General features: G+C 31.8%; 4 protein-coding genes, 3 long non-coding RNA genes and 1 pseudogene across 13 annotated transcripts; 3 read left to right on the top strand and 5 right to left on the bottom strand.

The window, feature by feature from the left end:
• Positions 1-1,053: 1,053 nt before the first annotated feature.
• Positions 1,054-1,745, bottom strand: LOC107941203 (dirigent protein 22). The gene has a single exon (XM_016874756.2). It carries the CDS (start codon positions 1,743-1,745, stop codon positions 1,197-1,199), a length of 549 nt encoding a protein of 182 aa, XP_016730245.1. The 3' UTR covers positions 1,054-1,196.
• A 1,278-nt stretch (positions 1,746-3,023) lies between these two features.
• Positions 3,024-4,690, bottom strand: LOC121209377 (uncharacterized). 2 transcript variants are annotated; one of them, XR_005904495.1, is made up of 2 exons: positions 3,910-4,690; positions 3,024-3,630 (listed from the first exon to the last, which is right to left on the bottom strand). It is a non-coding gene; the product is annotated as an uncharacterized lncRNA (long non-coding RNA). The 2 variants fall into 2 exon arrangements; XR_005904494.1 differs by having other exon boundaries at positions 3,024-3,627.
• Positions 4,691-27,604: 22,914 nt separating this feature from the next.
• Positions 27,605-39,364, bottom strand: LOC107941198 (disease resistance protein RPV1). Of its 2 annotated transcripts, XM_041079989.1 has the most exons (4): positions 38,077-39,364; positions 28,783-28,831; positions 27,931-28,689; positions 27,605-27,840 (listed from the first exon to the last, which is right to left on the bottom strand). In XM_041079989.1, exons 1-3 carry the CDS (start codon positions 38,562-38,564, stop codon positions 28,312-28,314), a joined length of 915 nt encoding a protein of 304 aa, XP_040935923.1. In that variant the 5' UTR covers positions 38,565-39,364; the 3' UTR covers positions 27,605-27,840; positions 27,931-28,311. The 2 variants fall into 2 exon arrangements, with proteins under 2 accessions (XP_040935923.1, XP_040935924.1); XM_041079990.1 differs by lacking the exon at positions 28,783-28,831.
• On the top strand, positions 38,652-39,462 carry LOC121209376 (uncharacterized). The gene is made up of 2 exons (XR_005904493.1): positions 38,652-38,783; positions 39,320-39,462. It is a non-coding gene; the product is annotated as an uncharacterized lncRNA (long non-coding RNA).
• Positions 39,463-42,791: 3,329 nt separating this feature from the next.
• On the top strand, positions 42,792-44,335 carry LOC107941199 (uncharacterized). Its single transcript, XR_001695564.2, has 2 exons — positions 42,792-43,170; positions 44,045-44,335. It is a non-coding gene; the product is annotated as an uncharacterized lncRNA (long non-coding RNA).
• Positions 44,336-59,740: 15,405 nt separating this feature from the next.
• Positions 59,741-61,295, top strand: LOC107941204 (ethylene-responsive transcription factor ERF110-like; annotated as a pseudogene).
• A 3,392-nt stretch (positions 61,296-64,687) lies between these two features.
• On the bottom strand, positions 64,688-67,810 carry LOC107941195 (disease resistance-like protein DSC1). Of its 2 annotated transcripts, XM_041079987.1 has the most exons (4): positions 66,982-67,810; positions 65,900-66,838; positions 65,091-65,806; positions 64,688-64,932 (listed from the first exon to the last, which is right to left on the bottom strand). In XM_041079987.1, the coding sequence occupies exons 1-3, from the start codon at positions 67,231-67,233 to the stop codon at positions 65,129-65,131; spliced, it is 1,869 nt and encodes a 622-aa protein (XP_040935921.1). In that variant the 5' UTR covers positions 67,234-67,810; the 3' UTR covers positions 64,688-64,932; positions 65,091-65,128. The 2 variants fall into 2 exon arrangements, 1 of the variants encoding a protein (XP_040935921.1); XR_001695560.2 differs by lacking the exon at positions 66,982-67,810 and having other exon boundaries at positions 65,014-65,806; positions 65,900-66,892.
• Positions 66,655-70,933, bottom strand: LOC107941205 (TMV resistance protein N). 4 transcript variants are annotated; one of them, XR_005904492.1, is made up of 4 exons: positions 70,266-70,907; positions 68,828-69,931; positions 68,692-68,732; positions 66,655-66,835 (listed from the first exon to the last, which is right to left on the bottom strand). XR_005904492.1 is itself a non-coding variant. In XM_041079988.1 (3 exons), exons 1-2 carry the CDS (start codon positions 70,751-70,753, stop codon positions 68,839-68,841), a joined length of 1,581 nt encoding a protein of 526 aa, XP_040935922.1. In that variant the 5' UTR covers positions 70,754-70,933; the 3' UTR covers positions 68,444-68,732; positions 68,828-68,838. The 4 variants fall into 4 exon arrangements, 2 of the variants coding, with proteins under 2 accessions (XP_040935922.1, XP_016730247.2); XR_005904491.1 differs by lacking the exon at positions 66,655-66,835 and adding an exon at positions 67,130-67,222 and having other exon boundaries at positions 70,266-70,933; XM_041079988.1 differs by lacking the exon at positions 66,655-66,835 and having other exon boundaries at positions 68,444-68,732; positions 70,266-70,933.
• Positions 70,934-72,089: the final 1,156 nt, after the last annotated feature.

The following is a 72,089-nucleotide window of genomic DNA, read 5'->3' as shown; positions in this document are numbered from 1 at the left end:
TTTAAAATCAAACTGCATTTTGTTAGAGAGGCTGAACAAGCAAAGGAAGTCAGCCTTGTGCATTGCAGCTCAGGAGCACAATTGGCTGACATAATGACCAAGCCCTTAGGGGCTGCTCGATTTGAATCTTTGAGAAGTGCAATTGGAGTGTGTTGCATACAGTCCAAGGAGGAGTGTTGAAAGCTGGACTGCAATGCAACATGGAGCCGGAAGCATGCTACTATCAAGACCAGCAGCTATCGAGCTCAGCTCATTTTGCTTGGTGTGCACGAATGGTTTTCAGACCAAATGAAGCAACAGATATTGCTGCTTTGTTTTGATGTAACTTAGTTCAGTTTAATTGTAACTAGTTTTAATAGTTAGTTGGATTAAGTTTGTGATTGGATTGATGATGTAAAAGCTGATATGTCAGCTTATTTTGTATTTGACTTAAGCTTGTATTAGTTTAGTTTAAGTGGGAGTAGTTATGTCATTAGGTATCTGTCAAATGAACCAAAATTTGTAGTTCTTTTATATATTCAAATCTTGAATGAAAAATGTAATGTTCAGTTACAACTTTGCTGAGTATTCATTTTTGATCAATTTTTGCTTTGCTTTGCTCTTTTTTTGCTTCGATTTTTTCTTGCTTCAGTCTTGCAAACACAGTGTTGTAACTTTGTTTGATGTTTGCTGCTGCCATTGTTCCAACAAGTTTGATGTTGTCGTACCTGGAAGTGAAATCCCAGAATGGTTTAGTCACCAAGCAGTTGACTCTTCAATCAAGGTACAGCTTCCTCACAATGTTCACAATGATAGTCAATGGATGGGAGTTGCTTTATGCTGCATTTTTGTCAATGACGATGATTCGAGGGATGAAGACATTGTGTGTCAAGCTAGAAATTCTTGAAACCTGGTTGTGATAAATATAGCTTGACCTCACCATGCAAAGATTACCGTAGTTGTAGACCAGATACCATGAAAAACAATCTCTTGAATGTGGATACAATGTCCCATCATAGAACAAACTCTATTCATTGTCATGTGTTGTAATGAAAAGTTGAAGTAAATATCTCTTTCAATCCCAAGTTTCTCATATTCATCCTCATAAAAAGTATAAATGACAATAACATCAGTTGTCTTTTTTAGTTAGTAGGAGAAACAATCTAAAACAAGAAGAAAACAAACCAATGCATCGCATGCATGCATGTACCAATTGTTCACAAGTGAACAACAGTCACATTATATTCAACTATGGCATCTCCATTCTTATTAGGCCAAACTGTCTTTGCCAAAGCATAACCACGAGCGAACCGAAAAATTCCGCTACCTCCGACAATCGGCATTTCCCTCACGGTATCAAGGACTGCATTCCGGCCAATGCTGATTGCACTTCCATTGTAGATTCCCTCTGAGAAAGAACAATTCATGACCATAAGCAACCCAAAATCAATTTGAGAAGCGAAAGCATAAATCCCTTGAGCTCTTCCCACAAGTTTTGAAGTAGGCTTAGGCTTCTCTGTCAATAGATCATCCACCATGAAAGTGGTACCAAATGATGTAGCTGTCTTGTTTGGTAGCCTGATAATTTGCATGGCTGTAGTGTGTTTGCCATCTACGATGTCATGGAAGTAAAAATGCAGACGGGTGATTTTCTCCATGCGTTTTGTGGACATATTAATGGATTGCCTCGAGAACTCTCCATTGATTTTAATGAAGAAGAGGGTGAAGAACAATATGAAGAGAGTTTGAGCTTCAAAGGAAGCCATTTTTGTTTAAAATCTCAGCTGCAATGCAAGATGAACTTCCCACCAGGACAATTATAGGGTAAGGAAATTAAAGTATAATATGTAAAATATAGCTAAATTTGTCTCCTCCTGTCTCTAATTTTGTTTTCTTATTGTTTTTGTGAATAAATGATTACTTGTGGTTGACCTTGACAGTTTATTTACACGATTTCAGAGGAAGAAATGCAAGCACTGATCGTCACTATTATGCTTGCCGTTTATAGATGCAAGAAATTTAATAGTAAAAAAAACTTTCAGTCAATCCCAATTAAGAAAATTGATCCCTTTTAAAAAAATTAAAACTCTCAATTTTAAAAGTAAGTAATTAAAAATAGCTAATCACGAAATTAATACATGATTTTGGTTAGTATAATAATAAATTTAACTATTACAATTTATACATTTGAGTTATTTTGTCTCAATTCAATAAATTTATCCGGCATAATTTGTATAAATATGTAAATATTAAGGCTGAATTTATTAAATTTTTTAGAATTAAGGTCAAAATGGGTAAACATTAAACATTATAGGCTAAATTTATTATTATACCAATCAAAATTATATATAATTTTAAAATTGAGAAGGACTGGATTAGTCTTTTTACCTAATTAATTCAATTTAAAACACAAGAGGAAGCATGAAAAATGTGATAAAAATGCAAATAATGATGCACTTTGATGTTAATTAATCAATTATTTGATCTTCAACATTGTCTTTGTTGATGGCTTTTCTTTTCGGTCCTCTTTCTTCCTCTTAGAGGGCTATCCTTCGTATTTATAAGTTATAGTTCTTCTGATGTGATGTGCTAATTTTTTGATGTGACTTATTGAGTTCAAAGTGTGACATGCTAGAGACAACTATTAAACTTGCCAGAGGTAACTAGATGTCATGCACAGCGACATATTATCCCTTTTAAGTTTGACAGGCATCCCTGATGAGGTTTCCTGATGAGCAAGCGAACTGGGAAACAGTGAGCTGAGAGATGAAGTTCGAAGGTGGCGAACTGCAGAGTTTCAAGCTGTCTGACTGCGAATAGAGAGGTGGCGAGCTGGGAGTGGAGTGACGAGCTAGTGAAGGTGACGAGCTGGATGACATCCCTTTCTTGATCGGGTCAAATTCAGGTTCATCGGGCGGACCAAATTTTGGGTTTGTGAAGTATTATATAAAAGTCTTATACATAATGTTTAATTGAGTCTACTGGTAGTTAAATCATTATATGCTAGAAACAAAACTACTACAATCACTTTAAGCTGCAGCGCCTTGGATTCAAAATCTTCATTTTGGTAATAATTTATTGATTTTAAAATGTGGTCTTCATATTCATATACATATACCATGTTTGCTTCCATCACAAGCAAAGGCCTCACAACTTTACTTATCTGTATAATCATAACACAGCAGCTTTCTTTACATTTCTTTCACATTTTCCATGTTAGCTGCACAAACTTAATTTTTCTGTTATTCCATGACTGAATCCCGTGCTATTTAAGGTTAAGCCTGCCATAAAGAAAATTTTAAAGCATTCCTGTCTCACCTTCTATTGCTTTTACCTTCTTCATATGGTCTTGAAAGGAATATATATCTTTTTGTTCTTTATTCCTATGTTGGTCAGATTCTTCATTTTTCTCCAAGTATCGGTGTCTAACAAATATGTCCGATACATGGAAACGAGGGTATGACCTCTAAGAATTGAAAATTTTGACAAAATCTAACTATATCCTTGTCGGATGCATTCCTGTAGTAGACACTTACAGTGATACCCATAATGGACATTTTATTTTAAAGCTCAATTACTTATGTGGTTTTATAACCCACGTTTTTTTTTTGGGATAAGTATTTGTATTTTATCCAAGAAGCAGAAAACCTGCTACAAAAAATGAAAAACAACAGTGTTCAGTACAACAAACCAAAGAATAAAAGAAAAACAAAAATCAGTTGAGCAAATTTCAGTTCAAACAAAGTTGCCTAATCCAAAGAATTAATAAGCCTTCCAGTAAGATCGCATTAAACCACTCCTCGAATTCTTGCTAACAGATGGTATACCAAATAATCTACCATTTCTTTCTCACCAGATAGAATGCATATAGGATAAAATGCATATAGGCATTCCAAGTCAACTTAAAAAGATATGAGATAAGGGACTTACCCTTAAAATGAGTTACTGCCCAACTTAGTTCTTGATCCCACGAGCCAACTATTCTCCCGATGCCACACAATTCCGAAATTAACTGCCAAAGTTTGCAAGAATATTCACATTCAAAGAAGATATGATTTTGAGATTCAAGACCAAAGGAACACAACATGCAATTCCTTTTAGAAGTAACCCCACGAGAGAATAGTCTATCCCGTGTAACAATCTATTCAGAATAGCCATCCTAGAAATGATTGAATGTTTTGGCACATGGAGAGGGAACCACAACAATCTGTGCCATGGGACCTTAGCTGCCTTCTTCCTTATATCCTCTCAAAGCATCTTAGACGACACAACAATCCCTATGGGGAGACTACTAATAAAGGCTGCTATAAGCTCCTTAAGCCTTACAATCCTTTTCCAATTCCAGCTACTAGCTGAATTTGTCTCAGTTAATAAAAAAGAACTCCCTCTTAAAACATAATTATGAACCCAAATAACCTAAAGAGAACCTTCTGAAGCAAGCAAGGAACAAACTAGCTGCAATATGCAAGTTTGATTCCATTCCTCGAGACATTTCAATCGCAGAACACCTTCAGACTTGAGTAAACAGATATCCCTCCAACTAACCCATGTTTTTTCTCCAAGCCCAAGTCTAATGTTTATTATATAGATTTTTCAAAAGAACAGAAAAAGAGAGATTCACTTTGGGTTTTTTTTTGGACAGAGGCTTTAAAGATTTGGGGGAAACTAACTAGGAGGAAGAAAGGTAGAGGAAGGACAAATTGATCATGAACTTTAACAATGTGAGTTTTGGTTTAGATTTTTTAAATATTGTGTTTTAATATATTTTTCTCATAAAATTCATGTATTATTTTGGGCTAATTTAATAGTTATTGAATTCTGGTGATTTTTCGGTAAGGTTCCAACGACATGTTTGGTACGGTATCCATTTTAATCGGGGAATTCAGGAGAAAATAATTTTTGTAATTCTTGCCTTATGGGTTTTGATAGTTTCAAGTAACCAATTTTAACACACTAAAATTCTATTCATACATGTTCATTTGTTTCAAAATTGAGATGTTTTCCAAAGCTTGTAATTTAATTTGTTGTCATCTTGATTATATGAGTTTTGTATTGAAAAATATGAAACCCAGTAGGTTACTTGAAACTGTTAACCTAAAATATTTAGGTAGTTTGATAAATTCTTATGTTCTGACTTTTGAAAATAAGGCTTTTGGTAAACAAATTTGATGATACATTTATTCTTTAAATTAATGTTTTTGAACTGTCAAAATACCAAGTTAAGTTTGAGTTCGAACGGCTTTAAGTAAGCTAAACGACATGAAGTCTATAATTTCAAAATACTGAAATTTCAACTTTTAATTGTTTTTGAAAATATTTTTGATATGAATATATATTATTTGGTTGGAAAATACACTAAATTGATTTTTTTTGAAAATTTTAAAATTACAAATAAATTGACAAGTTTTGTAAATGTTGAGGGCTAAATTTATTAATTTGTTTTAGAATTTGAACTAAAATGACAAATTTTGTAAACATTGAAAATTAAATTTGTTGAATTTTTTTTATATTTAAGATCAAATTGATAGAACGTGATAAATATTGGAGGGCTAAATTTGTTATTAGGCTAATAAAAAAAGCCAATGTCAGTTTTCAGGCACTTATCTAATGGCTACTAACAGGAGAATGACTATAATATTTAATATCTAATAGCAAATAATGGGAAAGCGATTAAAATATTTAATTTCAAAAGTTTTAATAGCTAAATAATAATAATAATTGAGTGACCAAAATAGAACAAAAAACATAGTTTAATGATTATTTTTGTAATTTACCCGAAATTTTAACTTTCTATTAAGTTTTTATGTAAAACCAAAGTAACAAAATAAATAAACATTAAAGAATAAATTTATTATTATGTAAATATTTTAATTACAACAGAAATCACTCTGTGGGAAAAAAAGATATATATAATTATGTCACATCCTTTAAATTATAGACTGAACCAGTAAAATGACCACATCTTCAATTGACGCACCCATCATCAGCAAAGGCTATATTCATATCTTCTTCAAGTTCTGCACAACGTTGATTACTATGCTGCTCTTTGTCATTCACTATTCGAACCCCACATTTCTTCACCTCAACATGGGATTTGAATGAGCTGCCTATATTGTTCACCTAAATCAAAGCCACTATAATCGTCACGTCGGAGACTTCTACCTTGACAAACAGATCCATCACAACTGGTTGTCCTGAATTTGTACGACGGATAACAGCAGTGGCGGAGTTAGGGGGGTTGGCAGGATCCCGGCCCCCCTAAAATGGAAAATTTTTCATTTAAAACTTTTATAAATTATAAAATTTTGAATTAGTAATAATAAAATTACACTTTGGTCCCTAAAAAATAATAAAAATTTGATTTAATCTCTTTAAAATTATAGACTATTAAAATGGTGAAATTAGATTTTCACTATTGTAAAAATATATAATTTAATTCTGCCCCTAAAAAATTTTTTTAGCTCCGCCGCTGGATAACAGTTTGACAAACAATATCTTCATCCCCCGAAGCATCATCATTGACAAATGTTATGATAATATTAGTATCTTTAGGATTTATTGTGTTATAATTCTAGAGATTAATTAAGAGATTAATTAGTATAAAGTTTGGTTTCTTTCCTTCTTTTTATATCTAAGTGCTAGTATAAATATGTTATGTAACATAATGTATATACACAATAAATCTTCCCACTATCCATTCGCCTCCGGTGGTTCTGTCCACTATCTGATTTGACTTTGGTTTCCTTTTTAATTATTTTTCTTTGTCGCTATGGATCTTCTCACCAAATTCGTCTTCTCGATGCTTTCCATTTCTCCTACTAATACTACTGTCAAACTCTAGGGTAGTAGTAATTATGCTTCTTGGGCTGGTTCTGCCGAATTGTTGTTTATGGAGCAAGGCTATAAATACCATCTTGAACAGGAAGTTAATATTGTCAATGAAAAGAGTAAAGATTCTTGGGCTAAGCTTGATGCCCAATTATGCAGTTTGTTGTGGCATTCGCTCGAGCCAAAGTTACTTTTTTTCAATCTTGCAAAACTTCTTACAAAGTTTGGATTAAGGCCAAAAACCTATATACTAATGATATTCAGCACATCAACAACAAAATTAGGTTGAATATGACTAGTTAGTAGGGTCAGGTTGACTCTTTGAAGGATGAATTCAGTGTTCTTATGCCTCTTATTGAGAATGTTGCGCATCAAGAAAAGCAGAGAGATAAATTCTTTATGGTGCTCTCGTTGATTGGGTCGTGGACAGACGGAGCTTTGGTGAGAGATCATATTCTTACCAACCCAATCATTCTCACTCTTGATGAGGTGAATGCTCAACTACTTCATATCTCTTCAAATTAGGTTCAATTAGAGGCGAAATCTTCTATATTAATAGCTTAGAGAACTCACCCACAAGTTGATAATAAAAAAGGATGAGAAAAAGGATCTAGCCCTCATTGCACTTACCATGACTAAAGTGGTCACATACATGACACATCGTGGGCTTTACATGGAAAACCTTCTGGCAACAATTGGTCTGACTACAAATACAGCCACTACAAGAATTTAAGCTTTTAGCAGCGTTTTTAGTGGCATTTGAACCGAAAAAGCCGCAAATGTTATACATTAGTGGCGCTAATAGAAAAACGCCACAAAAGGTAAAGCAATAGCGGCGTTTTTTCATAAACGCTGCTAAAGGTAAAACAATGGCGGTATTTTTTATAAACGCTGCTAAAGGTAAAGCAATAGCGGCGTTTATGAGAAAAACGCCGCAAATATCCTTTTATTTTTAAGGAAATGACGTCGTTCTTAGTTTCATCCCTAAATTAGTTTCCCGAAATCCCTTATTTTTTCCCAAATCCCTTAGTTTTTTCCCCAAATCAAATTCCCCAAATCCCTTAGATTTTCCCCGAATGTCTGCTGCATTGCCGTCGACAGTCCTCTGCTGCATCGCTGTCGACCGTCCTCTATTGCATCGTCATGTAAGTTTTTATGTTTTTTATTTTGTTTGTTTGTTAATTTATTTCCTCATCTTTCAAATCCTAACCCACAGCAACGTAGAAACACCTCTTCTATATAAACATTTCACCAGAAACAACAACCCAGAAAAGAGACAGAGAGACAGGCAAGACAAACAACTCTACAAGGAGAAAAAAGAAAGAAAGAAGATAAAACAGTAATTTGGTGATTTTTCATTTCATTCTATATTTTTTTATATCTATTTTTTTTAAATTCGGATAATATTCTTAATTTGGTTGAATTTTACTAGTCGGGACTATAATTTTTTAGGGTTTTTTTTGGTTCTTTTTTGAAGTATAATTGATTATGAGAAGCTGAAATCTCTTTGTTCTTTTATTATTTTGTTGATTTCTTTTTATAGAATTTCAATCATGCTCTTATCTTTGCACTCTTTTTTTTTTCTTTTCCTTTCTTCTGTCTTTTTAGAATTGAAATTTTTTAATCTATTCATGCATTGGTATATGACTGTTAGATATTGAGGAACGAATTGGTATATGGATTAATTTGCAGTAAACTGTCAATAGAAAGAGTTTAGTTTCTGTTTGTTTTATTCAATCAACTGAAAAGTTTATTGGTAGGAATGAATTTTTGGGTAATTAGCAAAATAAATGCATACCTGCCTATTTATGCATCGTTTCTGTCATTCTTTTTGTAGAAGAACACAATATATATATTGGCCATGGTTTCTGTTTTTGACAGAAAAGTGTTGAAGTTTAGAACCATACATGTACTATTAAAAGTTAGCCCTTTAAAAAGAGAGATTATATACATATACAACATGAATTAGTATAAAAAGAATAAAATGGTTGAAGTTGAGCAGGCGTAGACAATATTTCATTCTTTATTCATCTGTCTTTCTTGCTCTTTGCTACCCTTCTATTTTTTATTATATACATATACATATACGACATGATATTTCTGCCATGGCCTTATAGTTCAATAGTGATTTGATAGCCTTTTTTAGTTTTTTATTTAATTTTTACAGTTGTATTCATTTAAGAATTGTTCATATTTTAGAGCCGTGAATTGAGCATGAAATCATTGTTTATAGGGTAAAATTTTGTTATTAATTGTGTCTAAGTTGTGAATTTAGTTCTTATATTTTAATTTTATTAATTTTATTTATTACTCTTTTTGAATTGGTTAATTTTAGTTCTGTGTAGCAGATAAGTTTTTAAACTTTCAAATTGGTTAAATTCTATTGATTCTTTTCTAAGTTTGCTAAAAGTGAAATTCCTATATGACTCTTATCCGTTAAATACCATATGCTTTGATCTTGAGGTACGCTATCTATTAAAAGAACTTGTAAAAAAGTCGATTGCTGAAACGCAGGTAGACAATTCTTGCTGCAGCATTTTTTTTTTGCTGTAGTGTGAAAATAGTAGGAACTTAATCCCACTGTCATTAATATATATTTTGTCATATACTTTGAAGTCGCAGCAAGCTGTTGAATTTACAAGAGATCTTACATCTCGTTCACTTCAAATTATAGCGGATTAGTGTAGGGTTATCATCCGAGATTAAACAAAGCATTTTACCTTAATGAACACACACATAATTCTTCTAATTATGACATTTTTCTCGAGTTGAAAGAAAAGATCTAGATATCGAGGACAATAAAAATGAATTCAGCTAGCTGCGTTGACAATTTACTGCTTCCTTTCAATAAAAATAGAAAGATGATTTCTAAATTTTCTTTCTGAAATGATTCTAGCTATTTATTGGATTACTGTAGATAACATGCAACTTCAATTCAAATGCAGGAATTATGGTCATTATGGTCATTTTCAAGAAGAAAATAATGTGTCATCATGGTCTTAAAACATAGTAGTGCCGGCAGCTTAGGAGAGGTGGCAGTTTGTTGTTAATAATAATATTTTTTAATTAAGTTTTAAATATAACTTTTTGTTGTTAATTGCTTGTAAAATTTTTAATAATTATTAATTTATAAGTTTAATCGATTTTGTCTTTTAAGTATAGAAAACATAAATGTGATTTATAGAAAATATATATGTAATTGATTTTCAATTAATTAAATAAATAATCATATTTCATAATAATTCTATGAATAATTAATAAATTTTCGATTAATTAAATAAATAATCATATTTTATAATAATTTTATGAATAATTAATAAAATTTTGATTAATTAAATAAATAATCATATTCCATAATAAATTTAAGAATAATTAGTTAACTTCCAATTAATAAAATAAATAATCATATTTCATAATAATTTTATGAATAATTAATAAAAATTTGATTAATTAAATAAATAATCATATTTCATAATAATTTTAGAATAATTAATTAATTTCTGATTAATTAAATAAATAATCATATTTCATAATAATTTTAGGAATAATTATTAATTTTTGATTAATTAAATAAATAATCATATTTCATAATAATTTTAGAATAATTAATTAATTTCTGATTAATTAAATAAATAATCAGATTTCATAATAATTCTATGAATAATTAATTAATTTTTTATTAATTAAATAAATAATCATATTTCATAATAATTCTATGAATAATTAATTAATTTTTGGTTAATTAAATAAATAATCATATTTCATAATAATTCTATGAATAATTAATTAATTTTTGATTAAATAAATAAATAATCATATTTCATTATATTTCTATGAATAATTAATTAATTTTTGATTAATTAAATAAAGAATCACATGTCATAATAATTTTATAAATAATTAATTAATTTTTGATTAATTAATTAAATAATCATATTTCATAATAATTCAATGAATAATTAATTAATTTTCGGTTAATTAAATAAAGAATCATATGTCATAATAATTTTATGAATAATTAATTAATTTTCGATTAATCATTCATTTAATTATTTTGACTCTTTTAATTTTTTAAATTTGTGTTTTTTATCGAATTAACTCAAATTTCGATTAATTTGTTAATTTTTATCTTTTTAAGTATAGTAAACATAATGGTGATAAAAAAATGATTACCATAACTTACATAAACATTTAAAGTTAATGATTATCATAACTTACATGAACATTTAAAGAAAATAAAAAAAATACAATTTCTAACATTTAAAGAATATAAAAAATATATATCATATCATAAGTTACAAAAAACTTTGGATCAAAATATATAAAAATCACAGAAATTAGGGCAGCACTATTGTTTTTCCCTACTCTTAATTATTTTTATAAATAAACAACTTACCTGAATTAGTTTACACCCATTAAAATACAATGCATTAAATCTTCGAGGTAAATTTTTTATAGCGAATTTGGAGTATCCAAACGTAAAATGTTGTCACTAATATATATTTTTAAATCATTAGATACTTGATATATATTATCTATTTTAGTACAATGACATGATTTAAATCTATTTAGAACACTTAAGTAATCGTAATTTATTGTCAACTTTAGACTTCAAGAACTATGAAATGGATAAGAGTTGGATGGATTTTTCAAGGGTAAGCAATGACTATCGAAATGGAGTACAAACTTTTCTAAATTTTGCATTTCAAAATGCAAGCGAAGAGAATATGATTTTTTGCTCATGTAAGAAGTGTGACAACATCAATTGGCATATTCATGAAGTTGTCTACGAACATCTAATTGATGATGACTTTATTCAGGGGTGTAAAAAATGAATTTTTCATGAAGAGTGTACACCTCGTAGAACCTCTTCAATGATTAATCCGGCTTATCCTCATAATGCTTACCATTAGTCTGTTAGAGAAGATGACATGAAAGGTATGTTGCGCGATGCATTTAATATGCACAATCATGGTTTGCAATAGTTTCCACCTGAAATTATTGCATCCGATAATTGTGATATTGGTGGGAATGCTTTTACCGAAACGGGAAGAAGTGCACTTAATGAAGAGCCAAATGGATAAGTGGCGAAGTTCTACAAGTTACTTAATGAAATGAATAAAGAACTTTATGAGGGATCAGAATTTTCAAAACTGTCCTTCTGCATTCGTCTTTTTCACTTAAAATGTTTAGGAGGGTGGACCGAAAACTCTTTTTCACTTAAAATGTGAGGCTTGGGCTAGCATATGATGAATTTAATCCTTTTAAAATCATGAGTGTATAAGCCCAAATTGCCCGGGCCCGATATTAAACATTTACAAATAAAACCCAAAAACCCCTAAACCCATTACAATTAAACCCCTAAACCCACTACAATTAAACCCTTAAACCCAAGACCCAATGCAACAAACCCAATAACTAAACCTACCCAAACCCATAAAACACCAGCCCAAACCCGAATGGCCCACTAAACCTAACCCTAATCAGCTCCCACTTGCACTTAGACCCATACCGTCTGCCCCACCGACTCCTCTGTTACCTCTACCATTCACCTGCCCTCTACCACCGATTATCTGTAAAACCAAGCAAACACGCAACAATGAGATGTAGGCATTGTAAAGGCTATAAAAAGCCATGAACACAAGTGCAAAGGGGTTCGGCAGTTCAAGTAAAAAATATATAGAAAAATATTCGACTTTTGAGCCAAAATAGGAATTCTATCAACAAAAAATACAAGAATAGCATCAAATCAAAGAACCCAATATCAAAAATCGAAAAGAAAGCATTTAAGGTGATTTTGTTTACTCGTCGGACTTTGGGTCCGATCGGAAGGCGAGAGAGAAGGATGGAGAGAGCAACTAAGTTTTTTTTTTAGGAAAGATGGTAGAAATGATTTTTCTCAAAAAATTTTGGCTTTTATAGCTTTTTTAAAATGGCACCGTTTCGTGCCCAGGCCCCAGACCCAAAAACGGCGCCGTTTCATCGGACCCGCAAGCGACCCGACCCAGTACCAAGGGGATCCGCGTGTTTTTATTTTTTTGAATAATTTCGCTGCGAGTCCCTCCATTTCTTTTATCTTCACAATTAAATTTTTTCATATTTCTACATTTTCCCCGAAGTTTCTTTTTGATTTCATCTAAGTCCAGCGTGAAACGCTGCACTCAGGAGAGTGGGATATTTTCTCCTTCAATCCTCCTCGTTAATTGCGCGTTCCAATTCGGTCCCTTTTTTTTATATATTCCAGATTTGCCCCAAAATTTTGTCTTTAGAATTCGATTTAGTCAATTTTCAGTATTTTGCTATCTTATTTCCAAATTATTTTCTTTTGAATTATTTTCTATTAATATTTAATATTATTATTAATCTTATTATTGTTGTTACCACTGTCCTCATTAACGTAGCGTATTATTTCTATTTTATTTTCTATTATTGTCCTTATTAATGTATATTTATTATTATAATTTACTTATGTTTATTTTATCCTAGTGTCATTTTTTATTACTATTTCCATTATTATTATTATTATATATATATACGTATCTTTTTACTACTGTTTTTATATATATGTATTATATATATTACATAGTATTGTTAATAGCTTTTAATATTGTTCCTTTTGTTAATGTATTTGTATGTCACATATATATACCTTTAAGGATACCCCATGTTAAGCATATATGTCTATTAATATTATTATGTATATTTCTTCTTTTCTAAATATTACATACGCATATATACTTTTATATATTATATATACATTCTTTATATATCATATTATGTATATACATTTTTAATACCGTATCATATATATTATTATATTTATTTTTATCCCTATTACATTTATTATTAATATTAGTACATATATTTTATTATATGTATATATACTTTTTTTATTAGTATTTTTCTCATATATCATTATATTATTTATTATATATGTATATGTATATATTATGTATATATTTTAACATTACAAGTTATATTTATATTATCTTAAGTATATACTTCAAACACTATATATAGTATATTTCTAATACTATTACTATTTATATATATATATATTTTTATGTACATATTCTTAATATCATTATTATGTATATACATTCATTGTTTCCATTGCATGTTTAATTCTAGTATTACGTTTAATATCGCATATATCTTTATTATTTTTAATATTATTGTCACTTGTATTTGCTTTGCATTATTTTCTGAATACTGGAGTGACTCTAGCTTATTCATTAATTTGCTTTGCATTATTTTGAAAATCTTATTCTTGTTTTTAATAAGTAAGGCAATGTATCGATTTAACATTAAGCCGTAGATTTCATCGCTATGTTGGATGGAATTTGTCGGCTCGTGTTAAAGACGGAACACCCTTCTGAAAAATCGAAAAACTAAAATTTCTCGTGTTTCAATTGGATTACGACTAAATCTTACATTGAACTCGTATTTTTGAAAATCAAAACAACACGTGTTTATAAGATACCAATTTTGGGTGTCGCGAGGGTGCTGATACCTTCCTCACGCGTAACCGACTCCCGAACCCTAATTTTTATCTGGCTTTTGACGTAGACCTAAACCCGGCCTTCTCTTTTTAAAAAAAGAAATCTAATAGGTGTCCGATCACACCTAGAAAAAGATCGATGGTGACTCCCACTTTATTTCAAAATTAAACTTTAGTTTTCAAGTTTCACTAAATCGCCACAATTAGCGACCGGAAGCTAAAAATTTTCACGTCGCCACAGCTGGCAACTCCACTGGGGACTAGTTTTTGAGAGTCGAGTCTAATTAAACTTGTTTTTGTCAAAATTTTCGAATTTCCTTGTTCAAATTAATATTTAGTCGTGATCCTCAAATTTTGTTTTCAAAAAAAAAGGTCATGCATTTGCATCATGTTGTAAATATCTTTCTAACTTGTTTTATCTTATTGATTTTTAGCTTTAAGTTTTTTTAAGTTTTTGTAATTTAGTTTTTTAATAAAACATAAAGGTTTGTGAGTTTCTCCCCACACACCGTGCACTTGCATTTTACATAACATGAGCTCTCTACCCGGGCTTCGTCCGTTTAAGTGAAAGTAAACGCTATGCCTTCGTGAGTTAACTCGTCCCTCCGCACAGGCTAATGAATACTTTCGGGTTACATATGACTTATGCTTTCGTGAGTTAACTTGTCCCTCCGCATAGGCATAAGTAAATGTAATCCCTCGAATTGAACTCGTGAGCCTGTGATCAGCTACGACCAAGGTTTCATACTAGTCTTAGTAGACGATAGTACGAGCAATTCGAGTACCTGCCTAGAACCGAAACTGCACATAATGAATCGTACGAGTCACCTAATTAGAGCTATGCCGAACCTCTGTCCGTTAATAGTCACCAAAATAAGTACACGGGAGAAACGCCTCTTACCTTTCATTACTTTTATATTTATACTTTGCAAAAGAATCGGGTCTATTGGACCAAGTAGCTTAATTTGTTGGAATTTCTATAGTTTTTCTCATTTCATATTTGTTGTGGTTACTAACCAAGTTTGTTTGTCTTTATTTTTATCTTTTTCATCATGCATCATATGCATTATATTAGGAAGGTGTTGACTAGAGATTGGTTGCCAAAAATGGGTTTCTAATGGAAGACTCAATTATACAAACAACCGAGAAGAATGCCGTGGTTTGGGACTGGTCTCTAAAAACTCAGAAAGAAAAAGGGGATAGTCTAGTGGAGAGATGGATTGCCAGTCTACCCGAGCACGTAACCGTGAATGTTCGCCAGAATAACCTTGAAGATTTGGTTCGGGTTTAGAATCAGTGGGACTCAGACACTAGGGGTATCTTTACTAAAAGATATGGGGACATAGCCAACTTGATTGTTGTCAACGTTGACGAACGATTGATTCAAGCCATGGTCAGATTCTGGGATCCAGCTTACCAGCGTTTCACCTTCAATCGAGAAGATATGACTCCGACTATAGAGGAGTACGTTGGTTTACTTCGTGTTGAAAATGTGCAATTCTATAAAGTATATATGAATGAGCCTAAGCCGATGACCTTCAAGAAAAAGTTAGTGAGATTGACAGACATGACTGACGCATGGGCCGAAAAACAAATAAAGAAGAAAAATGAAACCATTTGCGTCCCATGGTCTTCCCTACGAGATTTGGTTCTGAACCATCCCGACATGTTGAAAAGGGTAAATCTATTTGCTTTGGCCGTTTACGGTTTGATCATCTTCTCGAAAGTCCTTGGACACATAGAAGTTGCAGTGGTGGATTTCTTCGAAAGATTAAAACAAGGAATCAAACTTGTCCCGACTATCTTGGCTGAGACCTCTAGATCCTTAAACAACTGTAGGAAAATGGGGAAAGGACGCTTTATCGGATGCGCGCAATTACTAAATGTCTGGATTTTGAGCCATTTCTGGAAAGTAGAGCACACACCGTACTACATATTTTCAAAAACCTTCGCCCCATTCGAAGCCTATCTTGAGAGAGAATGGCCAAAGGATGTCACCGAAGAACATTGGGTTTCAGTTTTTCAGAACCTTCGAGCTGAAGATGTAACCTGGAGAGCACCGTGGATCCGCCCTTCGGTTCTGTTATACAAGGTTGGAAATCAAGATTGGGTACCACTACTCGGGCTATGGGGAAGAATTGGATACGCTCCGTTAATGGTCCAGAGGCAATTTTTTTCACGATAATTCATACCCGCCACTGGAGGATTAGCGTAGTCCGAGTTTGCTTTTTCGGGTGAAGTTTATATGAAGAAGGTCCGAAGCGCTGAAAAATCTTGGAAGGAAGTTCATCTGATGGAGTTGGCCCTGTATGCTGATACTCTCACTCAAGATTACGACGTATGGAGAATGCAACTGGTGAATAGCTAGCTAGTTTCGTCAATGAATTATGCCTTTCAGAATCCCTTCTTGAAGGAAATACTGTCCGAGTTAGAAGTGGCAAGACAAGAGTTTGAACGCGAAAAGACCAAGATGTCAAGGGACCTCAATGCTCTTCAAGAAGAAAATTACCAGTAGAAGATCGACGTTCAGATTGAAAGGTACAAAACCGAGAAAGTGAAAAAAAAAGTTGAGGTCGTAAAAAATGACTTAAGGGACCTCCATCTAGAAAATAAAAAGTTAAGAGGCACAATAAAAAATAGTGGGCTGGGCAAGTCGTCGGCAGAATGGAAAGAAGAAATAAGCAACATTAAAGGCGGGATGGAATTTTGGAAAGGAAAAGCGAAGAAAGAGGAGGAAAAGGCTACTCGGGCTATGATAGAACTAAGGAGGAAGAACGCCGAATATGAAACTGTGTCTGTTAAACTTACGATTAGTTAGTCTGAGCGCCGAGAGTTAAAAGAGAGAATACGAGATTTAGAAGACATGCTGCAAGATCGTCAACAACAGTTAGATACTCTCTTGGAGGCTTTGGAAGAAAAGAATAGTCAATATGATAGAGACATTCGTGCTTACGAAGAGGGCCTCCAAGAAAAAAAAATGCAACTTAGCTATTTGATCAATGAAATTCGTGGGGTAGCCATGCACGTTTAATTCACTGTTTCCATTGCATGTTTAATTCTAGTATTACGTTTAATATCACATATATCTTTATTATTTTTAATATTATTTTCACACTTGTACATATTTGCTTCAATATACTTCTAGATCTGTCTTTTATTTTTATTCATTAATTTGCTTTGCATTATTTTGAAAATCTTATTCTTGTTTTTAATAAGTAAGGCAATGTATCGATTTAACATTAAGCCGTAGCTTTCATCGCTATGTTGGATGGAATTTGTCGACTCGTGTTAAAGATGGAACACCCTTCTAAAAAACTGAAAAACTAAAATTTCTCGTGTTTCAATCGGATTACGACTAAATCTTACATTGAACTCGTATTTTTGAAAATCAAGACAACACGTGTTTATAAGATACCAATTTTGGGCATCGCGAGGGTACTGATACCTTTCTCGCGCGTAACCGACTCTCGAACCCTAATTTTTATCTGGCTTTTGATGTAGACCTAAACCCGGCCTTCTTTTTTTTTAAAAAAAAATCTAATAGGTGTCCGATCACACCTAGAAAAAGATCAGTGGCGACTCCCACTTTATTTCAAAATTAAACTTTAGTTTTCAAGTTTTCACTAAATCGCCACAATTAGCGATTGTAAGCTAAAAATTTTCACGTCGCCACAATGAGTACTTCGTACAGTACTTGCCTGTAGTGCTTGTTCCTTACAATTTGCTACCGTGGATTTGTATGAAACAATCTTCTTTTATCTTATCTATGATTATCCCTAGAGAAAGGTCCTGGGAATGATATTGACATTTATATGTAGCCACTTATTGGAGAGTTGAAACAATTATGGGTAGGTGTTGAAACAGATGTTGTCTTGAGAAAGGGGAACTTTTATTTAAGTGCAGCTTTGTTGTGGACTATTAATGATTTCTCGGCTTATGCCAATTTATTTGGTTAGAGTACTAAAGGATGTTATGCTTGTCCTTGGTGTGCTGCACAAACATGTTCAAAATAGTTATATAATGGGAAGAAGTTCTCTTATATGGGGAATCGTCAGTGGTTAGATGGAAATCATAGACTTAGATTTCAGAAAACTCTATTTGACAGTACTGAAGAGTTAAGAGAAGCACCTAAGTAAACCATTGGATCTAAAATCTTGTTCACGTTACAAGATATCAATTTCAGTTATGGGAAGATGAATCAACCACCCAACATGCAAACAAAGAAAAGTTGAGGAAGGCGTACGTTGGCGATGTTGACTGGCAAAGTGATGATGAATCTGATGAAGAGAATAATCCTAATGAAGCGGACTTGTAGAAAAAAAAAGTATTTTTTTTAGTTGCCTTATTGGGAGCATCACATTTTGTGACACAATCTTGATGCCATGCTTATTGAAAAGAATGTTTGCGAGAATATCATCGGGACAATTCTCAATGTCGATAGAAAATCAAAAGATAATCTTAAGAGTCGACTTGATCTAGTTGACATGGAAATTTGGCGTGATCTTCATCCCTAATTACTTCCAAATGGAAAATCTCAGTTGCCGCCTTCTATTTTTACAATGTTAAAGAAAGAAAAAGAAGTGTTCTGTACGGTGTTGAATGATATAAAGGTCCCAGACGTGTCGATGTGTGAGTCTCAAAGATCAAAGACTATATTCCCTAAAATCACACGATTATCACATCTTGATGTAAGATTTACTGCCGGTTGCTTTACAGTGTTGTATGTCAAAAAAGGTGACGTCTTGTATAATTGAACTATCCAATATAATGAAAGCTATTTATGCCAAAGTTTTGATTGTTGAAGAACTTGAGAAAGTACAAGATCGAGCTGCCTTGACTTTATGCAACTTGGAGAAGTTCTTTCCACTTTCGTTCTTCATTATTATGGTGCACTTGCTAATCCATCTCCCTTACGAAGCAAAACTTGGTGGACCAATTTTCTATCGGTAGATGTATCCTATAGAAAGGTGCTAATTTATTTGTAAAGTTTTCATTCATTCAAGAATATACCTTTAATTACAACTTTTCATAATGTTGTATATCGTGTTTAGGTTCTTAAACAAATTGAAGTCTTATTGTCGTAATAAGCGTTATCCAGAAGAATCAATTAATAAAGGTTACTTGGTAGAGGAGTGTATGACTTTCTGCTCTAGATATTTAGAAGATGTTGAAACAAAACTGAATAGACCAAGTAGAAATGCTGGGCTCATTAATCATAACTTAGTTGAAACTTATCTATTTCGAAGTTATGGACAACCAATCTGTAAAGTTGAAATTGCACACTTAGATGATAGATCTTGGGTACAAGCACATTGATATGTTCTTTTTCACCACGATTCAATTGAACCATTATGCAAGTAAGTTCTAGAATTTGATAAATATTCATCTTTTTCATTTGTTTATCTACTAACCAAGTAATCCATTTTTTAACATAGTGAGTACAAACAAGTCTTGAGATCTCGTTCAAGCTCCTAAAGATTGCAACATCGAGAGATTCATAAGTTATTCACAAAATCTTTTCATGAATGGTTAGGGCAGACGGTATGCAACTGAAGCTTTCATTGACAAATAATAGTGTTTTCATATAACATTATAATTAATCAATTTACTTTCAATTCAATAGGTTTGGAGTGGAAATGACGTTAATGAAGAAGTTAAATGGCTTTCCCAAGGTTCGAATAGAGTAGTAAAAAGATATACCGCCTTCCTCATAAATGGATTCAGGTTTCATACAAAATCTCGTGAAAGATTGAGGAGGACTTAAAATTGCGAAACAATTGTTAATTTTTCAATAACAAGTTATACTAGTGCTAGGGACAGTAATCTTGTTGAGGGAAATGTGGAGTATTACGGACTTTTTATGAACATTATTGAGTTGGATTAGTATGGCAAACGGAAGGTTGTCTTATTTCGACGTAATGGGTTGATGTTAATACTGCTCGCGAAATTAACAAATATCAATTTGGTTTTACAATGGTGAACTTCTCTCGATCAATTCACACTGGAAAACAATTGATAGATGAGACGTATGTATTTTCTTCTTAAGTCAAACAAGTTTTTACTCGAAAGATCCAACTGATGAGGGTTGGTACGTTGTACTCCGTAATACCGCTAGAGACTTGTTTGACATGGGTAATGGAAGTAGAGATGAAATCAACGAAAGATCAAAAAATTTGCCTTTTCCAGAACAAAACTTAAATGAAACTATCCCTATGGGTTCGCCAGGATGTGGATGAAGATATTTACAAATCATGATGTAGTAAGATTTTACAATTTTTTAATTATATGTATATTATAATTTAAATCTTGATCTTGATAAATATTTCAATTATTTTCTATGTACTATTATTGTTGTAATTAGTTACTAGTATTTCAACTATTTTATGTGTATTGCAGATAATATGCCTAGAAGAAGATTGCGAGATCTAAGTATTATTCAAAATCTTCCAAATTCAGAAGAAACAAATAGTGATCAACAAACTGCTATTGGATCTTCGAATGTTCCGAATACAGTTGACGAACCTGTTGTAGCGACGTAAAAATTTTGCTTTGGTCGCTAATGGAGGTGACTTATTGGAAATTTGAAAATTTATTAAAAAGGGGGAGTCGCCATCGATCTTTTTCTAGGTGTGATCATACACCTAATAAATCATCTTTTTTTTTTGAAAGAAGATTGATTCTTGAATAAAAATGAAGGTAGAGTTTAGGTCTACGTTAAAAGCCAGAGAAAAAATAGGGTTCGGGAGTCGGTTACGCGCGAGGAAGGTATTAGCACCCTCGCGACGCCCAAAATTGGTATCTTGTTAAACACATGTTGTCTTGATTTTCAAAAATACGAGTTCAATGTAACATTTAAACGTAATCCGATTGAAATAAACGAGAAATCTTATATTTTCGTTTTTTAGGACATCCCGTTTTTAACACGAGCCGACGAATTTCACCCAACATAGCAATAAAATCGATGCCTTAATGTTAAAATCGGCACGTTGCCTCGTTTATTAGAAAATGTTTTTTTTAAATAATAATGATAAAAAAATTGATGATATTATTGTATCAAAAATTCATAAATAAGTAAATGATGCTAGTAATGATATGATTAATGAAAAAGTATTGAAATAAAATATTAGGATATTAGAACAATAATATTTAAAATAAAAAGGAAAGTAGCAAAAAAATAATGTACATAATAAAAAATAAAAAATAAAAAATAAAAAATATATATTTACAACAATAATATGATAATAAGTATATAAAAATGTCTACATGTATGTATATGTAAATAATAATAACATTAAAAATAAATAATAGTAGTGAAAATAATAAGTATAATATGGTAATGAAAGTATTTATAGAACATATGTACAAGTATAATATTGAAAATATATAAACATAAGATAAAGTTAAAAAATGTATAGATAGTAATGTTTAAATATACATAATATATACATATATTAGAAGTAAAAAAGAGCTGTTAATACACTAGATAAATACTTACATATATATATACACATATAAATATTAAGGGATAATTAATACTAATACTAATAATAGTAAAATACTAATAATAATGATAATAATAATAGTAGAAAATAAAATAATAATAATAATAGTAATATTAATAGTGGTAAATATAATAATAGAATACGAAAGGTAAATATGATGTAATAATATTAAAAAGAAATAAATAATGCTGATGAGTATATCGAAAATAATAAATATAATAGTAGATATAATGGCAAAAATATGATATCAACAATAATACTAGTATAATATAATAACAATAATATAAAATAACAATAGTAATAATAATACTAATATGATAAAGATAATATAAGTAAGTGCTAAAAATATCTATATATATATAGTAGAAAATAATAGCCAGTATAATAATAATATATATAATATTTACCAATATTTAAAATTAAATAAAGTAGCAAAAATAATATAAAACTAAAAAAAAGACTAAAATCGAAGTGAAAACGAAGTTTTGGGGCAAAATAAAAGTAAAAAAAGGAAGAAGGGCCCATTTGCATTCGCGCTGAAAATATCAGGGGGTGAATGAGCAAATTCCCCAGGCATTTAAAACGCACAGCATTGAACGGGGTTAAGTTACGAAACGCTATAAACTTTAGGGCCAATTTATAAATAAATATGAACTGAATTGTAAAACGCTTAAAAAGCGGAAGGTTCATTCGCGCAATTAGACCCTTCAGCAAAAACATGCAGATCCTAGTCCCAATGGGTCAGGTAATCGGGCTACCCCAAAACGATGTCGTTTTGGGCGCATTTGGGGGTCTTTCAAAACGGCGCCGTTTTCTTTGTTTATAAAATCAATTTTTTTTTTGTTTTCATTAGTTACACTGTTTTAAAAAAGAAAGAAAGGAGAATGCTCCTTTTTCTCTCTGGGCAAACCCAGAACTTGGCCAGGAGGGCCACCGCACACCACCATCGGCGCCGTCACCGGCCACCGTACGCGGTGGCCGGAAGTTCAAAAGGTAAAATTTTTCTCTTTTTTTTAAAAAAAAATATGTATATATGTATAACTAGAGAGCAAAAAGAGGGAAAAAAAAGAAAATTAATCTAGTTGAAAAACTAAAAAAATCACCTTGAGTTTCTGACTTTTTTCGGTATTTTCATATTTTAGTTTGGTTTGTTCTTCTGTTTTTGATGTTGTGAAGATCTCTGCCTTTTTGTTTTCAATGTCTAGGTTTATTTCAATAGAAAGAAAAAAGAAAAATCCCCTTCTTTAGTTTCGGTTTTGGCTTTTTAAAGCCAAGTTACAAACTATTTTTTTCTTTTTCTCTGTCTTGCTTGTTTGCTTTGTCTTTGCAGGGTATGGCCGATAGAGCAGGTGGCGGTGGGTGGTGGCAGAGGCGTCAGAGGAGTTGGTGGTGGCGGCTTGACTTAGGAAGATTAGGGTTTCTTTCTTTTTTGTTTTGTTTTTTCTGATGTTGGGCTAGGTCTAGGTTTAGTTGGGTGTTGGGCTGGTGGTATTTGGGCTAGGTTTAGTTGTAATATATTTGGGCTGACGGGTTGGGGTTTTGGTTTGTAAGGGTTTGAGGTTAATTTTTTTAGGGTTATTTGGGTTATGGGTTTAATTGTAATGGGTTTGTGGGTTAGTGACAAATTTTGGGCTTCTACAGCTGTAGAAATTCAAAGTAATGTTAAACTTTAATTTACATGCATGTTGACTTTTATTATTGATTTTTATTTCAAATTCTTATATTATCATATACCATTTTTTTAGTTGAAAGCGGCAGGAGGTGCAAAACTCGAGGACATATGCTGTTAAAGGATTTATATGATTTAAATTTTGTGAAGCGTGTCAAAGTATCTAGAAACAATCATGGTCAACCTATTGGATCAAAAGCTCGACTTTTAACAGGATACTTGGGCATTATAGCATGAAATGCCAATCTGTTGCCAATCAACTACGAGTCATGGCATCATATGCCTGATAGTAACAAAAATCAAGCTGTCGATAATATTAAGGTAATGTGAATGTAATTTATAATACTTTAGTTTAAGTTTCATTTTTATTTACTTTCTAAACTTGTCTTATTTGCAGGAGAGATTTCCTTTAGAGGTCTTGGATAATTATGTGAACAAAGCATTAGGAAAGAAATGGAGAGACCATAAAAGTACTTTAAAGAAGGAATATTTTAAGAAAAATATAAGCCTCGAAGAGAAATTGGGAAATGTCCAGCTAGGAATGCTGAGGTACCAATGGGAAGATGCAGTTAGATTTTGGAATTCAAAGAAATGAGAGGTATTACGTACTTCCAAACTCTTATAATTATTTCAGTTTATAATATTTACTATATACGTAATAATAATTTCATAATGTAGGATCGTGAGCGAGTTGGAACTACAAGTAGGCAAAAACAAAAATTTACGCACACAGCTGGGTCAAAAAGTTTTGCTTGTCTAGCTGATGATGAGGTATTTTTTAATTTATTAATTGTGTCAAATATTAATTACTTTCTACTAAATAATATTTTTCCTAATATATTGTAGGAATTGTCGTTTGGTCAAACAGTTGGATGCCTTCAGCTTTTTGACACTACACATAGAAAGAAAGATGGATCTCCTATGACTACAGAAGATGCAGAAATTATTGTATATTTACTTAATAAAATTTGAATTATTTTAAATATTTATCAAATTAACTGTAATGGTTTAATTCATCATTTGTAATGCAAATAATGCCAAGTTATGCTACATTTGTTTGATTGTATATTTCGTTTCTAACTCATTGATTGATTTATTAAGAGAAACTAAAGGATAAAAGGGCTGAGTATGAAGCGATCACTTCAAGTGATAGTCCTGTTCTTCCAGATGACATTGATAACTGAATTATTACTGAAGTTTTGGGTCCTGAAAGGTATGGTCGGGTTTGATTTCAAGGATCTTTTGTTAATCCAACCCAATATTCTGGAACCAGCTCGCAGCAATACATGCCTTCGGCGAATCAGGCTCAAGCTGAAGTTCAGAGGTTAAGAGACTAGATGGCTCAAAAGCAATCGAGCGCAGTTGAGCAAATTGCTCAACTTAAAGTGGAGGCAGCATCAAGAGAAACAGAGGCTCAAAGAAAATATGATGAACTCCAGCTACAACTTAAAGTGGAGGCAACAACGAGGGAAGCAGAGATAATAAGAAAATCTGACGAACTCCAACTACAGTTGCAAGATATGATGCAGATGTTTCAGTAGAATCAGTCGCAGAATCCACCATCTTAGACTCTTATTTTTTTTATTGTGAGAATATCTTAGCACTATAACTTTTGAATAAATTTTGTTGTTTCATTTATTAATTTAGATCATATACATATTTCTTTCGTGATAGTATCATTTAGACTTGAAGTTTTTGGTTGGTTTTGAAGTTATAGAAAAATATGTTGAAAATTTGGGTTCTATATAAAATAAAATGGATTGGTAAAATCTGTTAATGTTAGTGGCGCTTTTCCTACAAACGCCACTATAGAACGTGATCTTTAGCGGCGCTTTTCCTACAAACGCTGCTATAGAACATGATCTTTAGCGATGCTTCTCCAACAAACGCCGCTATAGAACATGGTTTAGCGACGCTTCGCCTACAAACACTACTAAAGAACATGATCTTTAGCGGCGTTTTGTTCTTTAATGGTGTTTGTAGTAAAAGCGCTGCAAAAGACCATGTTCTATAGTGGCGTTTGTATGAGAAATGATGCTAAAGATCATGTTCTACAGCGGCGTTTTCCCACATAAATGCCGTAAAATTTAGCGGCGTTATCTATAGCGGCATTTTTGCAACGTTTTGATTGTTTTAGCGACGCTTAAAGGCTGCTAAAAACCTTTTTTGCTATAGTGAGCCCAAGTTCGAGGATTAGAAACAGATAAGTAGAAAAAAAAAGTAAGAGGACTGCAAAAAAAATTCTAATAATTAAAAAAATGCATTAAAAGAGAAGAAAGAATCATGGGAGGGAAAGAGTAAAAAAAATGAAAAGCTTTAATTTAATTAAAGAACAATTATCTCATATAGTCTGCGGAATTTTTTAGATTCCACAAGCACTACAAACAAGCTGTCATATATTACAGCTTAAAAAGCGTCGCCAAAAATAAATTTTTTGTTGATATAGGCCCCAAAACCTATAGTGACGGTCAAAAATGTTATTCCAACAAAAAGTAGTCGTTAACGCATGTAATGTCAGTATAGACTTTTGCTGAAGGAAAATGCAATCATCGAAATGGATCTGAAGACCTATATAGAAGGTTGATCATTGTTAAAGTGGTAACTGTTGCTATAGGTATTGTCTGCAAATTGCAATAGTGAGAATTGGACCATTGATAAAAGTACATATAAGCGAAACTCCAATATCCTTGAATTTATAGCAACAATTGGATCGTTAGTAAAAGTTCTAATGAATGAAAATCCAATTATATCCCAAAAACTGTTGGTAAAAGGTCATATAATACAAGTATACTAACAATTAGAATGGACCATCAGCGTCCAATTGCTAATATTTTAATTTATTTACAATCTTAGTTAAATATGGTACAAAAAAAATATAGCTCAAACATAATCTTAAAAGCAATGCAAATAAAATCCAACAAAACCAAATATATAATCCAAACATAAATCAAATAAATAGTAATCATCAACCAAACAAAAAATATAGTCATCTTTCATATATTCTTAAGGAGTAGGAGCTGTATAAAATTGAAAAATGTGCCTTTATTAAAAGCAATCGAATAATGAATTATAGACATGCAAAGTAGTCATAAAATGAATAACACCTTGATTGTGTCCCAAATTCATCGTCGTCCTCCATTTCCAAATGAAGCTATTCTGGAAAAACAAAAGCAACTGTGATATTTGCATTTTTTAGCTCAATTAATACGTATCATATATTTCAGCTAAGGCTCAATAACCTCTATAGGATTCTTTGATAGAAATTAATCATCGATAAAATAAAGCATTAGTATACAACAATTTATTTGTAATGAAGCAAGTTGAAGGTGTTACACATGTCCTATATAGTATCCTAAAAACTTAAAAAAGAAAAAGAGCTCGTCAGAATCTGAATTTTATCGTTGAAAACTGGGTTCGAATGAATGTTTCGACATCAGAGTTCTTTGGTGAGAAAAACGGAGATGGATATGTTTTCAAGTTTTTTTAAAATTTAAGAAAATAATATATTTTCTTTTTGGATTTTTTAGTTAAAAATTGTCAAGTGTCACAAAAGATTGACTAAGAAATTTGTTTTAAAGATTGGGTAATTTAAATAACAGAATATAGTTTAGGTATCACTTTAGGCAGTTGAGTATAATTTATGTACCACTCTTTATAAATTAATCAATAAAGCTTAAAAAAATATTAATAAGAGTAGTTAAAAATTACCAAGTATTACTAAATCTAGCATGAAGTTATTAATCTATCACAAGAAAAGCTACAATCTTAATTTTATTTTATAGATTAATCAATAAAGTTTAAAAAAAAAGAGTAGTTACCAAATTAAGAAGACCCGTATACCAATTTTAGGAAGTAAGAGAGTAAGAGAAATTTGAGAGAAATTAGTAGGCACATTTACTTAAACCTAAAATATTAATAAGAGCTAAACAACTTTTTCTTTTACTGAAACCAGCTACCGCTGGTAGGATTGTGTAGCCCTCTCTTTGCGGTGTTCCTCGAATAGGTAAAATTAATCATAAAATATCTTCTATTCTCATAAGTAGAAATTGAACTGGTTACCATATAATTGTCCAATGAAGTAAATAACTAACACACCATATTTCATGCTTGAGATCTAAGCAAGGGTAAGAGATATAACTTGGGCTCAGCTCTAACAATATTATATCAATAAATAAACACCCCAGTTTTCTCGTACACAACAGAAAATCAAGCAACAATAATAGAACATCCTAGATCAGTAGACAACACCCTAACAACTACCTCACCAAATAAAGATCAATAAGCACAAACGCAGTAAACATATTGAGCTGATCCCACTTTCACTGACATTTTTGTCCCAAGCTCAACATATCTTCTTCAACCTGACAAAGAAAATATAGATATAATATATTCTTTTATATAGAAAAAGTAACATAAAGAATTATTAAGACAACCAATGACCAGAATTTTACCATCAAAACATCCCAAGCACAAACGCCTTACAAAATTGATTGACTTTTCGGTCGGTTTTGATTGTGACTCTACCTCTGCCTCCGTCTCTTTATAGACATTAAGTGTTCACTTTACAAGGGAACCATTAGCTATTGATCCCTCAGCAGCAGAGTCTTCATTCATTTCTTCAATTGTTACACAAGTTTGATTGCTTTGCTGCTCTTGGACATCTTCCAAATCTTGCTCATACACTAATCTAACCCCACATTTTTTCACCTTAACTGAGTGATAGGAGATAACCCCATATTCAGCTCAAGCTCATTGAATTCCCGATTTGGGAGATCTAATCTTGGTAAATTCTCGCTTTCACTTTCACCGAATAATTTACCAGTTTCACCGATTTATTCCTTCGAGTAATGTGGATATAGCAAGCTGGCACGCGAACAATAAGGAAGATAAAGGTGGTCCTTGGTTACGTGCTGGTTAGAACCTTTCTTAAAAGGAAAGGCAACATGATCCGCAAGAAAAGGTTTATCAAACTCAGCTTGTCCATAATTTTTATCATGCAAAAGAACTTCACTCGTAAGATGCTCCTCCCTGGAAGTATCAGCAGAGACAAAAGTGCAGCACAAAGCAACTCCCATCCGTTGACTATCATTCCAAATATTGTGAGCCAGTGGTATCTTGATTGAAAACCCCACTCTCTGATGGTCGAACCATTCTGGAATTTCACCTCCAGGAATAATAACAGTGAACACGTTTCTAAAATTTCCAAATACCTGCAAAACATAACTCTACTTGTTAAGTAACTAACGAACATCATAAATGATCAAGTATGAGCTTTTGTGAGAGAACCAGAGATATTAACTAACCTTAATATTTTTTTTCAGCAGTGTTACTAGATTCATGGTCTCAGCTAACCTGTAGCAGTTAATACCTCTAATATCAGCCCAATTCACTGACTTGCATACATTTGATGGATTTGCAATTGCTTCAAGCGAATCACAGCCAGATACCAACACACTTCCTATATTTGTTAGAACCTCAGGCAATGATTTAAGCTCCTTGCAATTATCCAAATTAAGAGTATTAATCTTGGAAAGACGAGTAATAGACGAAGGTACACTGATGAAATTGTTACCACTAAGATCAATAAAATACAAAGAGGTTAGAGAAGAAATATCATTAGGAATATCACAAAGATTGCACTCCCTAAGATTCAACTCTCTTAATGAACTGAAACCTGACAATGAAGGTAACATCAGAGGCATGGATTCTATCATTGGTCTTTGGATTAACTTTAAAAGGGAAGGTGGATTCATTCGTACTTATATGATGCTCCCTTGCGCCAATTGAAATACAAAACTTTAAGCTGAAAAATGAAAGATGGTGGTATTGTTCTGGCTGTTTCACTTAAGTCAAGCCTGTCCAAAAACTCTAGTTGATTCAAATCCTCTGGCCAACTTTCAACCTTACAACAACCTGAAAGATTAAGAACTCTTAAACCTTTAGACCCACCTATGCTGCTTGGGAGGCTCACAAGGTTATTGCAATCTTTCAGATTTAATATTTCAAGAGATTCCCATTCAATTTTGGTTGGAAGACTCCTAAGATTTTAGCAGCCTCCTAAGTTCAAAAGTTTAAGCCTCGTAAGAACTCCTATGGATGGATGAACATCTATTAATCTGGTACATCCTTCCAAAATCAAAACTTCAAGATTTGGAGCTCTTAAACCTTTACACCCACCTTTGCTGCTTGCGAGACTCACAAGGTTTTTGAAATCTTTCAGATTTAATGTTTCAAGAGATTCCCATTCAATTTTGGTTGGAAGACTCCTAAGATTTTTGCAGCCTCCTAAGTTCAAAAGTTTAAGTCTCGTAAGAACTCCTATGGATGGATGAACATCTATTAATTTGGTACATCCTTCCAAAAACAAAACTTCAAGATTTGGAGCCCTTAAACCTTTACACCCACCTTTGCTGCTTGCGAGGCTCACAAGGTTTTTGCAATCTTTCAGATTTAATGTTTCAAGAGATTCCCATTCAATTTTGGTTGGAAGACTCCTAAGATTTTTGCAGCCTCTTAAGTTCAAAAGTTTAAGCCTCGTAAGAACTCCTATGGATGGATGAACATCTTTTAATCTGGTACACCCTTTTAAAATCAAAACTTCAAGATTTGGAGCTCTAGTAAAGTCTGGTGTCTTGATTAGGTTTTCGGAGCCTTTGAGGTTGAATACTTTCAACTTACACAGGGGCTACTGAAAACAATAATAAATTAGATAGAAAAGAGAAAACTTAAGTAAACTCATTTTTGTTACTATTTTTCCATCTTAATAAAATTTTAATCATTCATCTTAAAATATTAAAAGACAGGGACTAGATGAATTGATTCTTACTATATTTCTCTTCCAAAGCTAAGAGAAGTGCAATAAGGTTGTTCGGTTGGAAGGTTGAAGGCAATTAGAAAGATATTCGAAATGATTACAACTTGAGAGGAAATGAACTTTGAGCAATCTCACACTACATGAAAATAGGTTTTTAGCGGAGCTTTCTTTGGCTATAGCGGCGCTAAAACTATTTGCAGCGTTTTTACTAGTGCTACAAAAAAACCGCTATAGACAACGCCACTAAACTTTGCGGCGTTTATTTGAAAAAAACGCCGCTATAGAACATGACTTTTAGCGGCATTTTTTCTACAAACACCACTATAGAATGTGACCTTTAGTCGCGCTTTTACAACAAATGCCGCTATAGAACGTGACCTTTAACGGTGTTTTTCCCTCAAACGCCGCTACAGAACATTACCTTTAGTGGCACTTTTCCAACAAACGACGCTGTAAAACGTGACATTTAGCGATGCTTTGCCTACAAACGACACTATAGAACATGGCCTGTAGCGGCACTTTTACAACAAATGCTGCTATAGAACATGGCCTTTAACGGCGCTTTTCCAACAAACGCCGCTATAGAACGTGGCCTTTAGCTGCGCTTTTCCTACAAACGCCGCTATAGAACGTGACCTTTAGCAGCGCTTTTCCCGTAAACACCACTATAGAACTTGGTTTTTAGCGGCACTTTTCGCAAAAAACGCTACTAATTTTAGAAGATTTCCAACATCCATTTACATCCATATACAAACCCTTCCTGTAACAACAAAAAATAACAAATACAACAAATCCAACCAAAAATAGCAAATCCAATTGATACTTCAAATTCAATGAAATATATATAATCTAAATTAAAAATTGAAATAACAAAATATTCTTACAATGATGTTAAAATGTTAAACTATTCTTACAACAAGAAAAAAAAAGTCTAAGATGGCGGATTTTGCGACTGTTGAAACATCTTTGTCATATTCTGAAGTTGTAGCTGGAGTTCGTCGTATTTTCTACTCTACTCTGCTTCCCTCGCTGTTGCTTTTGCTCTAAGTTGTAGCTGGAGTTCTTCAAATTTTCTTTGAACCTCTGCTTCTCTCGATGCTGCCTCTGCTTTAAGTTTAGCAATTTGCTCTAAGGATTTGAAACACAAATCAATAATAAAAGTAACATGCATGTAAATTAAAGTTTAACATTACTTTGAATTTCTGCAGGTTCGTCAGTTGTATTCGGAACATTCGAAGATCTAATATCCGTTTGTTGCTCACTAGTTGTTTCTTCCGAATTTGGAAGATTTTGAACAATACTTAGATCTCATAATTTTCTTCTGGGCATTTTATCTGCAATACACATAAAATAGTTGAAATTTTAGTAACTAATTACAACAGTAATAGTACATATAAAATAGATGAAATATTTAACAAGATCAAGATTTAAAATATAATATTACATATAATTAAAAAATCATAAAATCTTACTACATCATAATTCGTAAATATCTTCATTCACATCCTGACGAACCCATTGAAATTGTGTACTAGTACTAGGGGATTTTCATTTAAGTTTTGTTCTGGAAAATGCAAAATTTCTAATCTTTCGTCGATGTCATCTCTACTTCCATTGCCCATGTCAAACAAGGCTCTAGGGGTGTTACGGAGTACAACGTACAAACCCTCATCAGTTGGATCTTTCAAGGAAAAAACTTGTTTCACTTAAGAAGAAAATACATACGGCTCGTCTATCGATTGTTGTCTAGTGTGAATTAATCGAGAGAAGTTCACTATTATAAAACCAAATTGATCTTTTTTTAATTTTGCGAGCACTATTAACATTAGCCCAATCACATCGAAATAAGACAACTTTTTGTTTGCCATAGTAATCTAACTCAACAATGTTAGTAAGAAATCCGTAATACTCCACATTTCCCCCAACAGGATTACTGTCCCTAGCACTAGCATAACTTGTAATTGAAGAATTAACAACTATTCCACAATTTTGAGTCCTCCTCAATCTTTCACAAGATTTTGTATGAAACCTGAATCCTTTGATGAGGAAGGCACTCTATCTTTTTACTACTCTATTCGGACCTTTGGAAAGCCATTTAACTTTTTCATTAACGTCCTTTCTACTCCAAACCTATTGACTCAAAAGTAAATTGATTAATTATAAATTTTATGAGAAAATATTATTATTTGTCAATGAAAGCTTCAGTCGCATACCGTTTGCCCTAACCATTCATGAAAAGACTCTGTGAATAACTTATGAATCTCTCGATCTTGTAATCTTCGGGAGCGTGAACGAGATCTCAATAGTTGTTTGTACTCGCTATGTTAAAAAGTGGATTACTTGGTTAGAAGCGAAACAAATTAAAAAGATGAATATTAATCAAATTCTAAAACTTACTTGCGTAATGGTTCAATTGAATCGTGGTGAAAAAGAACATATCAATATGCTTGTATCCAAGATCTATCATCTAAGTGTGCAATTTCAACTTTACTGATGGGTTCTCCATAACTTCGAAATAAATAAGTTTCAGCTACGTTATGATCAGTGAGCCCAGCATTTCTACTTGGTCTATTCAGTCTTGTTTCAACATCTTCTAAATATCTAGAACAGAAAGTCATACACTCTTCTACCAAATCCTTCAGCTATTGATCCTTCTGGATAACGCTTATTACAACAATAAGACTTCAATTTGAATAGGAACCTAAACACGATATACAACATTATCAAAAGTTGACTAAAGGTATATTAATGAATTAATGAAAAACTTTACAAATAAATTAGCACCTCTCTATAGGATACATCCACCGATAGAAAACTGGTCCACCAAGTTTTGCTTCATGAAGGAGATGGATTACTTAGTGTACCATAATAGTGAAAAAGGAAGGTGGAAAGATCTTCTCCAAATTGCATAAATCAAGGCGGTTCGATCTTGTACTTTCTCTAGTTCTTCAACATTCAGAACCTTTCTACAAATAGCTATCATTATATTGGATAGTTCAATTATGCAAGACGTCACCTTTTTTTACATACAACAGCGTAAAGTAACTGGCAATAAATCTTGTATCAAGATGTGATAATCGTGCGATTTTAGGGAATATAGTCTTCAATCTTTAAGACTCACACATCGAGATATATTTGGTGTATACGCATCTGGGACCTTTATGTCCTTCAACACCGTGCAAAACATTTCTTTTTCTTTCTTCAACATTGCAAAAATAGGAGGCGACAACCTATATTTCCCATTCGGAAGTACTAGTTCACATCAAATTCCCATGTTAACTAGATCAAGTCGACTCTGAAGATTGTCTTTCGATTCTCTATTGACATTCAGAATTGTCTAATAATGTTCTCGCAAACATTCTTTTCAATATGCATGACATCAAGATTGTCCCAATAAGGCAACTAAAAAAAATACTTCTTTTCTTCCACAAGTCCACCTCATTAGGATCATCCTCTTCATCCGATTCATCATTAATCTCCCCGTCAACATCGCCGACATACGCCTCCCTCAGTCTTCTCTTTGTTTGCGAATTGTATGGTTGATTCATCTTCCTATAACAACTTTTGATAATTTTGTATATCGTGTTTAGGTTCCTATTCAAATTGAAGTCTTATTGTCGTAATAAGTGTTATCTAGAAGGATCAGTAGCTGAAGGATACTTGGCAGAGGAGTGTATGACTTTCTGTTCTAGATATTTAGAAGATGTTGAAACAAGACTGAATAGACCAAGTAGAAATGCTGGTCTCACTGATTATAACGTAGTCAAAACTTCTTTATTTTGAAGTTATGGAGAACCCATCGATAAAGTTGAAATTGCACACTTAGATGATAGATATTGGATACAAGCACATAGACATGTTCTTTTTCACCATGATTCTATTGAACCATTACGCAAGTAAGTTTTAAAATTTGATTAATATTCATCTTTTTAATTTGTTTATATTCTAACCAAGTAATCCATTTTTTAACATAGCGAGTACAAACAACTCTTAAGATATCATTCACACTCTCAAAGATTACAACATCGAGAGATTCATAAGTTATTCACAGAATCTTTTCATGAATGGTTAGGGCAAACAGTATGTGACTGAAGCTTTCATTGACAAATAATAATATTTTCTCATAACATTTATAATTAATCAATTTACTTTCGATTCAATAGGTTTGGAGTGGAAAGGACGTTAATGACAAAGTTAAATGGCTTTCCGAAGGTTCGAATAGAGTAGTAAAAAGATATAATGCCTTCCTCATCAATGGATTCAGGTTTCATACAAATCTCGCAAAAGATTGAAGAGGACTCAAAATTGTGGAATAGTTGTTAATTCTTCAATTATAAGTTATGCTAGTGCTAAGGACAGTAATCCTGTTGAGGGAAATGTGGAGTATTATAGACTTCTTATTGACATTATTGAGTTGGATTACTATGGCAAACAGAAGGTTGTCTTATTTCGATGTGATTGGGCTGATGTTAATACTGCTCACGGAATTAAAAAAATCAATTTGGTTTTACAATGGTGAACTTCTCTCAATTAATTCACACTGGACAACAATTGATAGACGAGCCGCATGTATTTTCTTCTCAAGTGAAATAGGTTTTTTACTTGAAAGATCCAACTGATGAGGGTTGGTACGTTGTACTCCGTAACACCCCTAGAGACTTGTTTGACATGGGCAATAGAAGTAGAGATTACATCGACGAAAGATTAGAAACTTTGCATTTTCCAGAACAAAACCTAAATGAAAATATCCCTAGTCCTGGTACACAATTTCAATGGGTTCGCCAGGATGTGGATGAAGATATTTACGAATTATGATGTAGTAAGATTTTACTATTTTTTAATTATATGTAATATTATATTTTAAATCTTGATCTTGTTAAATTTTTCATATATTTTATATGTACTATTATTGTTGTAATTAGTTACTAAAATTTCAATTATTTTATGTGTATTGCAGATAAAATGCCCAGAAGAAAATTACGAGATCTAAGTATTGTTCAAAATCCTCCAAATTTGGAAGAAACAACTAGTGAGCAACAAACGGGTATTGGATATTCGAATGTTCCAAATATAGCTGATGAACTTGCAGAAATTCAAACTAATGTTAAACTTTAATTTACATGCATGTTGACTTTTATTATTGATTTGTGTTTCAAATCCTTGTATTATAATATACCATTTTTCAACTGAAAGAGGTGGGACGCGGAGAACTCGAGGACGTACGCTACTAAAAGATTTATACGACTTAAATTCCGTCGAGCATGTCAGAGTAGCTAGAAACAGTCATGGGCAACCTGTTGGATCAGAAGCTCGACTTTTAGTAGGATACTTGGGCATTATAGCATGAAATGCCAATCTGTTGCCCATCAACAACGTGTCATGGCATCATATGCCTGATAGTAACAAAAATCAAGCTCTCGATAATATTAAGGTAATAACGTCAATGTAATTTATAATACTTTATTTAAGTTTCATTTATATTTACTATCTAAACTTGTGTTTTTTTTACAGAAGATATTTTCTATAGAGGTCTCGGATAATTATGTTAAGAATGCATTAGGAAAGAAATGGAGAGACCATAAAAGTACTTTAAAGAAAGAATATTTTAAGAAAAATATAAGTCTCGAAGAGAACCTGCGAAATGTCTCGCCGGGAATGCTGAGGTACCAATGGGAAGATGCAGTTAGATTTTGGAATTCAAAGAAAAGAGAGGTATTACATACTTCCAAACTCGCATAATTATAGTATTTACTATATAAGTAATAATGATTTCATAATGTAGAACGCGTTGGAACTACAAGTAGGCAAAAACAAAAATTCACGCACACAGCTAGGTCAAAAAGTTTTGCTTGTGTAGCTGAGGGCGAGGAATTTTGAATTTATTAATTGTGTCACATATTAATTAATCTCGATTAAATAATATTTTTACTACTATATTGTAAGAACAATTGTTTGGTCAAAAAGTTGGACACCTTCAGTTTTTCGACATTACACATAGAAAAAAAGATGGATCTCCTATGACTACTGAAGCTGCAGAAATAATGGTATATTTACTTAATAAAATTTGAATTATTTTAAATATTTATAATGTTTAATTGTAATGGTTTAATTCTTCGTTTGTATTGCAAATAATGTTTTGTTGCATTTGTTTATTTTATATATTTCGTTTCTAACTTTTTGATTGATTTATTAGGAGAAACTAAAGGATAAAAAGGCGAAGTATGAAGCGATTGCTTCGAGTGATAGCTCTGTTAATCTTGATGACATTGATAACTGAATAATTACTGAAGTTTTGGGTCCTGAATGGTTGGGTTCAATTTCAAGGATCGTTCGTTAATCCAACCTAATATTTTAAATCCAGCTCGCAATAATATATGCCTTCAGGGAATCAGGTTCAAGCTGAAGTTTAAAGGTTAAAAGACTATATGGCTCAAAAGCAAGCGACCACAGTTGAGCAAATTGCTTAACTTAAAACAAAGGCAGCATCGAGAGAAGTAGAGGTTCAAAGAAAATATGAAGAACTCCAACTACAACTTAGAGCAGAAGCAGCAGCGAGGGAAGCAGAATAGAGCAGAAAATACGACGAACTCCAGTTACCGCTTCAGAATATGATGAATACGTTTCAGCAGTCGCAAAATCCGCCATCTTAGACATTTGTTTTCTTATTGTAAGAATATTTTAACATTTTAACATTATTGTAAGAATATTTTGTTATTTCATTTTTGAATTTAGATTATATATATTTCGTTGAATTTGAAGTATCAATTGGATTTGCTGTTTTTGGTTGGATTTATTGTATTTGTTGTTTTTGGTTGCTACAAGGGTTTGTATATGGATGAAAATGGATGTTGGAAATCTGCTAAAATTAGTGGCTTTTTTGTGAAAAGCGCCGCTAAAAATCAAGCTCTATAACAGCATTTGCGGGAAAAGCGTCGCTAAAGGCCACTTTTTATAGCGACATGTGTGGGAAAAGCACCGCTAAAGGCAACGTTCTATAGCAGCGTTTGTGGGAAAAGCGCTGCTAAAGAACACATTCTATAGCGGCGTTTGTTGTAAAAGCGTCGTAACAGGTCACGTTCTATAACTGCGTTTGTAGGCAAAGCGCCGCTAAATGTCACGTTCTATAGCGTCGTTTGTTGGAAAAGCGCTACTAAAGGTAATGTTCTATAGCGGCGTTTGAAAGAAAAATGCCGCTGAAGGTCAAGTTCTATAGCGGCATTAGTTGTAAAAGCGCTGCTAAAGGTAACATTCTATAGCGGTGTTCGAGGGAAAAACACCACTAAAAGTCACATTCTATAGTGGTATTTGTAGGAAAAACGTCACTAAATGTCATGTTCTATAGTGACATTTTTTTTCAAATAAACGCTGTAAAGTTTAGCAGCGTTGTCTATAGCGGCATTTTTTGCAAAACGTCGTAAATAGTTTTAACGACGTTTATAGGTCAAAAAAAGCGCCACTAAAAACATGTTTTCGTGTAGTGTTTGCTGATATCTTTTGAATGCACTTCTTTTTCTTTTCTTTAAAGTTCGTTCAATGAATCATTAACACACGATAGGTAATTTGGGAGCAAACACAAAGCAAGAATAAGAAGGCAAGATTTGCTACGACATCCAAAAATACACAACCTGCCCTTTAGGTTAATGGAACTTAACAATTAATTACATCGATAATAAAAACTTATATATATATATATATATAGCATGTTATCCAAAAATAATAATAATAACAGCATCATTGAGTCACTAAAACTAGCTGGAAAATAGAGAAGCAAACGATGATTTACCTATTATTTAAATGCCATCCTTTGATGTTAGCCACTTGAGTCAAAGCGTTTCGCCACTTTTGGATCTTGCTTTTATCTTCTTTGTATCTCTCTTCATGTGCAACAAAGGCTTCTTCAACTTTACCTTTTTGTTTCCTTAAATCAGAAGGATCCACCTTGTAGAAAATGGGAAACACTTGGTGTCTCTTCTCGTTTTTCTGCTTAACAATCTCAGCAAGCTCCTCCAAGCACCAACTTGAAAAGGCATAGGTTTCGGAGAAAATGATTATGGAGCACCGTGACTGTTGAATGACTTTAAACAGTTCAGGTGAGATTTCTTCGCCGGCCTCTAGTTTTGGGTCGTCCCTGAAAGTGTGGACTCCCTTCCCCATTAGAGCTTCATAAAGATGATCTGTGAAGTTCTTACGGGTATCTTCACCTCTAAAACTCAAGAAAACATCATATGTCTTTCTAGAAATAGATGAGAAAGATGAAGGTAACGACAACATGAGGAATTATAAGAAGAAAAAAGATATCTGAATCTGGTGTTCAAAGATCACAAAAAGTAAAAGATGGCTCAATATCAAGAGAAACTGAAACAGTAAAGTATATGAGCATCAAGAAAGAGAACATGCAACACATATTAATACACATGAAAGCGCGTAAGGGGCTGAAATTTGGGGGTGATAGAAGAGCGATGATGTTCTTTCCTGGAAGAATCCAACAAGGTAAAACTACTTTGATATATTTAAAATTCCTTAATAATTTTTAAATTTTGGGTCTGAGTTAAGAGCAGTCGGCAATGGGGAGGCAAACCTCTCCGAACCCCAACAGCACAACATTTACCCACTTGTCTTTCGCCTTTCATTTTTCTTTGATTAGACATAACACCAGTATAAAAGTAAATTTACAAGTTTATTTTTCCAGTAAAACTAAATTAAAATTTGAAAATAAATTAATTATTATATTTAATTAAATATTCTAACCAATAACTTATTCAAAATAATATTTAAAGATTTTATGAGAAATTTAAGTGACTGTGGCTTAATTCTTATCATTTTTAAAATAATATTTAAGAATTTTATTAGATATTTAAAATTATGAAAGTTTATAAGAAATTATTTGATAAGTGAAAATGCAACATTCTGATTTCTTGACCCGATATTTGGGTCGGGTATGAGGATGTTGTAAACAGAGTTTTATCAGTTTGAAAATGTCTTACAGTCAAAATGTCTACCGTAACATGGTTGTACTACAACCCCAGAGCCTTAGCCGAGACGGCAATGGGTTCTCTGTCCTTGCGGGGATCGAGTGACAGAAGTTTTGAGAATTCAAGAGAAGGTCACGGCGAGACGAGCCGTTTATCATTACGATAGGTGTCAAGTGGAAGTGCAGTGATGTATGCAGCTAAAGCATCCTAACAGACCGGTAAACTTGAACCTTGTTCCTACATGACCCGATCAATTCGATCAGGCACTTGCCATCTATTTTCATTGTTCAACTCTTTGACAACATGAAAAATCCATTGATGTTGGATATAACGCAATCCATGTAGTGGGATATGATTGATCAATATAGGATTTATCTTTTCTACATAATGGGAACAATATCTTAGGTCTCTTGATGGAGTGAGACTAGAAATATATGACCATACTTGAATAAGTTGATATGAGATACCATACTTATTTGTTTATAGTCTGCCCAAAAAATTAAAAAATATGAGATTGTACTATATAAATGTGACTATTCCATGACTTGTGTTCAATCTAGATATTAATGATAAAAGAATATAATACATGAAAAAATTATCACAGAAAAGTTATGTCAAATCATAACTTCTTCTAACTTGAGTGGCAATGATGTATTGCTAGATGTCACTCATTGCTTGAAATGTTAGAAGTATTCTAGTATTACTACCAACGTTACAAGAGCCAACAGGGTCACACCCTATAGTTGAAATGAATAGAATTCAAATACATTTGGTACTGTATTTAGTTGTCACATGAATTAAATTAATTGTTGAATTAATTTAATTTGATTGTTAAATATTAAACACATTATATGTACAAACTTGTTGTGTACAAATAGAGAATATAAATAAAATTAATATATGAATTTGATTCATACAAAATATTAATTGTATATTTTTTATCGAATTTATTAATATAAACAGTTATATTAATTAATTTCGGTCAAAATATAAAAAACATGCAAATTAATATTCTTTTGGAAAGAATATAATTAATTTATGAATTTAATTCATACAAAATATTAATTTATATATTTTACCGAATTTATTAATATAAACAATTATATTAATTAATTTCAATCAAAATATAAAAGATATGAAAATTAATATTCTTTTAAAAAATATATAATTCCGTTTTCAAGCTTTCCATTTCATTTTCTATCAATAAGGGAATAATCCAGGCTTTCCTTTTTAATATGTGATATTAAAGATGATAAAAGGATATAATCCCTTAGTGTGTTAAGTTACCAACTTAATAAAATAAAGGTCTAGCAACTGTTATTATTATTCTCTCCGAAAAGTTCAAAAGACAGTGAATGCTCGTTTTTTATAGGTGACTACATAAAGGTCGGGACGTTTTCGTTGTGGCTTGAAATCAAAATCGAATCAAAATCATCCTTTCAGAACCCGATTCGTTTCTCGTACATGAATTCATGATTGATGATCGCCAAAATAAATTTTCTGCTACACCACGAGACGTACCAACAATCCAACAACCACTGTGTAGGCACACCCTCAATCTTCTTTTTCACGCTTGACTTTTTCGCTGCTCAGGGCACGTCCATTTTGTTCTTGCTTCGTTAATTCCACTCCTGAATTTGCTTCCTATGAAGCTATTGAAATTGTGGAGCATAGAATCATTGATGATGCTGCGAGTGGCATGATGAGTCTGCTTGGTGGGGTTAGAGACGAAATGCGGGAAATAGATACCCACCTTGCCGCCTGCAATGCAATGCTTCAATTGCTGATTGGTTCATCCAAATCACTGCAAAATAGAATATAATATGGCTACTCTAAATACATTAACATTATTAGTGTCAAATGGTGGGCAGAGACGAATACATGCAAATTGCATCCAAATTTTTGCAGTAGGGAATATAATTGTTTGCTTAAAAGAGAGAGGTCACTCCGATGAAGCTTCTCGCTTTCATCCGCCTCTACCTTCCCTAAGGTAGTTTAAAATTGCGTCTGTGTCAAATTTAGTAAAGTAGTTTAAATCGAGGGATGACAGATCGTCGACCTTGTAACATAAGATGCCATAATATTCGCAAATAGTCACGGGAGAAATATCTATATTGAAAGATTTTGAAAATTTATAAAAAAATATTTGATAAGTGAAGAATGTAGTAGAGAATATAACATCTCGGTGTCTTGACTCGGTGTTCAGGTTGGATATAGGAGGTGTTACAATGAACAGAATTTTATCAAATTGGAAAATGTTTTACGGAAAAAATTTAGTAAGACATTTTACGGGAATAATGATTTACGTTGACTGAAAAATATTTTACATTGACCATTTTATTTTATATGAAATAAACTAAAAATATTTTTATTAAATTTTTTACATTAAAACAAACGAAACTTTAATTCAAATTGTATTTATTTTACCCATTTCTTTAAAATTTCAAATAAAGTTGATTTAATTAACTCAACTAATTTAGAATTCTTTGATATAATTCTACTCAATTTAACACCATTGCACCCACACCCATTTCTGTGGACATGAAATGAAATTAAAATGAATTGTGGAATCCAAGATGATATGATGGAGATAATACTTGCTCTGCTCTTGCAGTCTTTGCTTTCTTTCCTACCAGCTTTTCGGTTTTGTCTGGTTCCGTCTCTTACCCAACGTTTTCTTAGTGTTTTTATTTATTTATTTATTTTCTCTTCCCATTAGATTATCTTTCGAAGCTAATTTCTCATTTATTTTCCTTTACCCTTATTGTACTTTATAAGATGAAAATTATGGAGCGGTGATTGGGTGATAGAGTTTGGTATAGATTTTTAAAGATTTTATCTTTATTTTCAATTAAATACATTTTTAAAAGCTTAGCATAAAGAGAGAATATTACAAAATTTATACTCATAAAATGTGATGGATGTATTAAAGATAATTTATTATTAGAATCTAAGAAATCAGTTGTTGATTTTGTTGATTATGCAAGCTACGCATAGGTTGAAGAAAATTATTGATTGTTACTACATGATTTGTTTTTAAAGTTAAATGGTTGAGAGATAAGTTTAAAGAGGAGAAATTGGAAAGCATAAATACTAAAAAAATATCAGGCAAGAAAATTTTTCTTGAGTTTCAAGAGGTTTAGATAGGCTATTGTTTATTGTGTCAATATTTTGTCTGACTACCGACACTTTAACAAGTTGTTGACTAATGCTTTTCTGATTTATTATTTGGCTTTGGTGTCTTCTGTTGATCCGGGAGATAAGGGGTGGATGTTTCTTTAATATATGTTTTGATGATTTATTTTTTTATGTTGTGTCTTGTAGCGTTCACGACTACGATGTTTTTTTATGTTTCTTGCAGGTTTTTGACAGTGCATCTTCTTCTTACTGTAATTATTTTGGTGCTCTCTTTCATTATAGTTCTTATATTTTCTCACCCGCACCACCTGACAAAAATGAAAATGAAGACAAATTAATTTGGTTTGGCGAAAAAGCACCCCCCTTCTATCATTATTTCTTGGTCATACTATTCTTTTACAATCAACTTTGTAATTTTTTTTTCTTATCTTTTGCATTAAAACAATGAAAAATTCCGACATAAACAACTCATGTTCCTTTTTCCCACGTTTGCTTTTCTTTCAATAAAATTAATAATGTCCTCCGTATTATCACCATAACCATTTTTACTCCCTTGTTTCTCAAGGGAAATTAGCATAGTTCAACGAAGAGCATAGAAACATTGAGTTTTGCTTTGCTGTTTTGGATTTGTTGTATATCTTTTGGTTTTAAAGTTAAGTGAAAGAAGAGAAAATTTTGGGGGGTTGAAGAAGAAGGGAAATGGGGTTTGTTTTTTCTATAGTGAAAGTATTGCTGCTTTAAGGTATTGATGCATTTCCTGCTTTAAGGTATTGCCTCTGTTCTGTTTGGTTACTGGGAAACTGGAAGAATGTCAAAACACAATGCTTTATCCTTATCCACATTTTTTATGTTATTGTTTCTAGTTGAAGCAAAATTCTAAAGATTTATTTAAACCATAACATTTTTCAACAATCAAACAAATAATTATCATAATTATTGATATTGTTTATTAGTAGAATTGCTTATTTTCTTGGACTATCAGTTCAACTGGGGCATGGGAGTTAGGCATTTGTCTAAGAATAGCTGTTTGGTGCTGTTTTTTGTGCTATTTTGGTGTTTCTGGTGATGCTGTTTAGTGCTGTTTTTTGTGCTATTTTTATGCTGTTTGGTGCTGTTTTGTTGCTGTATTGGTGCTGTTGTTTGTGCTATTTTTATGCTGTTTGGTGCTGTTTTGGTGTTGTTTTGTTGCTGTTTTGGTGCTGTTTTTATACTTAGGTATAGGTACATGTTTGATATGAATATAATCTAATCCATTTATGATGCAAATGTCATGGAACATGAAACTTTTTAAGTGGTATTTCTTTGGGTAGAATATGTTAAGTTAGGCCAAAAGAAAAATCATAATAGAACCTATGAGGTGCAAAAAGTATAGCTTTTAAAGGTATAATTTTTTTTAAAATTCTTGTAAAATGATTTATTTGAGTACATGAAAGATTTGGTATTCACACATTCTACTTTCAGTTGAAGTGTTGAATTGGTATTTCATCTTAAATATAGAGTTTTAGTAGTAATTTTATGATGCTATCAGTCTTTTCTCTTTCTTTTCTTTTCCTTGTATCTATGAACATGGAATCTCTTTCTCTTGGACGTGTAGGTTCTATTGTTTCTTATATTTTCCTTTTAATTGTACCCCTGTTCCAGGTATGAAGAATTTCTCTTCATGGGGATCAGTGTGAGGGTAGAGATTCCGTTGATATTGGCAGTCAACCGAAGGACTTGAGCCTTGCCCTTCTCTCCCCTGAACTTGCTTTGTTGCTGTTTTGGTGTTGCTAATTTGGTGGTGTTTTATTGTTCTTTTGCAACTATTTTATTTTTGTGCTACTTGCTTTGGTTACAGCATAATTTATGTTGTCTGTTATCATTTTTAATATTATTTTGGTATTGTAAAACTTTAGTTTTATTATTAATTTGGTTAGTATTTTAGACTTTTTAGTTCTAATTTGTTTCAATTTCTATATAATCACTTTTTATTATGTGTATTATTTTAAGATTTGTTTTAGTCTCATTTTTTATTTGTTTCTTGTTTTAATATTTATTTTAAAATTTTTTAATTAATGAAAAAGCTAAAAAAAATTAATACGGGCCGGGCTGGGCCGGGCTCGGGCTTTACATTTTTCTGTCGGGCCGGGCTTGGACAAAAAATCAGGCCCATATTTCGGGCCGGGCCTGGGCCTAGAAAATGGGCTTAAATTTTTTTGGGATCAGCCCGAACCCGGCCCGCCCCGGCCCATGATCACCTCTATTTCAACTAATAAGTTGACGAAATTTGAGTGTTGAGTTGATTACGGTGGTTCTTGTTTTAATAAAACAAAGATATTTTTTTGACAAAAAAAAAAGATAAAATTATTTTAATACGGAGTGATTAAAGTTTTATACAATTATTAAATAAAGCTTCAATAATTTTTATGAAATTAAAATTACATTTTATTTTTAATTAAACCCTTTAAATTTTAAAACATAAATCTATCAAATTAATTCAAAATTTATTTAATATATGTATTTACTACTTATTACAAATTACATCAATCAATTAAGAAATTCTAACAGAATATATTTAGTACTTAAATTGCTTAAATTACTAAGTCACTCCACTTTATTTTCCGATCTTAATTTTACCGGTTTAGATGAATTAATTTTGTTTTATCTTTCGATCTTATCGGTTAAATCCGACACTAATGAACGAGTGCAACACAAGATTACCTTTCAATTTCACTTGCTTAGATATTCCCTTAGGGGCGTCACTTCCTAAATTTTTAGATTTATTCGATTTAGTCCTTTGTCCAAAAATCAACTTATCAATATCTTCATCAAACAACCCCCTTTTAGATTTAGCCACTCATGCAAAAAATAAAGAGAATGAACATGGAAATGAAAATCAAAACATCCATTAAAGTAAATCTTAAGAAAAATATAAAAGTTTGAATTTTTATGAAAGAAAATGTAACATTCACACCCGGCCTGCACGTTATGACCAAATCTGGAGGAAATACATGAACTTGCTTAAAAACTCAAAAGAAACCCATGAAAATTGGGTGATCTTAAATAGTTAGTTTTTGCAAACCTCTTTCCAGTTTTTAGAAAAGTTGTGTTTTGAGTTATTCATTTTTACAAAAAATCGTTTAATTGATTACTTGTTTTGCAACGGAAATTTCAGAGTATAAAATTTTGAAAATTGTGACTTAGTTTGTAAAAACATATAATTTTAAAGTTTTAAAATAATAATTACTAAATCCATCAAAAACAAATAAAAAACGAAAAGCAAAGTCCCAAACAGTTACACATGCCAAAAAGTCCAAAAGTTCGGAATAGTTTAAAAACATAAATCATCTTATTTATTAACTAGAAAATCAATCTGAGCTTCCCACACGACGCCCAATCCTAAGTTTGTTGATCACCTGAGAAGTTAATAAAAATAATTGAGTCAACTTACAAGCTCAGTTTATAAAAAAATATATGATAGGTGAAGAATGTAGTAGAGAATATAACATTTTAGTGTCTTGACCCGATTTTCAGGTCGAGTATGGGGGTGTTATAGTAAACAGAGCTTTATTAGTGTGGAAAATATTCTATGTAAAAAAAATTGTAAGACATTTTACGGTAATAAGTGGATGGGTGTGCTTTTCTATCTGAGGCCGACACCCTCGGTCGTTAGACGTGCAGGTGTAAATACATTCTCCATGGTCAAATCCTAGGGCGTCTCCTCATTACCCTTTGTTGCCTCATCGTCACCTGCTTCACTTTCGTCACTCCTCTCTACATTGGTTTCCTCCTCCTCGCCATCCTCGCCCTCAGATGAATCACTCGACCCGCTAGGCCATTTAGTGGCCTCTGCTCCCTAACTCGCCATTAAAGTGTCCACAAATGGCTTCATCACCTAAAGCATCCAAGTACTATAGCGTACATTATGGCCTAGCCTACGTTTCCACTGTGTAGGCTCACCCTCAATCTTTTTTTTCTCACTTGACTTTTTTGCTACTTAGGGCATGTCCATTTTGTTCTTACTTCGTTGATTCCACTCATGAATTTCCTATGAAGCTCTTGAAATTGTGGAGCAAGGAATCACTGATGATGATGCGAGTGGGACGATGAGTCTGCACAGTGGATGCGAGGTCTACACTAGCCTTACAACAAAGGTCAGAGACTAAATGCGGGAAATATATACCCACCTTGTCGCCCGTAATGCTACACTTCAATTGCTGATTAATCCATGTACCAACACAAATTCTTTTGCGCTGCAAAATAAAATACAATATGATTGCTATAAACACGGTAACATCCCGATTTAGGGTCTAGTCGAAACTGTGGTTTTGAGACCACAAATATTAAATAGAAATAATTATTTTATGATTATTTTATGGTCCATGATATGATTGCATGTTTGTGTGAAATTTTTATGAAGAAATTTTATGCCTAAAGTGTCCAATTTGAAGTTAGGGACTAAATTGAATAAATTGAAAAATACATGTTCTAGAAGCTTTGAGCATGAAATTGCCATGGATTTTTAATTAGAGGGTCTTAAATAGAAATTTAACCAAATTCTAAAATTTTGGACAAAAATGGGCATGAATAGTAAAAATTTGAAAGCAAGGCCTTAAGGGCATTTTTGTCATTTGGTTATTAAAAGAATAAAAAGGAAAAAATAAGTCAAAATTTTTTCATCTTCTCCATGTACTAGCCAAAATTCCAAGAAACACCATAGCTAGGGTTTTTCAACTTTTCAAGCTCAAAGTAAGTGCATCCTAGTCCCGTTTTTAATGTTCTTTACATTTTTGAAACCCTCGTAAACCGATTTACCTATTTCTAGCCATATTTTGAAGTAAGGTTCATGTTTGAAATTTGTTCATGTTTGAAATTTGACCCATGTATAACATGCATGTATTTTGATGTTTAAAGGAGGAATATGAATGTTTGATACGTGATAAACATCTTTTACTAAGTGGATTTTCATGAAAACACCTAAAAAGGATTTATTTGTAAAAGATGAAAAAATTAGATAGTAGAAATATGTTTTAATGAGAAATGTGGGCTAATATGAGTAAGAATATGAATTGGTTAGGCTTGGGTAACAAAGAAAATGCATGTATTTCATTTTACGAGCCTAAGGACCAATTTGTAAATAAGTGAAAAGTTAGGGGTAAATGGTAATTTTACCAAGAATGATTTTGGGGTTGGTTTGAATAATGTATGTATTAAATAAGTTAAATTTGGCATTATAGATCAAGAAAAATGTGATTCGGGTCTTGATCGAGGGAAAAATAAGGTTTACGAAGAATAGGCTCGTTTTCATCATTTTTGTACTGAGGTAAGTTCATTACAAATAATGTGATGTTGTAACACATTTTAGTACTTAAATGTTATGTGAATTTAAATGCTTTAATTTCTATCATGAATTATATGCCTTAATATTCCATGAGTATATGATTGGTATTGTGGGCATCGTAAACGATATTACGAGCAAGTTCGGCAGCAATGCGATAAGTAAGGAAATCCCGTTTGAACCTTAGGAATAGTTTAGGATACAAGTGATATGTCACTAGGAATAGTATGATTTGAGCTCATGAGATATGTGATATAAGTTTATATGGTTTCGGGTGCTGGTCTTGTATGACCTACCAGTGTCTAGGCAGTCCGGCATGTTTTACGGATACCTGACAGCTTGTGTGAGCAGCCTGTGTAGTTACGTCTTAACCGATAGCTTGTGTGAGTAGACCCGTGAGTAGCTCGAGAATGAGCTTATATATGTTGTGCACTATGAGGTAGTTCTAGCTGCATTTGTGGCACTTATGTGTGAGCTTTCCATGTATCCAATAGTATTCCAAGTGTTCAACGGGTAAATTATCGAGTATATTGACAGGAGACCCAAGGGGTAAGTCAATGAGAAGAATGATGTATAAGTTGTGATACGAGTTGGTACATGTATGTATACCGAACTTATGAGCAATGTCTTGACCTATGATGAACCTATGATAAGGTTTATGTGATGAGTAAGTATAAGTAGTTTGATGTAATACAAACTTATGTTCACTATGTTAAGTGTATGTTAAATACTTGTTTGGATTGCATATTATTTGCATATGGACTTACTGAGCTTTAATGCTTACCCTCCTTCCTTTTCATCTTTTATAGTGTCGCCAAGCTAGTTAGGGGATCGAAGGACGTCAGAGGCTTAATCACACTATCAATTGGATATATGGGTATAGTTAGTCTCATCATTTTGAGTATGGCATGTATAGGGACTTGGTTTTTTTGTTATATGTCATATTGATTAGCCAAATGAGTTGGCTTATGATAATATTTGATTCATTTTGTATATGGTCATGTGATGTGGTTCATGTTGATTATTGGGTTGTAACCCTAATTAATCATGCATGCATGCAAATGTGATTATGCTTTGATATGGTTGTGGATGATGAGTGTGATAAATGGTATACGTGCTTGATGGATAGTTCATGACCAATAGGATAATCATATCCCTAATATACATGAATAACTTGAAAGTGGGTTAATAATATTAATAGAATATGATATTGATGTGGAAAGCTTTAAAGAAGTTTGTTAAGTTAAGTATGTGTTATGTGACATTATAGACATAATTTAACCATGTCTGTGAATGCTTTAGTGACCAAATATGTCATATTGCATGCCATGAAGTGGGGTTTAAGTATGTGAGTGTTTAAGGGTGACAAATAGCTTGGAAATTAGCCTAGAATTTGTCCACACGGTTAGACACACGGGCATGTGTCTGGGCCATGTGTGACACACGATCTGCCTCACAGGCGTGTGGTTCAGCCTTGGGTCCCCTGCACTCTAATTAATGCAAAACAGAATGCCCAGTAGTAAACACACGGGCAAAGACACAGCCGTGTGTCTCAACCGTGTGAAGGACACGGCATCAGGACATGGGCGTGTGCCCAGGCCGTGTGAAGTTTGTACCTATTTTATGAAAAAATATGAAATTTAATTGTCCACACGGCCTAAGCACACAAGCATGTGCCTTGGCCATGTGATCTCAATTTGTGCATGACGTCATAAACAGAGAGCTCCACGGGCTAGGGACACGGGCGTGTTCTAGAGCCACATGGGCGTGTGTGACCACACGGCCTGCCCACACGGGCGTGTTACTCTCCAAAGCATGAAAATTTTCTAAGTTTCCCAAAGGTTTTGAAAATGCTTGGTTTAGTCCCGAACCACTCCCAATGTATGTTTGGGCCTCGTAGGTCCATATTAGGGACGATATGAATGCGAATGAAAAGTTTTAAATTTGAGTGGAATTTTATGACTCGGTTTTGTATGAATGTTTGTGTTATGTCCAGTAACGCCTTGTACCATGTTTCGGCATTGAATACGGGTATAGAGTGTTACATATTAACATTATTAGTGTCAAGTACTGGGCATAGACGAGTACATGCAAATTGCATCCAAATTTTTGGAATAGGGAACATAATTATTTGCTTAAAAGAGATAGATCGCCTCGATGAAGCTTCTCGCTTCCATTCGACTCTACCTTCCCTAAGGTAGTTTAAAATTGTGTCCGTGTCAACATTAGTAAAGTGGTTTAAATCGAGGGACGGCAAATCATCTTCCTTGTAACATGGGACGCCATAAAATTCGCAAATTGCTGCGGGGAAATATCTGTATTGAAAAGTTATGAAAGTTTATAAAAAATATTTGATAAGTGAAGAATGTAATAGAGAATGTAACATCCCGGTGTCTTGACCCGATGTTTAGGTCCGGTATGGGGTGTTACAGTGAATAGAGCCTTATCACTTTGAAAAATATTTTACAGAAAAAAATTGATAAGACATTTTATGAGAATAGAGAAATAAATTTACGTTGACTGGAAAACATTTTACGGTAACTATCTTATTTTACATGAAATAAATATTAAAAATACTAAAAATATTTTCTATAAATGTTTTACACTGAAACAAACAAAAATTTAATTCAAATTATATTTCATTTACAGATTTCTATAAAATTTAAAATCAAGTTTTATATATAAAATAAAGTTGATTTAACGCAACTAATTTAGAATTCCTTGATATAATTCTACTCCATTGGACACCATTGCACCCACACCCTTTTCTCTGGACATGAAATGAAATTAAAATGAATTGTGGAATCCAAGTTGATATGATGGGGATATTACTTGCTATGCTCTTGCAGTCTTTGCTTTCTTTGCTCTCAGCTTTTCGTTTTTGTCTGTTTCTTTGTCTTACCTAACGCTTTCTTATCTGTTTTCTTTTCTCTTCCCTCTTTTATTTCAATTCAGTCATTGAATTATCTTTCCAAGCTAATTTCTCATTTATTTTCCCTTGCCTTTATTGTACTCTAAGAAGTAAAAATTATGGCGTGGTGGTTGGGTGATAGAGTTTGGTATAGATTTTTAATAATGTCCCTTACCTGTACTGTACTAGATGATTTTTTTTCTGAAGTTTGATGGTTGTGAGATAAGTTTAGAGAGGAAAAATTGGAAAGTATAAATACTAGAAAAATCTCAAGCAATAATTTTTTCCTTGAGTTTCAAGTAGGTTTAGATAGATGATTGTTTATTGTATCAATGTTTTTTTCTGACTACCGACACTTCAACAAGCTGTTGACTAATGCTATTCTGATATGTTATTTGGCCTTGGCGTCTTCCGTTGATCAGGGAGATAGGGGTGGATGTTTCTCTAATATGCTTTGATGATTTTTTTTTATGTTGTGTCATGTTGTGTCCATGACTATGATGAGTTTCGGCCAAATAAGTTCTCGAATTGGGTTATAGAGTGATCATTAAGGAGACCATGGAGACATTTGAGTGTTGAGTTGCCTTCCTTCTCTTATCTGATTTCTTGCTTTCAAAGTTTTGGGTTGTATTTTATTTTCTTGATTATTAGTGCGTGGGGTGTTGCTCTGGGTTGTTGCGGGTGGATGGATGTTCCCATGTTGGGTTCCTTGAGCACTTTTTAACGTAATTGGATATGAGGGTTGTTTTATGGGGTTTGTCTTTGTATCTCCATTTTAGCCTTTTGTCAAGGTTTTCTTTTATTAATAAATTACACTTTATGTTGCAACAAAAAGAAATGGGATGAAAGAAATGTTTCTTTAAGTGGGAATGTGATTAAACATCGACCTGGTTTAAAAAGGTTGAACCATGATTGAATTTGAACTCTATGAAATTCATGTCTAGTGGGTTCATGGTGTTTAGAGTCTCTCCTTACACTTGGAAGACGATTACTTTTCAAAACATTCCGAGACGTATTATATATGGAAGAATCACTTATGAAAATTATGGTTACGATAATGAATCTTATATAGGGTTTTTTTACTTAAATATTTTTTTTTAAAAAATTAAATATTAAAATAGGTAGTCAGTTGAATTATATACGAAAATGGTATTTTTTTTAGGCTGCACCTATCTGACAAGCGCAATCACTTTTTTTATATTAAAATATTTTTTCACTTTAAATAAAATATTATTATTAAAAATATTTAAATATATATATTGATAAAAATACAGTTAACGGGTCAAAATAAGGGTAAAAATACCCGAGATAAGTAGTGCCTGTCAGATAGGCGCAACTGATTGCGACTACCTCCCCCTTGCGCCCCTCTGCCCCGCACAAAAATATTTTTTTGTTATTAATTATTATTTATAAATTGTTTATTTTTAGTGTTTATGGTTAATATTTTGTATAAATGTAATTTTTATAATTATTTTAAAATAATTTGTTAGTAATTTAGGATTATATTATAAATTATTGTGTTTATAATTATTTTAAAATTAATTTATTAGTAATTTAGGATTATATTGTAAATTATTGTGTTTAGTTTAGTATTTTGTGAGTTTTTAATAATGTAAAATTATTTTGTTAAAAAATTTGTTAGTAATTTATTATAAATTGTTGTGTTTTGTGAGTTTTTAGAAATGTAAAATTATTTTGTTAAATATTTTATTAGTAATTCATTATAAATTGTTGTATTTTGTGAGTTTTTAGTAATGTAAATGTTTTAAAAATAATAATTTTATAGTTATTTTGTTCAACCAGTCGCACCTGTCAGATAGGTGCCACCTACCCCCATACCATTTTCGTATCTCTACATTGGTCATATATTGATTCGGAAAAAAAATACAAGTAGTGACGCCTATGAGAAAGGCGCCACCAATAAAAAAATATTTTAAAAAAATATTTTAATATAAAAAAAGTGGTTGCGTTTGTCAGATAGGCATGACCCAAAAAAGCATATCATTTTCGTATATAATCCAGCTGACAACCTATTTCAGTATTTAATTTTTTTTAATTATTTAGGTAAAAAACCCCTTATATAGGATAACCATCAATTAAATTATTATATTTGTATGTGTCATTATTATATTAAAAAATTTTATTCAAAGTTATGATGAATTAATTATTTGAATATATGCTATAATTTAATCCTCGAAATTATGACAGATTTACTTTAGCATAATGATAAAGTTAACCTCTAACATTTACCTCTTTTGTCACTTTAGCCCAAATTCTTTTTTTGGGGTCACTTACGTCCTTAACCTACACATTTAGTTAAATTGCTTTCCTTTAGATGAAAAACTTAATTGAATTGTTAAAAATTTAATGGCATTAATATGGCAACTTGTGCGGTCCACATATTTTTCATAAAAAGTTTAAAAATCAATAAAAGATATTAAAAGTTTAATAAATTAAAAAAAAGTTTGTAATTTTTTTAAAATTATCCACTTTAAAAATTATGTACATGTAAATTGTCATGCAGGCTACTGTTAGGTAGTTAAAATTCTAACTATTCAATAAATGTCTTCTGCTAAAAGAAATTATTTGACTAAATTTGTAATGTTAAGGACCGAAATAATCCAAAAATAAGGCGAAAGTGACAAAATAGAATGTTAGGAGCTAAATTATATTAATAAAACAAAGTTAAAATTATTTTAATACGGAGTTATTCAATTTTTATACAATTATTAAATAAAGCTTCACTAATTTTTATGAAATTAAAATTATATTTTATTTTTAATTAATCCCTTTAAATTTTAAAACATAAATCTATCAAATTAATAAAAAATGTTTAATACATATATTTAAGTAATTATACAAATTACATCAATCAATTAAGAAGTTCTAACTGGATATATTTAAGTACTTAAATTGCTTAAATTACTAAGTGACTCCACTTTATCTTCCGATCTCAATTTTACCGACTTAGACGAATTCATTTGTAACACCCTAACCCCTATCTATCGCTAGAACCAGGCTACGGAGCATTACAGGAATTTACAAATCAAATAGACAGAAATATCAAACATTTCATATCATATAATATTCAGGTCAGAAACCAATTAAACTCATTCATATTGTCCCTTATTTGAGCCCTTGAGGCCCAAAATACGCGTTAGAAACAAGTCGGGACTAATTCGGAAACTCAGAGAATTTTTCGGAATACATTAAAAATTTTCAAAGCTGTAGGGTTCACACGGCCATGTGGTCAGGCCGTGTGACTCACACAACCAAGTCATAAGCCCGTGTGTCTGGCTTGTGGGCATTTAAGTAGGGACACATGGCCGTGTCTTAGCCCGTGTTTATGCTCGTGTAACTCTCTGACTTGGGTCACACGGCCAAGCCACACACCCGTGTGTCAGGCCGTGTACCCTTCAAAATGACCTTGCACGCTCGTGTGCTAGCCGTGTGTCTCACACGGCCAAGTCACACACCCGTGTGTCTGGCCGTGTGGACCTAAAATGTGTCTTAAACAACAAATTTACCATTTCCTACAAGCTTGGACATTAAACAACTCAAAAACCATTTGATTAACTTGTTCAAAACACTATCAAATACATTCAAAACATGCCAAAACATTCATCCTAAGTGTCTAACCAATGTACCCCCATTGGTACCACATTTATATCATCAAAAAATCAACCAAATTAAAATTATAAACATAGGGTTTATGGTTTAGGGTTTTAGGATTTAGGGTTTAGGGTTTTAGTGTTTAGGGTTTTAGGGTTTAAGGTCATCAATTTGGCCTAACGCAAATCTACCTAAAACATTAACTTAAATTCATATGCACATATCTAGATTTGGTTCAATTTACCATGCCATACTATGGCTTCAAACATAAACACATGTTTATATATATACCAAACCAACATTACACTTATAACCTCATTTTCAATCCATCCACAAAATAACTATCATTTAGACATCTTAAGTACATGACGATCAAAAGAGAAGTACCTAATCTGTGCACGAAAAAACAAAACTGTACGCTGAGTAAAACTTAGTGGTATTTCTATAGCCCGAATATTTAAAGACAAGATAATATAATATGCACAATTGAATTATAAGCACATATTAATGTCTAGTATCATGACTATCATATGTTAGTCTTTTTAATTCATACATATTAGCATATCACTTTATACTATATTCAATTTACACATGCTATCATATTTGATTTGTTAAACAATGTCCCAATTCATACAATTGCTATATAAATAGTTATTCTCATATCAAACCACATTTATTCATACAATGCCATTAGCTATTCAATACTCAATTCATGAATACATCATTTCATACCATACTCAATTCTCATCACTTGCTATATAATAGCTTTTCACAATTTGATCCATATATCATTTAAACAATAACATTATCCATTCCATATCCAATTCATGAGTACATAAGTCATGTATCTCATTTTCAATTCACATACAATATCATCCAATATCAACTATAGTACCGTTTTATTTAATTACCCCTATTAACACGACTCAGACGGATACACGGATCCAACCAACACACTAGTTTGACACCCAATGTCTCATCGGATAAATCCGAAGTTGTAATTGTGCCCAGCATTATATAAATTGACACCCAGTGTCTTATCGGTTAAACCGAAATAAATTGGCACCCAGTGCCTCATCGACTCGAGGTCGAAGAAATCCCTGAACTCTTCCTATCCTATGGCATGCCATTTACATCCAACTCAGCCCGATGTAGTTAATAGGGTTCCAATTTACTTTCCAAATATAACGAATATCCAATTATCGTATTTATGCATTATCACATTTACACACATATATATTCATTTCAATTCAAATAATCAATACATTCATAATATATCAATTCAATCCATTTCAATCAACTTTAATTCAATTCAATATCAAAGTGTCAAATACTCACCTCAACCACTTACCATATGCATTAAATCAAAATACAACAATTAGTAACTAAGTTCGGATTATAGAAATACAAACCGTAAATTCTGAGGTATTCCACGTCAATTTTGTCTTTCCCCTTTTTAGACGAGGATTCCGGTACGATGTTAGCTATGGAATTAAAACAATTAAAATACGTCAATATAATAACACAATTCAATTTCATATTGAATATTTCAATTTTTACTCAATATTTGCCTAAATTTCAATTTAGTCCCTAAACTTAGACTAATTTTTATTCTTCACATTTAATTCTATATTTTCATACAAATTCCACTTTAAACTAAATTTAACTCCCTATTTTCACTTAAATCCATAAATTTCAATTTTTTTACAATTTAGTCCATATTACTCAAAATTTACAATTTATTCTACAATTTAAACCTTTTTCATTTCTAGCTTAAACATATATCAATTTAATCCCTAATACTAAAATTATTCAACATTAACAACATCTAAAAACTCAATCAATACTAAAATTTCAGCATGGGTAAGGTAACATGGGTCAGGTAACCGTAGGTACTGGGATTCCAAAAATATAAAAATTACAAGAAAAGGGACTAAATTAACTAACCAATTAAACTTTGAAAATTTTGAAGCCCTAGCTTTGCGTGACTTCTTCTTTTCTTCTTTCTCTTTTTCTTTTTTTTTTGTTCATTCTTTTAATACTTTTTGTTTTACTATATTTTATTATTATATAATATATATATACATTTACTTAATTATTAAGATAACATAGTATAACATATTTTTATAGCATAGGTATAATTACTACATTGACCCTTTAATTAATTTTTAATCTACAATTCAACTTTCACCCTATATGCAATTTAGTCCTTATACCTAATTACTTTTAATTCATGCAAATTCATTTAACCGAAACCTAATTAACTACACAACTAGTTTTGTAAATATTTTTAACCGATTTACGAGAACGGAGTCTCGGGAATACTTTTTTCGACACTCTTGACTATCGGGTTGTTACATAATTCCAATTTATCTTTTAATCTCACCGATTAGTTCAGGACTAGTGAATGAGTGCGACACAAGATTACCTTTCAGCCTCACTTGCCTAGATATTCACTTAGGGGAGTCATTTCCTAAGTTCTTAGATCTATTTGATTAGTCCTATTTAATACGATTTAGTCCTTTGTTAAAAAATCAACTTATCCACATCATCAACCAACTCCCTCTTAGGTCTAGCTACTTATGCTGAAAATAAAGAGAATGAAAATGGAAATGTAAAGCAAAACAATCATTAAAATAAAGCTTAAGAAAAATATAAAAGTTTGGATTTTTATGAAAGAAAATATAACACCCCACACCCGGCCTGGACGTTATGACCGAATCTTGAGTAATTATATGAACTTGCTTAAAAACTCAAAAGAAATCCTTGAAAATCGGGTGATCTTGAAAAGTTAGTTTTTGCAAACCTCTTTCCAATTTTTAGAAAATTTGTGTTTTGAGTTATTTATTTTACAGAAAATCATTTAATTGATTACTTACCCAATAGAAAAACAACCCTAATTCAGCCACAACTTTTAACATTTGGCCTTAACAAAACAAGTCAACCCCTAATCGAAAGCATTAATCACTTACCCAATAGAAAAACAACCCTATAACCCCTAGTTCATCGACGGTAAATCACACGCCTCACAATTTTATCCTAACAGTATCAAATCAATTAATACAAAAAACTAACAACAAAACAACGACATACTAACAACAAAAATACGAGACCTTACCTGTCCTTTACAATATGCACGACCAACACCACAATAAGTGTTATCAATGACACCATGGAGCAAGAATATCAATGAAGAATCAAGAAAAGCACAGAAGAAATAAGAATTTAGGAGAAGTAAAGAAAATCGGCACAATGTTAATTTTACTGAACAAAAAGAAACGAAGAAAGAAATGGGAAAACCAACATGTGAGAGAAGAATGGGAAAGTGAGACGGTGGTTGGGAGAATATTTCTCTAAATTTTTTTTAAATAAATAAAAATAAAATAAAATCTCATTATTTGCTATCTTGATAGGCTGATTAGAATTGAATTTAACCTAACTACATCCACATGGGTGGTAGAGTAAGTGGGAATAAAAAATATTTCCCGCTTTGCACACACATATAATACTTAACCATTGAACCACATAAACTCATTTAACATGATTTAACAATTCAAAATAATAATTTTGGCGAGTTACAATTCTCCTTTAGTTTTCCAAGTGACTTTCTTAGTACCACGATTCCACTCTATAACCTTAACCAAAGGAATAATTTTCTTCTCAAGACCACATAAAAGTGGCAAAATGTTTTGACTGAAATAGCTAACATCAAGGGGTGGCTTTTAAATGATAGGTAATTCATTTCTTTTTCTCTGTTTTCCACTGTTATAAGGCATTGACACTCGTTAATAAGGAAGATAAAAGAATATTGTGTGTATATTTTCACTTCTTAATCTCTTTTCTTAGATCATTTGGCTTCATAGCTATATCTATTTATTTCTTAGTTAAAAACTAAATATTTATCTTTGTAGGCATGAATTCGGAGAGATTGTTATAAAAATACCAGCTAAATTATTTCAAACATATACAATTGTTAAAGATGATTTGGGAAGAATTGTATTAAAAAATAGATATTGAGGAAGATGATGTCCACATTATAGGAATTTGTGGAATAGGTGGTATTGGTAAAACGAGTCTTGCAAAAGTTGTTTATAGCCAAATGTATCTCATTTGGAAGGAAAAGGCTTTATTGTTAATGTTTGAGAAATTTCAAATAAATTTGGGCTCGTTTCTGTAAAGAAACAACTTTTTCCCCAGATTTTGTTTGATGGAAGTTTCGGTTTTTTCAATGTTTATGAAGGGAATGCTGTCATTAGTCACATGTTGTCTCATAAAAAGATTTTTGTTCTTATGATGTTGATAATATACAACAATTGAAATGCTTAGTTGAAATGCATGATTGGTTTGGTTTAGGGAGTAAAATCATTGTCACAACTAGAGATGAACATTTGCTACAATCTTACCGAGTTGATGATATATATAAGCTTGCAACATTGGAAGGCGATGATGCACTTCAGCTTTTCAATTTAAAAGCTTTTAGTTGTGAGACAGTGCCGGAAAAAGATTTTATTGAACTTATACTAAACATGTTGTACGTTCTCCCTTTAGCTATTGAAGTTACTTAACAAAAATTACAATTTTATTGTATATAGCTTATGGCACCAACGAAGTTTTGATTGAAATACTAAATTTAAGACTTAAAAAGTTTTCGCGTATTAGATTTAACCATACAAATAAATATTTAATCTCATGAAATCACTTTCAGAAAATGTTTTCCTTTATCTAAAGTTCTTTAATTATTATAGTTGAACCAAAATGTTATTATAATGTTAATCATAAATGCAAAATTTTGAAAGTTTTATTATATATTTTAAATTATTTTATTCTCTTATTTTTTATATTTTAAAAATAAAAAAATTATTTAAGGTATGATCATTGTCAATAAAAAGTAAAAATATATACATATACATTTATCAATTTATATTATTACTACTTAAATTTTTATGGGATGGAAAATTTTTTTATGCTTAATATGTCAATGTCAATGTTATCTTATAGTGATTGCTGAAAATACATTGTGATTATCTTAATAATTTTTCTAATGAGTTATGATTTTTATATTGGGAAAGATGCTTTTTACAATCATTCAACCTTTCAAATCGACAACCTTATTGTACTCCTCTTACTATATACTATATAGTCGTATTAAACAACTTTGGATGGGAAGTAGGGTAAGGATTAGTTCATTTGATGCTTGTGTTTTAGTTTAGGGTAAATTACACCAACAGTCACTCAACTTTGGGGTAGCTGACAAAACAGACACCTAGGTTTCATTTCAGTCACTCAACTTTCGAAAAGTTACAAAACAGTCCTTTTAACCATTTTTCGTTACAGACATGACGGAAAGATGACATGGCATTTAACAGTGGTTAGCTGTCATTTTAACAGTCATTTTTAACCCTAAACACCCCTGGGCAGTAGAAGAAAAAGAGAAAAAAAGAATAAGAGAAGAAACAGAGAAGAGAAAGAAGAGGAGGAGAAGAAGAACTAAGAGAAAATGGAAGGAGATAAGACTAGTGCTCAATTGGTTGAGTCTGCTGCACTAAGGGCTCAAAGAAGTTTTGCTGATTTTAAAGGCTCTCATGCTGATTCATCATCTGTTGCAACTTCTGTTATGTATATATATTCCTATCAATAAATACCTCTTTTCTTCCATTTTTTTCTTCTTCCTATACTCTTTCTTTTCTTTCTCTTTTCACTTTCAGTGAAAATCTAGGGGATTCTGCTACTGTTTTCCTTTCCTTACATATGATTACATAAGATAACATAACCTAGAAAAGACTTAATTTTGCACAAGCAGCAGAAGCAGTAGCAGCAGTGGTCTATGAAGAAATCGGCGAGCGACGAAGAAGATATAGAGGCCTTATGCAAAGGCTATGGGGGAATGGGCGGTCGAAATACGTGATCCTCACAAAGCAGCAAAAGTTTGGCTAGGTACCTTTGATAATGCGGAAGCTGCCGCAAGAGCCTATGATGAAGCTGCTTTGAAATTCAGGGGAAGCAGGGCCAAGTTAAATTTTCTTGAACTTGTAAGGCTTGTCCCTCAACCAATGCAGAACTTTCCCACTATCCAAACATCAGTTTCTAGTTCTCTAACAACCCAGTTTTGGCCACCTTATTCAACGCCATTGCCATCGCTTTACTAGTCCCAACATCTTCACAGCTCTACAGCTGATATGCTGAGAGATTATTGGCAGTACTCTCAGTTGCTACAGAGTTCTGCTGATTTCCATGGACAAGAAGCTACGAGCTTGATGGAACAGATCATGCAATCGTCTCAGTTACCTAACTTTCAACACCCATTCCTATCTTCTTCTTTGTCACCTTTTCCTTCTTCATTTGTAGCTCCTTCTTCTACTGCTTCATCTTCTTCTTCTTCCTCTGCTTCTTTTCCTCTGGTTTTTTGTGAGCATAAACAATCGGACATTTTTAGCCAACTGTTGTTTTGGCTCCTGATTTGTAGCCATTGTTCTGTTGTGGGAGAAAGAAGATGAAGAGAAAGGAGACAAGAACAAGAAAAAATAAAAGAAGCATAAAGAGAAAGAGGTTGAGGGAGAAGAAAATGAAGAGAAAGATGAGAAGAAAAAGAAAAAAATCATTCTGACCAATCATATTTTCTTTTTTTTACCTTTTGACTATTCATCCTACGTGGCAAGTTAACTGGCCACGTCAGTTAGTTAACTTGCCACGTCAACACTCCCGTTAACCCCCTAACAGAAACTGTTAATCAGTGACTATTTTGTCACTTTTTCATAACATTAGTGACTGTTTTGTAACTTTTTGAAAATTGAGTGACTGAAATGAAACCTAGGTGACTGTTTTGTTAGCTACCCCAAAGTTGAGTGACTGTTGGTCTAATTTACCCTTTAGTTTATTTTAAGATGAATGCTTTAAGTTTGAATAAGATGGAAAACAAAAAGAGCTTTCTTATATTTTTCTCTTTTCCTCTAATTTATTGTTGTTTTCAACAGCCTTTGCATAAGTTGGAAGTGTTCAACCTCAAAGGCTCTGAGAACCTAGAAACCAAACTTCACAAAAGCCCCAAATCTTGAAATCTTAAAGTTTTGTCATTCAATGGGTGCAACAAGGGAGCATCATCTAAATTGCGACCAAACATGCCCTTGATGATAAATTCATCATCAGGTTTGAGTTCATTAAGAGAGTTGAATTTAAAGGACTGCAATCTTTGTGAAGGAAATATTCCTAGTGATATTTGTTGTCTATTGTTGGTAAAAAGAAACACTCAAGAAATAATTTGTCACTAAAAATAAAATTTTTGTCGGTATTGGCCCCAAAACCCCATAGTGATGGTAAAAAATGCTATTCCAACAAAAAATAGTCATTGATACATATAATGTCAGTATAAACTTTTGCCAAAGGAAAATGCGACTAGTGAAATAGGTCCCAAGACCTATATCAAAGGTTGAGCATTGTTAAAGTGGTAATTGTTGCTATAGGTGTCTTTTGCAATAGTGACAATTGGACCATTGATAAAAGTACATATAAGTGAAATTCCAATATCCTTGAATTTATAGTAACAGCTGGATCGTCACTAAAAGTTCTAATGAATGAGAATCCAATTATATCCCAAAACATATAATGCAGTTTAGACTGTCGATAAAAGGTCATAGTTTTAATGATAAATTTGGCCACTAACGTTTGCATGTTTTGTTAAAATGGTCCTAATTGTATTTTTTTGAGCTTTTTTTTTTACCATAAACCTTTGTTCATTTTTTTCTATTTGTTTTTTCTAACAGATTTAAAGAATAAATTTAAGTTTCAATATTTTTTCTTTTCAAGAGGTTTCAATCTTTCATAGGTTTGTTTACTGAGAAGTTTTTTTTTACTAAGTTAATTTTTTATATAATTGTGTTTATTTCTTTAAATTAAGAGTTGTTTTTTTTAAAAAAAATTAGTGTATTATTTATTTATTTTATTATTTCCACATGTAATTATCTTATTAAGTTATCTAAGTAATAAATTACATTTCATTAAAAATATTTCAATTCCACATCATCTCTGTTAACTTTTTTAAAGGTGCTTCTATTAAATCTGTTAGAAAAAGCATATTGAAGAAAAGAGCAAAGGTTGATGGCCAAAAAAGGTTATAAAAAATACAATTAGGGTCATTTTGACAAAACATGCAAACATTAGTGACCAAATTTGTCGTTAAGCCAAAAGTCATATAATATACATAGCTGATACATACTTTATTTAAATTACTTATAATTAATTAAATTAAATTTAATTTATTTATAGCAACAGTTGGATGGTCGGTAAAAGTTCTAATGAATGGACCATAGAGTCCAATTGCTTATATTTTAATTTAGATATAATCTTAATTAAATATACTTTATTTAAAGAAATAATAGATATAGCTCAAACATAATCTTAAAAACAATCCAAATAAAATCCAACAAAACCGAATACATAATCCAAACATAATTCAAATGTAGTCTCAACATTGTTCAAACTTAATTCAAGTATAATTTAAACATAAATCAAATACATCATCAACCAAACATCTTTCATATATTCTTAAGGAGTAGGACTTGTATAAAATTGAAAAATGTGCCTTTATTAAAAGCAATCGAATAATAAAATCAGTTTTCAAATAATAAATTATAGACATAGTTTACGATGCAAAGTTGTCATAAAATGAATAACCAAACTCGTCACAAGCACCTTGATTCAGGCCTGGCCCAAGGTTGTTTGAGAGTGCAGCCGTCTAAAGTCTAGGGCTGGAAGGGACTTAAAAAAATTTTCAGACTAAAATATATTAATTAAATACTTAAGATTTTCAATTTTTCACCATAAATGCTTCATTTCTTAGGGTCCCAAAAATTTTCAGCTTTTATTATATTACATTTATAATTATTTTTAAAAGAAATTCAATTTATTATTTCACTTAGGAAGCTAAAAATGTCAAAAACTAACCTGCCTTGATTGTGTCCCAAATTCATCTTCGTCCTCCATTTCCAAATGGAGCTATTCTGGAAAAACAAAAGCAACTGTGATGTTTGCATTTTGTAGCTCAATTAATACGTATCATATATTTCAGCTAAGGCTCAATAACCTCTATAGGATTCTTCGATGGAAATTAACCATCGATGAAATTAAGGGTTAGTATATGGCAATTTATTTGTGGTGAAGCAAGTTGAAGGTGTTATACGTTTCCTAGATGGTATATTAAAAAATTAAAAAGGAAAACGAGCTTGTTAGAATTTGGATTTTGTCGTCGAAAATTAGGTTTCAATGAATCTTTCGATGGATTATTAAATTTTACGTCATCAAAATTCTTTTGTGAAAGAAAAGAGATGGATATGTTTATAAGTTTTTTTTTTAATTTAAAAAATATTTTTTTTTATTTTTTAGTTAAAAATTGTCAAATGTCACAAAAGGTTGATTAAGAGATTTGTTTTAACAATTGGGTAATTTGAGTAACAAAGTATAGTTTAAGTACCACTTTAAGCAGTTGAGTATAATTTATGTATCACTCTTTATACATTAATCAATAAAGCTTAAAAAAATATTAGTAAGAGTAGTTAAAAATTTCCCCTGTATTTCTTCTGGAGAATTCTTCTAATTGTTCCAGCAACTAGAAAGAGATTCTTTAACCAGAAAGAATTCAGTTCAAATGTAGGGTACCTATCCAAAAGTTTTCGCAACTCAATCATGTATGATGGAATCATCAAAGATTTGACCATTTTGAACTCTGTCTATAACACACTATAGGCTCGGGAAACAAATAGAAGATGTGTACGAACGAGATATCCAGCAACAAGAAGAAGGAAAAGGATTGAATAGAGGAACTCCTGAACATTTGGAAATCTCAGATGTGTCGATATCAATGGTGACTCATTATTTTGATGAATCATTTTTTCGGATAAAAGAAAATTATGTAAACACTTACCCGAAATCTCACTTGTCAGATTCTATTGTGGAAGATACAATTTTTTCTGAAGAATTCATCATGATATATCTGATCCATGCATAATATCATGAAAAATGGATACAAATTTTTTATTGTTACTCAGTATCGACAATAGGTCTGAAAAAGTATCTAAAAAATCAAATTTAGAAGTGTCACTAAATCTTGCATTAAGTTACTAATCTGTCACAAGAAAAGTCATAATTCTAATTTTTTTTTATAGATTAATCAACAAAGCTAAAAAAAAAAGATTAGTTACCTGAACCTGTAATTTTAAAAAGTAAGAGAGTAAGAGAAATTTGAGAGAAATTAGTAGGCACATTTAACTGAACCTGTAATTCAAATAAGAGCTAAAAGTTCTTTTACTGAAACCAGGGTATCTACTGTTGGTAGAATTGAATAGTCCTCTCTTCGCAGGTGCTCCTCGAATAGGCAAAGTTAGTCACAAAGTGTGTTCCATTCTCGCTACCACATAATTATGGAACGAAGTAAATAATTACCACACTGTAAGGGTAACAGATATAACTTGGGCTCAGCTCTAACAATATTATATCAATAAATAAAATACACCAGTTTTCGCGTACGCAACAGAAAATCAAGCCACAATAACAGAACATCCAAGTGCAGTAGACAACACCTTAATAATGACCTCACCAAATAAAGATCAATAAGCACGAAGGACGAAGGCAGTAAACAAATTTCAGCTGATCCCACTTTCACTAACATTTTTGTCCCAAGCTCAATATATCTTCTTCAACCTGAAAAAGAAAATATATATTCTTTTATATAGCAAAAGTAACATAAAGAATTATTAAGACAACCAATGACCAAAATTTTACCATAAATTAATGTTTCTTCACTGTCGACGCCTTATAAAATTGAAAAACTTTTCTATCGGTTTTGATTGTGACTCTACCTCTGCCTCCGTCTCTTCATAGCCATTACGTTTTCACTTTACAAGGAACTATTAGCTATTGATCCCTCAGCAACAGAGTCTTCATTCATTTCTTCAATTGTTACACAAGTTTGATTGCTGTGCTGCTCTTGGACATCTTCCAGATCTTGCTCATACACTAATCTGACCCCACATTTTTTCACCTTAACTGAGTGAACATGATCACAAAAATATTTCATATACGACAGCTCAAGCTCATTGAATTCCTGATTTGAGAGATCTAATGTTGATAAATTCTTGCTTTCACTTTCAACACATTCACCCTTCGAGAAATCTCGATCTAGTAAGATGGCACGCGAACAATAATGAAGAGAAAAGTGGTCCTTCGTTACGAAGCTGGCACGCGAACAATAACGAAGAAAAAAGTGGTCCTTCGTTACGGGTTGGTTAGAGTAATAACTTTTGCCAAAAGGAAAGCCAAAACAATCCAGAAGAACACATTCTTGTCCACAATTTTTATGATGGAAAATAACATTAGACACAAGCTGCTCATGCCTGGAAGTATTAGCAGTTACAAAAGTGCAGCACAAAGCTACTCCCATCCATTGACTATCATTCCAAATATTGTGAGGCAGTGGTATCTTGATTGAAAACCCTGCTCTCTGATGGTTGAACCATTCTGGAATTTCACCTCCAGGTATAATAAAAGTAAACACTTTTCTTAAATTTCCAAATACCTGCAAAACATAACTCTACTTGTTTAGTAACTAACGAACATCATAAATAATCAAGTATGAGATTTTGCAAGAGAACCAGAGATATTAACTAACCTTAATATTTTTTTTCAGCAATGTTACTACATTCATGGTCTCAGCTAATCTGTAACAGTTAATACCTCTAATATCCGCCCAATTCACTGAATTGCGTACTTTTGATGGATTTGCAATTGCTTCAAGCGAATCACAACCAGATACCAACAGACTTCCTATATTTGTTAGAAGCTCAGGCAATGATTTAAGCTCCTTGCAATTATCCAATCGAAGAATACCAATCTTGGAAAGTCGAGTAATAGACGAAGGTACACTGATGAAATTGTTACCACTAAGATCAAGAAAAGTCAAAGAGGATAGAGAAGAAATATCATTAGGAATATCACAAAGATTGCACTCCCTAAGTTTCAACTCTCTTAATGAACTCAAACCTGACAATGAATGTAACATCAGAGGCATGGGTTCTATCATTGCTCTTTGGTTTAACTTCAAAAAGGAAGGTAGGTTCATTCGTAACTTAGATGATGCTCCCTTGGGCCCATTGAAATACAAAACTTTAAGATTTTTAAGTTGAAAAATGAAAGATGGTGGTCTTCTCCTGGCTGTTTCACTTAAGTCAAGCTCTTCCAAAAACTCTAGTTGCTTCAAATTCTCTGGCAAATTTTCAACTTTATAACAACCAGAAATATTAAGAGCTCTTAAACCCTTACACCCGCCTATGCTGCTTGGGAGACTCACAAGGTTACTGCAATCTTTCAGATTTAATGTTTCAAGAGATTCCCATTCAACTTTGGTTGGAAGACTCCTAAGACTTTTGCAGCCTTTTAAGTTCAAAAGTTTAAGCCTCGTAAGAACTCCTATGGATGGATGAACATCTATTAATCTGGTACATCCTTTCAAAATCAAAACTTCAAGATTTGGAGCTGTTGTAAAATCAGGTGTCTTAATTAGGCTTTCGGAGCCTTTGAGGTTGAACAATTTCAACTTATACAGGGGCTGCTGAAAACAATAATAAATTAGACAGAAAAGAGAAAACTTACTAAGTAAAATCATTTTTATTGCTATTTTTTCATCTTAATAAAGTTTTAATCATTCATCTTAAAATAAGCTAAAAGACAGGGATCAGATGAACTTGTTCTTACTATATTTCCCTTCCAAAGTTGTTCAATGCGACTATATGGCAAGAGAAGTGCAACAAGGTTGTCCAGTTGGAAGCTTAAAGGCAACGATTTTAAAGGATATCTTATCCATTCTAAAAGCCGTAACTCGTTAGAAAGAAATTCGAACTTATCACAACTTGAGAGACAATGAACTTTGAGCAATCTCAATTTTTTCATCTTTAAGAAGATGTTAACATTCAAATTGAGAGTTTTGTTCGATTCTCTGAAAACCATGGTAAAACAAAAGTGAGCTTAAAAATATACAAAAGTAAAGTAATGCTGCTTCAGCACTATTTGTTTCAAATGATTTGTTCAAACACTCCTAACCCATGCATATTGCATATCCGAATACAACTTGGATATAAACTTTTAAAGAATTTTCAAAAACACTAATACAAACTTTAAAAAATAAAATAAAATTGACGAATAATATTTGATGCGGTGCATGAATTTCATACAAATATCAATTTATAAGTCGGGTCAAGCCACAAATTCGATTTTAAACAAATTTTAAACCTAAGCCCGTGTTTGATCCAAAATTAATAAAAAATATTATAAAAATATTATAAAAATATTTTATATATTTTATAATTAAATTTATTTCAAAAATATTTTTATTATTTAAATTAAATTTGGGCTGAGTCAGCCCGAGATATAAAAATCTTGACCAAGCCTAAATCAAGCTGGTTCAAGTTGTCAATGGACAGGTCTACTCATGTACCATCAGTGAATAAAAATAGTATACCTCATCACTAAATAAAACAAAAACTATGTAGGACCTATAAATAAATATTAGTAATTTTATTTAAACATAATTAATTATTAATTATTCTCATTAATATAAATAAGTATTATTTTAAAAAAATTAATTAAATGTTGACATGTCATCCACGTAAATGTCATGTAACAAAGTTAACAAAATTTAACTTAGATCAATAGTTAAAAGAGACGAAAAACTAAACGTAGGACTAAAATAACTTCTTTTTAAATTGGAGGGCCAAAAATTACATAGTTTGCTAAATAACTATGACACCTTAAAATAAAAAGTGGAGCTATAAATATGAATAATATAAATAACATAATTTGTTAATATCAATTATTTTTAACCTACATAATTCTTTTAAAAGTATTATTGTTAACAATTAAAGATTTACATTATTTTATATTATTAGTTAAATTTTGTATATAATGAATTATTAGTCAATTATTTATTTATTTATTATTATGTATTTTGAAAAGATTTTTTAGTTAAACCTTTAAAATTAAGTATGTTAACATCTTTTTTATGCAAATGTAAATTATTTTAAAAATGTGTAAGGCTTCTTAGATTTTAGAAATGATGTATTAATAAATAATTAAAAAATATATAATACTGATTCTTCAAAATTAGAATATAAATATACATAGCAAATTATTAGAGTGCCAAATGATTATTTATGAACTATGTTACCTAATTTGTAATTTCATATTGTTATAGTGTAAATGTATTAGATTAATTATTATTTAATTATGTTTAATTAAAATTATTAGTATTTATTTGTAAATTTTTTAATATTTTTATTTTATTTAATAATGATATGTTATATTATTTTTCAATGATGATGCATGAATCTTATATATTAACTATAAATCAAATATTACTCAAAAATTAAAAATAACATATATTGATACATAATATGTTTGTTTTCTTACCTTTTATTGTGAATTATCATGCCTTCAATTGTTTCTGTAGCCTGAAAATAATAATAATAATAAAACATAAATTACATTAAATAAATTACATGATAAAAGTTGTAAAAATTAACATTTATATATTGGAATAACTTACTGTATTTTTTGTTAGGACATGATAGATGTCATTTTCCTCTCACAATCTACAACGTTTTCCAGGTTATCTACAGATTTATCTTTAACAATTTTTCTTCCTATTTCTTTCAACAAGTCATGCATCTGGATATATTGGTTGTGTCTGTCAAATTTTATAAGAGATTTCTTAATAAGAACATCAATTCCAATATCTGGAAAAAACTCACAACCATCCAATATTTTCATTATAAAATCTTTAGTCTCCCTATTGAAGAAGCATGCTATGTCTAGAAATATATTCTTCTCCCTTTCTTCCAATCCATCAAAACTTATTCGAAGTCTATCCAAAATTTTTTTATTAGAATCTTTTTTAAGTCTTTCAAATGCACTCTTCCATTGAGTTACATCTCTACCGCACAGAAAAGAACCCAAAACTTCAAGAGCTAAGGGGAGACCACCAGCATAACCTACAATATGTTTAGCAAGCTCAACAAAATCCTCTTTTGGCACTGTCTCCCTGATGAAAGCTTTCAAATTGAAAAGCCGAAGTGCTTCATTTTCATTCAATGCTGCTGGCTTGTACATACCATCAACTCGGTAAGATCGTTGTAAATGTTCGTCTCTTGTTGTTATAATGATTCTGCTCCCCAAACCAAACCAATCGTGCCTACCAGCCAAACATTTCAAGTGTTGTATGTTATTAACATCATCAAGAACAACAAGAACCTTCTTGTGAGACAACCTGTGGCTAATGATGGCATTCCCTTCATAAACATCGGAAAAATGAAAACCTTCATCAAGCAAGGTTTGAGTAAGGAGTTGTTTTTGTAAATGAACAAGTCCGCGTTTTTGTGAAACTTCTCGAACATTAGCAAGAAAGCTTTTGCCTTCAAAATGAGATGACATTTGATCATACATAACTCTTGCAAGAGTCGATTTACCGATACCACCCATTTCACAAATTACTATAACGCGGACATCATCTTCCCCAATCTCCATTTTTGAAAACAACTCTTTCAAGCGTGAACTAATTCCAATCAACTCATCAGTAGCAGCAATGGGATATGTTTCACATAATTTTACTGATAGCTTCTTAACAATATCTCCAATCAATTCTGCTTCATGCCTACATAGAAACAAGATTCAGTTGTTTCAAATAAAATTTTGCCGATTCTTTTGAATGCACTTCTTTTTCTTTTCTTTAAAGTTCGTTCAATGAATCATTAACACAGTATAGGTAATTCGGGAGCAAACACAAAGCAAGAATAAGAAGGCAAGATTTTTTAGGACAAAAAAATACACAACTTGCCCTTTAGTTTAATGGAACTTTAATTAAATACATAGATTTAATAGACAGTAAAAACTTTAAAATATATACATATAGCATGTTGTCCGAAAAAAAAAAGCATCATGTAGTCATTAAAACTAGCTAGAAATTAGAGAAGCAAACGATGATTTACCTATTATTTAAATGCCATCCTTTGATGTTAGCCACTTGGGTCAAAGGGTTTCGCCACTTTTGGACCTTGTTTTTATCTTCGTTGTATCTCTCTTCATGTTCAACAAAGGCTTCTTCAACTTTACCTTTTTGTTTCCTCAAATCAGAAGGATCCACATTGTAGAAAATGGGAAATACTTCCTGTCTCCTCTCGTTTTTCTGCTTAACAATCTCAGCAAGCTCCTCCAAGCACCAACTTGAAAAGGCATAGGTTTCGGAGAAAATGATTATGGAGCACCATGATTGTTGAATGGCTTTAAACAGTTCAGGTGCGATTTCTTCGCCGGTCTCCAGTTTAGGATCGTCCCTGAAAGTGTGGATTCCATTCCTTATTAGAGCTTCATAGAGATAATCTGTGAAGTTCTTGCGGGTATCTTCACCTCTAAAACTCAAGAAAACATCATATTTCTTTCTAGAAATAGATGAGGAAGATGAAGTTAACGGCAACATGAGGAATTATAAGAAGAAAAAAGATATCTGAATCTGGTGTTCAAAAATCACAAAAAGTAATTGATGGTTCAATATCGAGAGAAACTGAAACAGTCAAGAATATGAGCATCAAGAAAGAGAACATGCAACACATTAATACAAGGGTCTGACATGAGTGATGATGTTATTCCTGGAAGAATCAGAAAGGTAAGAGTACTTTGATATATTTAAAATTCGTTAATAATTGTTAAAATAAAATATTCAAGTTGTAATTAATTTTATTTTTGATTGTATTATTTCATTAATATTTTTATTAATATGAATTTTTTATTTAATATTTTTAATGTAGTTTTATCATATGAAAGTGAGAATAATAAACTTTTTTGTATTTACATAAAAATTTGAACGAAAATTATCTAACTCAAATCTTAGTAAGTATTCGAATAAAAAAATATGGAAAAAAATTTTAAACTATTGAAAATATCATTTATTTTCCATCATATTATTAAATTAATATTTAAAAATAATTATAATTTATTTTGTAATTATTACTTTCACAATTACAATCATTTAAAGAAATTTACTTCATATTATTTTCTTCTACATAACTATGTATTATTTACAAATTAAATATTCAGAAAATAAAAATAAAAAATTAATAATAAAAAGTGAAGAGTAGAAATATTTTAATTATGATTTAAAAAATTCTAATATTATTAAAAGATGAAAAGATGTACAAAGAAGATAAAGTGAAGATTGAAACGCGCATGGCGAAATGCTTGACCTCAAGTGGCCGGCATAATTTATGCCTTTATGCCGCATAAAGGGACGATTTAAAATAACAGGTCATTCATTGTTTTCTTTAACTTTAATGATTACATCCATACAAAAACTAAAAAACAAAACTTTAATGATTTTGTAATCTGTTTAGTGTTATAAAGCATCAACACTTACTAACAACATAAAAAGGGATAATGATTTTTTATTCCTAAACTTTACCAAAAAAAAAATCATCTTGCCTCTTCATTTATTTTTTTCTCTCTTTAAATTTTTAAATTTGTATTTTTTACAAATAACTCTAAAATAAATAAAAATATTAATATTTATTAATTTTGCTAACATAGCATACACGTGGATTACCACGTATATAATATGTCAACATTTAATTAATTTTTAAATAATATTTAAATTTTTAAAAATAGTTTTTTATAATTTTTTTGAATTTTTAAAATTTAAAAAAGTAATTAAATGCTGTCTTGTCATCCACGTGCATGCAACGTCAATAAAGTTAAAAAAAGTTAATTTTTTCATTCATTTATGATAATTTGACAAAAATCACAAGTTTAAGAGTTTAAAA

The sequence above is a fragment of the Gossypium hirsutum genome, chromosome A11 (assembly GCF_007990345.1).
Source record: "Gossypium hirsutum isolate 1008001.06 chromosome A11, Gossypium_hirsutum_v2.1, whole genome shotgun sequence".
NCBI lineage: Eukaryota > Viridiplantae > Streptophyta > Magnoliopsida > Malvales > Malvaceae > Gossypium > Gossypium hirsutum.
This window is presented reverse-complemented; position numbering and strand designations above follow the sequence as displayed.

Bases quoted from the DNA above. Each gene is read 5' to 3' on its own strand.
- LOC107941203 (XM_016874756.2), bottom strand. From the start codon at position 1,745: ATGGCTTCCTTTGAAGCTCAAACTCTCTTCATATTGTTCTTCACCCTC.
- LOC107941198 (XM_041079989.1), bottom strand. From the start codon at position 38,564: ATGTTGTCGTTACCTTCATCTTTCTCATCTATTTCTAGAAAGACATAT. The intron at 28,832-38,076 runs GTAAATCATCGT...TAACTGCTACAG, and splicing joins GGATGGCATTTAAATAATAG to GTTAGCTGAGACCATGAATC. The intron at 28,690-28,782 runs GTTAGTTAATAT...TATGTTTTGCAG, and splicing joins TGCTGAAAAAAAATATTAAG to GTATTTGGAAATTTTAGAAA.
- LOC107941195 (XM_041079987.1), bottom strand. From the start codon at position 67,233: ATGGTTTTCAGAGAATCGAACAAAACTCTCAATTTGAATGTTAACATC. The intron at 66,839-66,981 runs GTAAGAACAAGT...TATTGTTTTCAG, and splicing joins AACTTTGGAAGGGAAATATA to CAGCCCCTGTATAAGTTGAA. The intron at 65,807-65,899 runs GTTAGTTAATAT...TATGTTTTGCAG, and splicing joins TGCTGAAAAAAAATATTAAG to GTATTTGGAAATTTAAGAAA.
- LOC107941205 (XM_041079988.1), bottom strand. From the start codon at position 70,753: ATGTTGCCGTTAACTTCATCTTCCTCATCTATTTCTAGAAAGAAATAT. The intron at 69,932-70,265 runs GTAAATCATCGT...GTTTCTATGTAG, and splicing joins GGATGGCATTTAAATAATAG to GCATGAAGCAGAATTGATTG.